Source organism: Coenobita brevimanus, chromosome 12, assembly GCF_032717465.1.
Source record: "Coenobita brevimanus isolate Jiangsu-jjx chromosome 12, ASM3271746v2, whole genome shotgun sequence".
Lineage (NCBI taxonomy): Eukaryota > Metazoa > Arthropoda > Malacostraca > Decapoda > Coenobitidae > Coenobita > Coenobita brevimanus.
Genome location: NC_136965.1, coordinates 18,329,341 through 18,401,429, shown reverse-complemented (window position 1 = coordinate 18,401,429; position 72,089 = coordinate 18,329,341).

The following is a 72,089-nucleotide window of genomic DNA, read 5'->3' as shown; positions in this document are numbered from 1 at the left end:
GGTAATATCTGACCAAAGCATCGTAATGAACACAAAATACCTCACTACTAAATCACTGCTGCGCCATATATAACGCTGCTCTTCCATTCCACGATTCTCCTGTGTTGCGCAGACGGCTTCTTACTCCCACTGCCACACCCACGCCCACACCAGCACACTGAACCATCCCAGCAACACAGATACCTGCTGGTGTTTCTAATGAGGCGCAATTTACTAACCATCCCGTATAATTCTTTATTAATTAGGCTACTGTCAGACGAGTTTTATTCAGTCGATGAGAAACACTATCACTGGATGGATATGATACAGGCTTCACTAATCACTTTATTACTGGAGATCCGTCCAAAAGGTGAACAGAACAGTGTGGTGTTGACAAGATTACAAACAACAAGTTATCGTGATGAAGAGGTTATCCACTGCATCTCTCTCTCTCTCTCTCTCTCTCTCTCTCTCTCTCTCCAATACCTTTCTTCCTATTTATTTGTCTATCTGCATGTATTTATATCTATGTATCTATCGACTTATCTACGTATCTACCTATCGATTTACCTATCTACACAAGTCATCCTCCTTCCTCCTTCCTTCCTTCCTTCCTCACCTCCATCCTCCAGCTCCTCCAAGGGATAAGGAAGGGCCTGAAGTTGTCATGGAGGAAAGTCACACGAATTTTATGCGTAATTATCTTAATGTATGAATCTCAAGGATGAAGGAGGAGGAGAAGGACGACCTGGGAAGGAAAAACGAGGAGGAGGAGGAGGAAGGAGAGGGAAAAATAAGGTAAGGAGAGAAGATTGAGGAAAAAATAATGAAAGATTAGGAAAGGGAGTAGGGAGAGAAAAAAGATGGAAGAATAAAAAGGAGACAAGAATAAGCCAACAACATCAAGGAGGGAAGAAAGATAAAAAGAAGGAAGGAAAAGATGGAGGAGGAAGAAGAAGAAGAAAACAGGAGAAGGAAGGACAAGATCAGTAAGAAGGAAAGATGCTGGGAGGAAAAGAAATGAAAGATCAGAAGAAAAGGGATTGAACAGAGTTAGTGAATATTCAAACAATAAACAGTAACAAGAGAAGCTCACCTTTCCCATCACTCCTTCCTCTAGATAAATAAAACGAGTGAAGAAAATATGAAACGACCTGAAAAATGACAAGTTTTGGAAGAGGAGTGATAGAAGTGGGACATAAAATTGAGAGACTGTATCCAAATCTCTCTCTCTCTCTCTCTCTCTCTCTCTCTCAGCTTTGCACACACGCTAATACTACGTTACTACAGACACTCAACGCAAAGCCTGAAATACCAAGACAATCATGGTCGCAAACTACAGCTTTCTCGGTGAGGCAGTTTACTCATGTTTCCCTTCTTCTTTCTCGTTTTCTTTTTTCCTGCTGTTCTTCGTCTCCCTCATCCTACTTTATTATCGCTTTCCTATTTCGTTATTATTTTGTTTTGTCTTTCCTGTTTTAGTTTTCTTGTTCTACCCTGTTGTCCTCCTTCGCCACACACACTCCTCTTCCTGCTCATTGCCTCAGTTCTTTTTTTTTCTTACTTCTACTTCTTCTCTTCTCCCTTCTGCTATTATTTTTCCTTCTTCTATTCTTCCTCTTCTCTATCTTCCTTCCTTCCTCTTCTCTATCTTCCTTCCTTCCTACCTCTTCCTCCTCTCCCTTTTCCCCGTCACACATTCAGTCGCCTTCACCAGCAGGCAGATAACGGGCCAACTTTGGAACAGTTGAGGGTAATGGTTTATATCAGAGAAGCTGACATGTGATTCACCCAGGCTGGAGACTCACCTGATGAGGCAGCGAAAGAACAAATATATCCCAGAAGTGGAGAGATGGAGGGAAGGAGCAAATGTATCCCAGAGGTGGAGAGATGGAGGGAAGGAGCAAATGTTTCCCAGAGGTGGAGAGATGGAGGGAAGGAGCAAATGTTTCCCAGAGGTGGAGAGATGGAGGGAAGGAGCAAATATATCCCAGAGGTGGAGAGATGGAGGGAAGGAGCAAATATATCCCAGAGGTGGAGAGATGGAGGGAAGGAGCAAATATATCCCAGAGGTGGAGAGATGGAGAGAAGGAGCAAATATATCCCAGAGGTGGAGAGATGGAGGGAAGGAGCAAATATATCCCAGAGGTGGAGAGATGGAGGGAAGGAGTGTGTGAAGGAGGGTGGCTTAGATGATGTAGAGAAGGAGTATATGAAGAAGGGTGGCTTATGTGAACAGAGTCAGGCTAGATTATTAAAGCTCATTCATGCTGGACTCTGCTGATGTGGAAGGGAAGGGAGCAAATCTATCGTACAGACTGAGGGGCAGGGAAGGTATATGAGGGAGTGTGGCTTGGAGGAAAATGCAGTGTTGATGGGAGACTGAGGAGAGAAAGACAACGGGCAGTATTAATAAAAATGATTTAGTCAGGGTTAGGACTGCTGACGTGAGAGGGAGGGAGTAAATGTATCACAAGTTGAGAGATGCAGAGGAGGAGACTATGAAAGATGGCGACGTGGATAGGATGCAAATAATACTAGGAGAGTGAAAATCAGAACAGATAAATAAAAAGAATAAAATGAGAGGAGTACATGAAGGAAGACAGCTTGGATTGGCGAGAGTGGGTGAGGATGTGTGATGACAAAGGATCCTGGTGATGATGGGGCCAGGCGGGATGATCACATGTATTAGTTCGAGACGCGGGATTACGGACAGAGTTGGCTAGAATGAGAGGAGATTGGGTGTGCTAAGCCGACTCCGCTCTTTCTTTACCCCTGCACAAATGTTGACTCTATACAGGGGTTTTATCCGCCCCTGTGTGGAGTACAACTCTCATGTGTGGGGAGGCTCCCCACATACAGCTCTTCTCAATAGGGTGGAGTCAAAGGCTTTTCGTCTCATTAATTCTCCTCCTCTTACTGACTCCCTTCAACCTCTGTCTCTTCGCGGCTCTGTTGCATCTTTATCTCTTTTCTATCGCTACTTTAATGGTCACTGCTCCTCTGAACTGTCTGCTTGGATTCCTCCACCTCTACGACGGGCGCGCAGCACCCGTCTGGCAGCAAACTCTCATCCCTTTTCTGTCCAACTCTCTAATGCAAGAGTTAACCGTTACTCCCAGCCTTTCATTTATGCAACAGGTCAGCTCTGGAACTGTCTCCCTCTGTCTGTATTTCCTGCTGCCTATGATCTCCAGTCTTTCAAACGCAGTGTGTCCAGGCATCTCAAAATGATCGGATCTTGAATTTGGCTCTCTATTGTATTTTGTTTTTCTCTTGGAGGGAACTGTTACTGCGGGCTCATGGCCTTTGGTTCCTTCTTCCTCGCATATATATATATATATATATATACAGTATATATATATATATATATATATATATATATATATATATATATAAGGCTGAAAAAGTGTATGGAGGTGGGTGTTGTGACAGGAAAGAACAATTTACAACAATCAAGTCCCGAGTGACTTATATTTCTAATTCGTGTCTTTCAGAGAAAAATCTGGACAGAGAGAAATCTGGATAGTCTGAGGCCGTGTTTACACTGAGGTATTCTTGATATAATATGAGTAAAGGCAATGAGAACGTTGTTTTAACATCATCATGATCATCATCATCATCATCATCACCATGACTACCACCATCATCAACATCATCCTTTCATTGCAGGATAGTGCAGTAGGCTTTGATTTACACTTACCTACTACACACGAACCATTTAGACAGTCAGATTTAAGTCTTGTGGTTTAGTGGTTTAAAAGCCCCACTCGGAGTGACTGCCTTCCTCAGTCTAGATTCCAAGAGGACTGGATCCGGCTTTTCTATCATTTACTGCCACCCAGGGAAGTGCAACTGGTCATCTGCCTTTCAATGTACTGGACTAGGACAGCCCAGCCTTGGCACCATCGAGAGGGGTAAACTGAGATGTGATGTTAGCGTATAGCCCTATTTGCCCCCAACACGCCTCGCACCACTGGGTTGACATGCAGGTGCTAACAGCCTTCCCAGTGTGAGCTCAGGCTTTTATTGCCACCTGCTGCTTTCCTTTTATTGCTCCTTCACGCTCTACTCCTCCCCCTGTTATGCCAGAATGTTTCTCCGACTATCCATGATTTTTTTGCCAATACCCGACGGAGTCATTATGATAACGAGATTCCAATTCATGTGCACGAGACACCGATACATATAGTCTCTGCCAGGAGAAGGAGAAGGAGGAATACAAATACAAATGAGTACAAAAGAAAGCAAACAGCAACAGACATTATGAGCCTTTCGAGGCAGTTTGTTACAGAGTAGACTATGACTACGAGATCTAACTACATGCTGAAGGATAAGGATAGGAAAGCAAGAAGTCTCTCCCCTGCCTCCGAAACCTCCAGTTAAAACTGGTCGGAAAAAGTGAGAAAGACCACCATGCAGCATGGATAAACTGTCATGGAAATTTCTTAAGAAAGACTGAAAAGGAATACTTTATCTATAAGCTATCTGAAAGAGAAAGTAATAAAGTAAATGAATAGTCAAATGAATAAATATATAAGGCATGACATTATGTACGGGTACGGTGAGTTAACCGGGCGTCTAAAGACATAGCGTGGAAACTGCATAGTGCACAGTATGGATGTTCCGGGTGGTGGTGGTGGTGGTGGGAGGACGAGGATGCAACACTCGTTTCCGCCAAACTCGAAAGCCCTGTGACATTTACATTTGACTGACTGCTCTCAAACTTAAATCACTTCAGTCTTTCATTTCCATCAACATTCCGCCCAAGTTTGGTCAAAACGTGAGAAAAGCTATAAGTTAAATTATCTAGGTCAACGTCTGACCCATCCCTGTGATACTGACCTTTGACCCTCCACCCTTACACTAAGTTTAGCTAAAATCGGACACAGAATGTTCTAGTTATTTTGCTCTCTCTCTGTTTCTCAGTCTGTCTGTCTGTCTCTCCGTCTCTCTGTCTCTCTGTCTGTCTGTCTGGTTGTTTGTCTCTGTCTGTCTGTCTGTCTCTCTCTCTCTCTCTCTGTCTGTCTCTGCCTGTCTGTCTGTCTGTCTGTCTGTTTCTGTCTGTCTGTCTGTCTATCTGTCTGTCTGTCTGTCTGTCTGTCTGTCTCTCTCTCTCTCTCTCTCTCTCTCTCTCTCTCTCTCTCTCTCTCTCTCTCTCTCTCTGTCGTTTCCAGCTTCCTACATCACACCACCTTTTCCCTTCTCTCTTTCCCTCTCCTTACTACCCCTACCATTCCACTCCAGGCCACCCCTTTCATGTCTCCAAATTCTTATACCAACTCACCCTCGCTTACCCCTTTCCCTGCCCCTATTTCACTACACTAAGACGCTATTTCCCTTATACGTATCTCCTTGTATCAAACCGCTTCTCTCCTCGTCTCTTCTCATGTCTCTATCTTTTCACGTCAAGCTGTCCTCTCCCCTGTTTTTATCTTTTTGCTTTAAGTTACTCCCTTGCCTTTACTCCTGACTTCCAACACCAAACTATCCCTTCTTTCCTCTCCTTTTCCGTTTCCTTACACAACGCCATTTATTCCTTTGTCTCTCTCGTTGCATAACACACACACACACACACACACACACACACACACACACACACACACACACACACACACACACACACACACACACACACACACACACACACACACACACACACACGCACGCACGCACGCACGCACGCAAGCACACACGCGCTCTTCCCTACTTCGTTTTTTCGCTCTTACTCTCTTATATCAATCCAACTCTTCCTTCAATCTTCTCCTTCTTACACTTACCTACCCCTCCCCTTACCCATTACCCTGCCCTTACCCTCTTACACCAAGCCCTTTTTCCTTGTCCCTATCTCTGTATGACACCACTCTTACCTTCCCCTGCCCCTGCCTTCCCACAGCAAGCCAACTCCTTCCGTATCCTACTTCCTACTTAGCCACCCCTCTCTTAACCCCTTCCACTGTCTTTTCGCTTAGTTCCTCCACCATCTCTGCTCCAGCTCTTTATGTTCTCTCTGGCATCTCTTTTTGACTTCATCTTCTTGCATCAAATCACTTCTTTCCTTGTCCCCACCCGAGTTCATGCCTTCCTGTCCTGCTGCCTACACATACCCATTCCTTTCTTCACCCCCGCCATCGTCCTTTCTCCTGACCCATCCATCATCTCTTATCAAGCTCCTCACTCTCCATATCTCTTTGTCTCTCCACGCCTTCTTATATCAAAGTACTGCATTCCTCGTCCCTGTCCTCTGTCCCTAACCAAGCTAACTCTTCCCCTGCTCTATTTCCTACTTGGTCATCCTCAGTCCCACTCTCCTGTCATTCAGTCTCTGCTCAAGTTCCTCACTTTCTCTCTGGCATCTCTCTCTGCCTCTCCCTTGGCTCATTACTCACTCCGTCCCTCTCCTCTCCAGTGCTACGTTTTCTCTCGCATAACCCGGCCTCCTCCTCGCTTACTCTGCCCTCTAAGTACCCGTGGCGGTGGCAGGCGATGAAGAGGAAGGAGGAAAGGAACCTCGAGGCAGTATGAATCAGAGAGAGGAGAGAGGATGTGAGACAAAAAATGATGGTGGGAAAAGGATCTTGACTTCACTGTACCGTAAGTTGTTCACATGAATGAAAATATACCCTGAAGTGGTTTGGCCACGTGGACAGAATGGACTATGGAAGTCTGACTAAAAAAGTGTATCTTAGTGAGATGGAAGTGAGAGGGCAAGGTAGACCGGAGATGAGATGGAAGGATGAGGTGCAGAGGTATATGAATGAATGTGGTTTGGGTTGGTGGAAGGGCTGCTTGATGGCAGACAGGGTGACATGGAGGTCATATATTTGTGGCCCTATTTCTGGGATTAAAGCGTTGGATTATAGACAAACATATAACAGATAAAAATAAATAGGCAGATATACAGACAGTGTATTGTAAAGCTGCACCAGGAAGGAGGAAAGGGACCTGGCGGCAATACAAATCAACACTGGGGGAGAACGGATATGAGACAAACAGTGCCAGTGGGAAAACCTTGACATAGAGTTGCAGTGTCCCGAAATGACATCTCACCAGCGTCGTATCCATAACCTGACATGCTTAACTTGTGTATAATATTGTTTTTTGTAGTTTTGTCTTCACTCTTACAGCTACAAAACTCTTTACAATAAAAACGAACGATTATTAAACTGCAAAACACAAGAAGGACAAAAAGATTTCCATTATACTTAAATAGTTTGGAGACTTGCTTATCCTTTAAGTTGGTTAAGATCCGTTATAAAACGGGCCAGGATGTGACTGAAACAGTGCTGTTGTGAAAGCCGTAACTTGGAACTGGAATATTACCATCATCAGACACATTCACAATTATTACACGCCGCTTTACATGTGATTTTTTTTTTTTATGCAAGGAATAAGGAGCCAAAGGCCAGGAGCCCGCAATAGTGTTCCCTCCAAGAAAAAACAAAAACAAAAACAAAAGAGAGCTAAATTCAAGACCCATTCATTTTGAGATACCTGGACAAAATTCAAGACCCATTCATTCTGTGATAACCTCGGCACACTGTGTTTGAAGGACTGGAGGTCATAGGAAGTAGGAAATACATACAGTGGGAGACAGTTCCAGAGCTAAATGAAGGACTGGGAGTAACGGTTAATTCTTGCATTAGAGAGTTGGACAGAAAAGAGATAAGAGTTTGTTGTTAGATGGGTGCTACGAGCCCGTCGTAGAGGTGGAGGGATGCAAGTAGACAGTTCAGAGGAGCAGTGACCATTGAAGTAGCGATAGAAAAGAGATAAAGATGCAACAGTGCGGCAAAGAGACAGAGGTTGAAGGGAGCCACTAAGAGGAGGAGAGTTAATGAAACGAAAAGCCTTTGACTCCACCCTACTGAGAAGAGCTGCACGTGGGGAACCTCCCCACACATAAAAGTTGTACTTTACACAAGGGCGAATAAAACCCGTGATAAAGTCAACAACTGTGCATGGGTAAAGAAGGTATGGAGTCGGATTAGCACACCTAATCTCTTGGAAGCAGATTTTACAAGAGATGCAATATGATCTTTCCAAAATAAGTTCCGAGTGAATGAAACCCCCAGCATGTTCAAGGGTGATGCAGGATTGATCTGGATATTATTAAACATTAGTTGGTACTCCTGTGAAAGATTTTGTTGGGTTGACAGGTGTAAGAACTGAGTCTATGATGCATTAAAAACAACACCATTATTTTTACCCTAGTCCTTTTTCTTATCTGTTTTATTTACTTCTCCCACTGAATGATTTTACCGAGCATAGGGCAGACCTCTAGTAGTATAGGTATTATTGGAGTGTGTATTGCAGCTCCTTCTTACTGACGTCTTTCATCAACTGTGTAAAATTGTCATGAGATGGCAGGGGAAAAATGCATCCTCGGGCTGAAGGGTTATATAAGGCTCGATGATAAAGCTACGAATGAAAAAATTACAGCCAGATGTTGAAATTGTATTTACTGACAGGATTCAACAGATCTGGACAGATTATAAGTCAGTTCAGGTATAAACTGATATAAGGTGATGTATGGGGGAGAGAGAGGGAGGGACGGTGGACGGGAGAGAGGGAGAAAGACTGAGGAGGGGAGGGTATGAAGAACCAGAACATATAAAATGTAGAGAGTCCAAAAAGGGTCAGTTTTGCTAATTACACCTAAACATTCACTTGCGTATTATATAAATCCCGACAGTGTTTGCACCTGTAACAGACAGGAGGATATTGAAACGTACATTACAAAGTGGATTGCTACAAAAGAAGTGTTAAATCTGGAAATTCACCAAGAACCCAAGTCCGAGTGAGAGACAGCCAGAGGGCACACCAGGAGGGGGACACTTGGTGGATCCAGGGCCAGACTTGACCCACAAGACTAGTCACGTTCCTCTCCCGCCCAACCTTACAACTTTCCTCTCCCTTGCTAAGCCAGGAGCAAGCTGCCTTAAGAACAGTGTGGCTTGGAAAGCTAAGGATGGAACTATCTCCGTGGTACAGGGGGATTCATCACACAGACCGATCACCCAACTCTAAAGTGAGAGTGAGACTATGTCTCTTTCACATACGAACCCACAACACAACATGCATGTGTAAACAACGTGCCAAATTAACCTATCACGACCAGGGGTTGTTTTCACCACCCGAACCACTGGAAGGTGTTTTTCTTAAAAATCATTTTTATTTACCATAATTTCTCAGTTAACATTATATTAATATAATATTATAGTATAATATATTATAATATAATGCTAAAATCATAATGATAATAATATAATAATAATAATACAAAACACTAGATCATGTATACATGAACCTCGGCTGGCCCCAGAAAGACATGTATACATGTCACCCAGATGGGATGGGTTAACAAAGCATTCTAATTCAATCTTTCACATATATGGACAGAATAAATCCCTTATATATATTTTACTTTTGTTACTACCAGAAGGCCTTACTGAACTTATTAGAGGATCATACAAGTAAAAGGGTTTATGAAAGCTGTCTTCAACTCCTCCAGTTCGACAATTCTCTCCTCAGCCAAATAAAATCGTATAGGAATGAGAGAGTGTTTTTGATTGGTGATATGAATGGTAAAGTTGGGAATGTGAAGGTGGATGGAATAGTTGGTGAGTGGGGTGTGCCTGCTGAGATAGATGAGAATGGGAGTGCGTTAGTGGACATTTGTGCTGGGAGGGGGTTGGTGATAGCCAATACCCTCTTCAGGCATAAAATGATCCACAGGTATACATGGCGAGTGATGAGAAGGGTGGGTGGTGAATTGAGTGAAAGGAAGGCAATGATTGATTATGTGTGTGTGGATGAAAGGATGCGAAGATGTATATTGGATGCAAGAGTTTATAGAGGTTGGGGGAGTGGACTCTCTGACCACTACTTGGTGGTGGCCAGAGTTAAAGTTCAAGAAAGATGGAGGAATAGAAGAACGGAAAGACGAGAGGAAGGAGTAGTTGCAAGGAGAGTGGAAAGGTTACAAGAGGATGAGAAAAAGGCAGAGTATAAGAGAGAAGTGGAGGAACGATTGGGCAAATATGAGTTGGAGCAGATGGGGGACGTGGAAGGTGTGTGTAGAATATTTACAGAAGAAATATGTGCAGCATGTGATGTGGTGTGTGGAAGGAAGAGAAGACGGAGGGGGGTGCAAGGAACAGCGTGGTGGACTGAAGAGGTAAAACGGGCTGTGGCACAAAAGAAGAAAGCATACAATGAATGGATGAGAAATAGGGGCGTGGAAGAAGTTGAGAGGCGGAAGAGAGAGTTATATGTAGAAAGAGAGAGGTGAAAAGATTAGTAAGAGAGAGTAAGAAGAGAGTGGATGAGGAATTTGGAAGGAATTTGAGTGTAAAGTGGAGGGACTGTAAGAAAATGTTCTGGAAAGAGGTGAAAAGAGTAAGACAGGGTGGAAGTGGAGTTAGCAGGGGAGTGAAAGATAAAAATGGTAGATTACTAGTGGAGAAGGGAGAAAAAGTGAGCAGATGGAGAGAACACTTTAAGGAATTGTTGAACGTGGAGGATGGAAGTAATGCGAGTATAAGTGGCTGGGGAATGGCTGGAAGAAGGAGGGAGGTGAGAAGACAGGAAGAAATCAGTAGGATAGAAGTTGTGGAAGCAATGAAGAAAGTTAAATCGGGGAAAGCCCCAGGAATTGATGGAGTGTGTGGTGAAATGCTGAAGCATGGGGGAGAGATAGTAGTAGAATGGATGTGGAAGATGTGCAGACTGGCCTGGGAGGAAGGTAGAGTCCCGGAGGATTGGAAGTCAGGTATAATTATTCCCTTGTACAAAGGAAAAGGGGAAAAAGAAGTGTGTGGTAATCATAGGGGCATTTGTCTTCTTAGTATAATAGGAAAAGTGTATGGTAGGATACTTATTGACAGAGTTAGAGATAGAACAGAGAAATTAGTTGGAGAAGAACTGGGAGGCTTTAGGAAGGGAAGAGGTTGTGTAGATCAGATATTCATTCTCAGATCTTTAGTGGAAAAGTTTCTAGAGAAGGGAAAGAAGTTGTATGCGGCTTTCATGGATTTGGAGAAAGCATATGACAGGGTGGATAGACTAGGATTGTGGAAAGTGTTAAGAATATATGGAATAGATGGGAAGTTGTTGAATGCTGTGAAGAGTATGTACGATGGTGCGAAGGCTGCAGTGCGTGTGGATGGTGAACTAAGTGAATTTTTCTCTTTGAAAGTTGGGTTGAAACAGGGATGTGTCATGTCTCCATGGTTGTTCAATCTGTACATGGATGGGGTAATAAAAGAGGTACAAGGTAGGGTAGTGGATGTTGGAGTGACCCTGGTGAGAGAGGATAGTGTTTGGAAACTCCCTGTACTGTTGTTTGCAGATGATACCGTGTTGTTGAGTGAAGACGAAGGGGAGCTGCAAGGCTTGGTGATGAGTTTGAGAGAGTGTGTAAGAAACGGAATCTAAAGGTGAATGTAGGGAAGAGTAAAGTGATGGTCTTTGAGAGAGGTGAAGTCAGTGAATGTACAGCGAGGTTGGATGGTGAGGAATTGGAAAATGTGAGTACGTTTAAGTACTTGGGTAGTGTGATGAGTAAGGATGGAGGTTTGGAGGGTGAAGTGCTTGAAAGGGTACAGCAGGGAAGAAAGGTTGCTGGTTCTTTTGAAAGCAGTGATAAGAAACAGGGAAGTGAGCATGGAAGTGAAAAAGTTACTACATGACAGTATTGTGATACCAACTCTAACGTACGGAAGTGAAGCTTGGACGTTGTTGGAAGGACACAAGTCAAGAGTGAGAGCAGTGGAAATGAGTTATTTAAGAGGAGCCTGTGGAGTCATTTGGAGAGACAGGCTGACGAATGAGGATATAAAGGAGCGTTGTGGTGTTGATGTGGATGTGATAGGAAGCGTTATGAGGAACACACTGAGGTGGTTTGGCCATGTGGAGAGGATGGAGGGTGAAAGACTGACGAAGAGAGTGTATGTGAGTGAGGTGGAGGGGGAAAGAGGGAGGGGGAGGCCGAGGATGAGATGGAGAGATGGGGTGGAGAGGTATATGAGAGAGGGGGGTGTGAGTTGGGAGCAGGGGAGTGAAATGGCGGGGGACAGGGCGACTTGGAGGCGATTTGTTTGTGGCCACCCCAAACGGGATTGAGGCGTCTGGCAATAGATAGATAGATAGATATAGATATATATAAGTTATCAGTGTAGTTAATAAATGCCACATCTAACCTGTCCAGTTGGAATTCTCCCCTACGCTAAATCAAATCGTGTGGAGGGTGCCCCGTACTGGTGGGACTATTACCATACACAGACGAGTACAGAGCGTTACTGGTAAGGAGGGGTTGGAAGTGAGGCTCCTAAGCTGGGCTGAGATTGTCGTTCTTTCGCAGCATATTTCCTGTAGTTCAATGGCAGAATAAGAAAATACTATGGCTGTACATCCGTTCTATAACACTACTTAGTATTATCAAACTGTAGTGGAATTCACTTGTTATGGCTCACCTTGTAAGGTGAAGAGGCGGCAACATTAGGCCAAGTAAGTGGACAGATTATACCTTCCGAAGCTAACAAGAACACAGGAGCAGCAAGTGCTAAGTTTAGCAGAAGGGAGGCAGCTCAGCCCTGTGGCCAGTCTGGGAGAATAATGAGAGAAGCTTGTGAAGGAACTGGAAGACCTGAGTTTGTATTTATAAAACATCCTAACGAATTTTTAGGATAAACAAGCACCTATAACAGTAAACTTATCACAGATTTTTTAAATGTTTTTACACTAATATTCACTATAATTTGTGAAATACTGAATAACTGTATGAGTGAAGGCAATCGTATATACAAGCAACTTTATTCAGAGCAAAAGCTTAGGAGATTTATAGATATGGGTTCCTGGAAGCATCGAAGGCTGGGCAGGCTGCGGAGGGGGTAAGATTGTGGGGAAAAAATACAAAAGTATTTGGTTCAGATCCAAGGACATATACAACTGGACAATAATAAATGCTGAAATATGCTACGATCTTCGGTACTCATTATGCTTCAGTATGATGAGATCTTCTTTACTTTTGTTTTGAGAGGTTTTCCTTACTGTAGGTGTTAGATACAGCATGCTTTAGAACGTTTATATTACAGGTTCTTTCGGTGTCCAATAAAGTCGTGCGGGTGTGGCAAGAATACTTTGAAGTCTGAAGCCACTGTTACGAAGAGTTAATATTATGGGAAAATGTATGGGGGATCAGACAACGGAGGAGAGAAAGACAAGGAAGTAATTAATGCAGAGCCCACGACGGGTGTAAGTGGGTACTAACAGAGTTGAGAGATGGTTAGTACTGTAGTGTTCAGTGGAAAGACACGAGGAAAGGGACAATAATGCGACAAAGGAGGGGAAATAACAGTGAAGTATTTAGTGAACATCATAGAACAGATACAACTGAGCGAGTGTTAAGCTGACAGACATGCCAGGCAGGTGGGCAAAGATTACGATGCAAGAAAGAAATGAACAAGAAAAAAAAAAAAAAAACAGAGGGGAGAAAAGAAGAATGAATTTCAGGTATATAAAAAACATTCATAAACATATTAAATATATAATAACTCGTAAGATATTTAAAAAAAAAAAATCAAACGACCTTTGCAAATTCCTTTAGCCGAAAAAGACATCAAAATATTTTCTACTGGTATATAAAAGAGCATATTACAAAAATACGTCTATCATGTCCTTTCCCGCGTCTTCCCGTAACAGCAAATGTAGAAACGTGTTAGTAATATACACACCCAGGCACTGGCAGACAAACAGAACGAAACCTGTGGTGTGTCGCTTCTCCTTAAAAAAATACACTTAAGTACCGTATGCAGAGTGAACATAGTTTGCCCGAGCCTGTCTTCTTCCTTATGACAATAAACAGAGGGGCATTTTGGAAAAAGCCATTAACAGGTAAAATTACTGAGCGAAAAATTTTCCTTCTTGACAACAAATGAAAAGAAAAAATAAACAGACTGAATCTGTTGTGTCTGCCAACAAACGTGGCGTCACGTAAATCGCCCCGACCTGACACCCAAACATTAAGACACAGCGATTCAGTTTCCGACAAGCCATCGCAGGTTCCCATCTCCAGTTTGTCGGCTCTTCCTTCCCACACACATACCAACACACTCACCCTGGACTTTGATCCTTCCCACACACATACCAACACACTCACCCTGGACTTTGATCCTTCCCACACACACACCAACACACTCACCCTGGACTTTGATCCTTCCCACACACATACCAACACACTCACCCTGGACTTTGATCCTTCCCACACACACATACCAACACACTCACCCTGGACTTTGATCCTTCCCACACACACACACCAACACACTCACCCTGGACTTTGATCCTTCCCACACACACACACCAACACACTCACCCTGGACTTTGATCCTTCCCACACACACACACCAACACACTCACCCTGGACTTTGATCCTTCCCACACACACACACCAACACACTCACCCTGGACTTTGATTCTTCCCACACACACACCAACACACTCACCCTGGACTTTGATCCTTCCCACACACATACCAACACACTCACCCTGGACTTTGATCCTTCCCACATACACACCAACACACTCACCCTGGACTTTGATCCTTCCCACATACATACCAACACACTCACCCTGGACTTTGATCCTTCCCACACACACACCAACACACTCACCCTGGACTTTGATCCTTCCCACATACATACCAACACACTCACCCTGGACTTTGATCCTTTCTCACACACACACACCAACACACTCACCCTGGACTTTGATCCTTCCCACACACATACCAACACACTCACCCTGGACTTTGATCCTTCCCACACACATACCAACACACTCACCCTGGACTTTGATCCTTCCCACACACACACACACCAACACACTCACCCTGGACTTTGATCCTTCCCACACACATAACAACACACTCACCCTGGACTTTGATCCTTCCCACACACATACCAACACACTCACCCTGGACTTTGATCCTCCCCACACACATAACAACACACCCTGGACTCTGCTCATCCCGTTGCCTGGCCACGCCTTCCTGCACCTCTCTGTGCGCTGTGTTTTGCTTCATATTCTACCTAACATCTTCAGACTACGGACAGACGTTTCATTTATTCTTCCCTTACCATGGATTTTATTCATTTAAAGCGCACCCACGTAGAAAACTGGTTGATGAAGGTTATATCTGGCCCACCTAATAAAATTAAACTTAAGTTACAGAAAATCGCCTTTTAACATGAAGAATGAAATAAAACAGCCGCCCTCAGACTAAACGGATTAACACACACACACACACACACACACACACACACACACACACACATATTCCCTGACAGATGTTGAAGATAATATCCCCTCTGGTCGGCGTTTGGACTCGAGTACCACTGGGAGTTTTCACGTGTGTCTCCTTGAAATAATGCACCTGTGGCTGTTCCCAACACGATCCACTCCACCCCTAGTCTGGAACAAATGTACCACTCATACTCGCCCTGCCTCACCCTCACCCACACCCTCCCTCCATACTCCCCCTTGCCACACCCACTCCCCTTCACCCACACCCTCCCTTCACACTTTCCTTATCACGCCCTCTTTCATTTACACCCTCACTCGTGTCCTTTCCTCTCTACTCCTTCCCTTACGCATACCCTCTTACTTACATTCTTTCCCACAAACCTTATTTCACACCCTTTTCCACTAATGCACTTTTTCACCTTCTGCACACCATCTTGACTCGACTCTCCCGTACTCACACTCCGTCTCACTCACCCACCCTAGCCCATATACTGTCTCACCCACATCGTCCCTCATTCAAACACATATACCCGTGCCCCCCTTCCACCCACACTCTTTCACTGATACCCACACCTTCCCTTACCCACACCCTCACCCACACCCTCCCTCACCGACAGCCTCCCACCCCACCTCCACAGTTAATTCTCGACCACTTCAGCTGGACTTCAAGACACCGTATTTCATCTATTAATATCCGGTGACTCTTTTTCCGCTGGCTGAGAGAGACAAAGCTGGAGCTGGGGAGGGTATAACCACCACGTAGCCCTGGCCACTATCTCTCTTTCATTCTATCTATCTATCTATCTTTATACCTACCTGCCTATCTGTCTATCTATCCTTCTATCTATCTATCTATCCACTGTCTGACCCTGTATTCTCTGTGGGTTGGTTTCTTTCCACGATATACCACAATTCAACTTTGTAGTCTTTATTCCTGTCTATGAATTTGTTCTTTTCTTTATGTACCATTTATGTACCTTTCTGTCTACTTATTTATCCAACCTTCTATCTATCTATCAGTCTATTTATCTCTCTCTCTCTCTCATTATTATTATTATTATTATTATTATTATTATTATTTTCATTAGTCACCACCACCATCATCTCTACTACCATCACCACAGAAATCAATTCAGGTACCACCATTGTCATCACCATTATCATCATCATCATCATCATTGTCATCCTCATCACCATCACCACTACATCTACCACCACAATTACCACTACCACCACCACGGCTACCAAGTATTAGCTATTGGGAAAGTCGATTAACTCTCCCATAAACTGATGACGTTGATGGTGGTGACGAGGGGGAGGATAATGAGTGTAATCATCGAAGAGAAGTCTTTTCCAGGAATGATATAAGTGAAATCCTATATTGGAGAAAATATCTGAGTCTATAGGCCACAAATATATCAGTGAAGAAGACCACGGCCAGCCACCCGCGGCGCTTATCGTTACCAGCCGCCGTGTTGGAAGTTTAGTGTTGAGGTAAAAAACTGTGAGTATATTTCCACCCTGCCGGTCATCAGTCACTGGCTTGTCTGCTCCGTTTATCTGGTCACAAGAGAAGCATGTTTATAAAGTAAGTCGATGCTGGGTGGATACTTATTCGAAGAGAACTGACACCAACTTTAAAACAATTAGCCATATTGACTAGCATTTCTGTAAAAAAAAAAAAAAAAAAAATGGTATTACGTCTGCTCGAAGGTCTAATCATAATATTTCTTTCACACGCCATGAATATATAAAAAGAATGTCTGTATTATGGACGCATGCCTATAGCAATAAACTTATTATCTCACCAGGAACGTAGGCCTATCATGTCCCCTATAATGTTCTGCCTATGGTTGCCAAGGCTGAGGCCCCAACACCGCTCAGAGGGTTGGTATATGCTAGTATACATCTTCCACTTTAACTTGGTCCAGAGTGTCAGCCCTTTGCACTTATTTATACGTAGCTCAGTGGCAGAAAAAGACAGTACTATGGCACTACATCCTTTCCGTAGCACTTCATAGAGACCATAAGTATACTCTGATGCTGATCTCTATTACAAATTATTCAGGATAAAATAGCAGTTACAGACCAAGTTATAATAAAAGTAGTATAGCTGTTATATTTTATTACATTCCACACAACTACCTTCGTACATTTTTTTACCCTGGCCGACGGATGGATGTGATCTCGTTCAACCACTAGAATTTGCTAAAGTCTTTTTCTATCACCGGACGAATTTAGTCGATATTTTTTTTCTGCTCTAGGAGTATAACGGAAGATAATGGCATCTTTAATCCTGCATTTCGAAGAGTGTCTACTCATTGGAATAAAGTAGTGTGGGTGGCGTGAATTAAATGGAAAATACGCCATCAGAGTTCAGAGGTTAAATCTTCCTTTGTTCATCTCGTTCCCTTATTATAAATTATGGCAGGAATGTACGGAAGAACTTTTTGTTCCTCAAACGTAGCCTCATGCAAGTATTTATCCCAGTACATTTAAAATCGCTCTGTTTTTCCTTTATATACTTTTCAAAGCTTCCTCTCTTATGCCTCGGGAATGTATGGGTTGGCTGTATCATTATTACGCAAGAGTTTTCTTGTCTGTGTGTTCATTTGTGTTTACAGAAAAATAAGAAAGCCTCCGCAGAAGCTATGAGTTACCGGAATTCGCTTGTTTTTCGTCATTTTCATGCCTTCGTTTCTCCCCTTGCCCCCCCCCCCCTCAGTCCCTAGCGTCACAACAATCTGGCATTAGTTATATTGGCTGGCCCTGTCTGCTGGTGTGGTGGGTGCCTCTGATTGGGTCCCTGGTGTGGTATCAGCGTTTGTTTGGGATGGGTGGGGCCGCGTGCCTACCCCTCACACACCACCAATCCCAGATCTCAGCTGCCTTGGCGTTACTTGCACCCAGTTTGTTCCCCCACCCCACGTTTGTCCCCCTCTCACTTAGTATTACGTGAAAATGTACTGATATTTTTTTCTTTAGAGAAGATCAAAGCTGCTATGACAATCACGAGGAACTGTGCGATGTTACCAGTGAGTTTTCACGGCCATTCCTCTCACACTCATCCCACTTCCCACTCACACTCTCACTAACTGTCAGACATTAGTTATAAGTGACTTACAGTATCTCAGTGATCACCTGCCCTACACAGAGTTAAGGCTGGACTGCCTGGCAAGGGTCTGAAGATGTGTGTGGTCTATGTAACTATTAAACTCTTGCTCCAGCACACTCAGACTCGGCTAAAGCGTCGTTTGCTTTGCTCCAGCACACTCAGACTCGGCTAAAGCGTCGTTTGCTTTATCACACACTCTCCCTTGCCAAGAAGTTGCTGACTCAGGCCCAGATTATCCAAGAAAAAAAAATATTATATTGTCCTGGCTGGCTAGCAGGCATTTCATCAGGTTTCTTCCCTGCCGCTGAAGAGGCCACAACGGTGCTTTGCTGTGCTAAGCCACTGGTTATCATATTTGCAAACACCCTTGACCTTAACCTTCGGTATGTTACCATCACTTAGATATTATTCATATTTACAAACTGTCTTAACCTTTTCTATGGCACCATCACTTACTGTAGATATTATTCATATTTACAGACTATCTTGACTTTAACCTTTTCTATGCCATCATCACTTATATATCATTCTGGATGACGACACACGATTTTATACAGGTGAGGGGGAACCCAACGGAACAAAAGGTTAAATTGTGCACGACTTTTTAAAACAGTTATCTTCACCCATACAGCAAACAAACTCTTTTCAATTAAAACGGAGAAGTACAACGCACAAATATCTATTTATCTATCTATTGCCAGGCGCCTTAATCCCTTATGGGGTGACCACAAACAAATCGCCTCCATGTCACCCTGACCCCCGCCATTTCACTACCCTGCTTCCAGCTCACACACTCCTCTCATATATACCTCTCCACTCTATCCCTCCATCTCATCCTTGGCCTCCCTCTCCCTCTCCCCCCCTCCATATCACTCATATACACTCTCCTCGTCAGTCTCTCGCTCTCCATCCTCTCCACATGGCCAAACCACCTCAGCGTGTTTCTCCTAACGCTTCCTATCACATCCACATCCACACCACAACGCTCCTTCACTTCCTCATTTGTCAGTCAAAATATTGATACTAATAATTCAGTGCCATGGAGACTTGTGGGAACTGGCCAGGACCCTTTACCAATACTTCTCCGGCTACGGCTTCTTGCCATCCTCCCTCCTGAGCCAGACAATGAACGTGAGGGAAAAGAAGTTAGAGTGAGAGTGAATGGCTGGTGATATGATGGTGAGGACAGTGGAACGTGATGGTCATGTATGGCCCACGGCTTTGTGTGTTGGGGGAATACCAATCATTGCTTTACACTGCACATGCAACATACAGTACACTCACATAGCGGTTGACCTACACAGACTCCAACTGATGCTTATAATGAGCTTTGTTACAGTGGGAAAAACAATATTCACTGTTTTATTTCAACATACAGGATATCCTGTAGCAATATATTTAAGGGGAGGGGATAGGCTGCTGGTAAAAGGGGTAATTGTGTATCATATTACAGAACCAACTGGACTGTTGCCGTCATTGTTCTGCTTCCTATCATACCCTCACCCATTAGGATTATTGGTCAATCTTATCATTCCTCTGACTGGATAGTTGATTCAGAACGTCATTAGACTAGGCGTGTTTTAAAACTAGACAACTTTTCCAACGACAGTGAAAGTAAGCGGAAACAGGCGAGGATTAAACTTTCGGCGCTAGTTAATTGGATGAAACAATTGAGAGTCCAAAGTCCCTGTCCTCTACGGCATTTTCATCTTTCTAATGCCACAAGTTTTTAATATCATTCCTAGCTGATCGGCAGACAAAACACAAATGTATAATAATAACGCTATAAACCAACAACGTACTTTGACATTAACTAAAACCATTCCTACTTGTTTACCAGGAGTATTCCCTGCCAACCTATTTACAGTATTTACTAACCTAAATTTAGTATCTCTGTATTTTTCAAAAGACGTGTATCATGGATGAATGCAAACCCGAGGAATATTAAATAAAAATCATCTATATTTTGCTTTCCTATACACTGTGACCTGAGCTATTTGTCTCCTATATATATCCTTAAATAATAGACGTAATTCCCTTTAACCACTGATAAAACAAAAGAGCTTAGGAGATTACTACAGGAAACGTTATTGTCTTACACGGAGCCCATTGTTTATACTCACGGCTTAAGCTTTTTTCTACTCTCTCTCTCTCTCTCTCTCTCTCTCTCTCTTTTCTGTTTTCCTATTCCCCTTCTATCCCTCACGCTTCGTGGCACTTTTTTCCTCTGTCTCCACTCCCTCTCACTTTCCTATCCCCCTGCTCCATTCTTCCTCACGATTCATGTTTCTCTCTCTCTCTCTCTCTCTCTCTCTATTTCATTTTTTGTCTTTTCGCTCTAATCCTCTCCCTCACCAGCGTGTCTGTTTTCTCCTTTCCTACACCCTCTGTATACTTTCTATATTCTCCCCATCCCACCTCTCTCTCTCTCTCTCTCTCTCTGCCCTCCTCCCAACTTCTACTGCCTGTGTAATGCCTCCCTCCCCCTACCTTCCAGCTGTTCAACATCATTACCTCATTAAATACCACATCCTCTGCCTCTCCACCGTTCTCACCCATCCTGTCAACTCCCTTCAAATTTTGCGCTTTTCATGTCTTTCTTTTCCTCTCCCTCTTCCCTCCATCCCCTCTACCTCTATCCCCTCATCCACCCTCCTTTCACACCCTGTCAACCCCCCAAACACCACCCCCTCACATTTCCTCTCCTGCGTTTTCCATCATTCCCTCCCCTCCTCGAGAATCAGATACCATAGTTATAGACTTCTCTGTAAGAAACAGCGTCGAATCGTTTAGATCCAATGATGCTGGCTTTCCTCTGCATTCAATACCTTTTAACCTTCACATCATCATCATCATCATCATCATCCCCTCTACTTCAGCCTTCCCCCAGTCCCCCCCCCCCCTACTCGCAGCCCCCTCCCCTCTCCCAGCACCGCATTGTTCCAACAGTAGAGCCCTGCGGAACTCCACTTGGCTCCGTCTAATAACACATTTGTGCCTGTTTTAATGCACAGTTTTTGTCCAGCCTGAAAATGTTGTTTGTTAATCCTTTAGTGGATATGTCGAACTGTCGGTAAGTGTTTACATCGCTGCGTGTCTGTCTGTCTGTCTGTCTCTGTATGTCTATCTGTTCACTAATATATTTCTGTCTGTCTGTCTACTTGTGTACCGATATCTTTGTGTCACTGTCCACCTGTGTACTGACATCTGTCTGTCTGTCTGCCTACCTGTGAACCGATATCTGCCTTAGTTATTTACCTCTGTGGCTTACTGTGATCTGTTTGTGTGTTTGCCTTCGTATCTACCATTATCTGTTATTTGTCTGTCTGTATATCTCTGTCCACCCGTCTCTCATTCAAGCCATCAACCTACCTACCCCTTCACTACGTCTTGCTTATTTAATTCTAGCGACCAGCTGACTATTTCATTCTGTATGAGAGAATGCTTATGACTGGAGGCGTCAGAACGTTCATTAATCTTTACACAATACTCTGTTCACATTAACTTGATCCTTGGCCATCTTGCCATCCTAAATACAGTGTTGTTGTGGAAAGGATGTGGAGCCGTAACACTGTCATAGTGCCACTGAGCTAATGGAAATAATCTGCAAAATGAAAATCTCTGCCAAAATAAGGGAGACTAACCAACAAACGTCTGTACTAAAATTGTCTGAAGGTGGCAAGAGAATATTATATAACAGAGGTAATCGTTCAGGAGTGGCTACGGCAGACATGACATCAAAATTACTGTGATAAAAGAGAGAATAATTATCAGGTGGAATAACATAGTGGTAATTCCGTCTAAATATAACAGGATATTATAGGATAAGCTGGTGTTGTCAAAGCTTATGTTTTAATCCAGCATCAGGTGAGGCGGATTTACCTGACTACATAATTACCCTGACAAACTGTTGATTACCTGAGGAAAATAAAAGCTTAACTACTTCAAGCGGTGGGGAGGCGGTGGCTTAATCGGTAGAGAGGTGGCCTGCAGTCCTACCGGACCCAGGTTCAAATCGCTGCTGGGGCAGGGAACAGCTTAAGGATTTGTCTATCTATCTATCTATTGCCAGACACCATAATCCCGCAAAGGGTGGCCACTTGACACTGAGTTAGTTGTTTTACAGGGAGGGGCACCAACCCTCCACCAACCCACTTGTTGACACGTAGGGAGCACGTATGGTTTGGTTATATGGTTACCACCCAGCGTTGTAAATAGTTTCTTGGCTTACAGGAAACCATTTGGCTGGTCACTCAATGTAAAGCCACCTGTAAAGGAAAGATAAGGAATAATAAGTGAATTTCACAAAATCAGACTTTACCGATCTACCAGAAGACACGCCGACATGTAAAAAGACCCCCGCTGATACCAATAAATCAGTCCTGTATGAGACAGCCCTAGCATGTATTCAATATGGAAGGTGGGTGTTAGCGCCGAAGTGGTGACATGTGGAGGTGCATGGGCGTTGTAGGACTGCTGGGCCTTGGGAGCAGGCTGTGATGCCTATGCCCAGAGTCGGACACACACACACACACACACACACACACACACACACACAAAGAGCCGCGTGCGTGTGTGTTTGTGTGTGTGTGTGTGTGTGTGTGTGTGTGTGTGTGTGTGTGCTTGCTTGCCTGCTTTGGTGTCATTCTCTTGTTAAAACTCAGCATTACAGATAAAGCGATGATAATTCTGGCAAGTTAGAGTGGAGAGAGTATCGTTTGTAGTCCACGAGTTTCTCTCTCTCTCCTCAGAGTAGTTTCGATGGCTGTCGGATGGAGGGCAGTGGACGGGAAACAGGGAAATGAAAAGAGAGACATGATAACCGAGTGGAAGTGAGTCTGGTATGTGAAGGATGTAATACGAGCCTGGAAGGACGAGGTGGGAAGTGAGACGAAGGAAAAATGGTAGTGAGGTGGAAAGTGAGGAAAGTGGAAGGCTGGATGGCTGGAAGAAGCAAAGTAAGGAATGGGGGATGGTTAGCAGGGTGGATGGTTGAAGAGTTGGAAGGGAATGATGGTTGAATGTTTGAAAAGGATGAAGGAAAGAAGATGGATGGTTTGTAGCTTGGATGGTTGGCAGGATGGAAGGCTGGGGTGGGATGGTTAGATGGTATGAAGGTGACGAGTGAAAGGTCAGTTGGTTGGATATATGGATGGTTGGAAGATAAGACGATGGTGGGAAGGTGAACAAAAAAAAAAAAAAGGTGGAGGGCAAAGAGGTGGAAAGTGACGCTGAAGGTGTAATAGACGAACATACTGGAAGGGAAGAGACAGAGGCTGAGGATAAGAAAGAGGGGAGGGGAGGGGAGATGAGACTGGAAGAAGAGAGAGAGAGAGAGAGAGAGAGAGAGAGAGGCTGAGGAGCTGTGGTCAGCAGACATGATACATGAGGGAACGTGACATGGACAGTAAAAAAAAAATAAAATAAAAAAAAATGCATAAATAAAGTCGATAGAGAAAATGATTACTAAGTAGCTTTGCAAATTCCGTAACATGCCTTCCTAAGCGATTTATTCTATACAATTTAATATATTCCTATATGTTATTAATGCAAACTTTGTCATTATGTTGATACAATTAACATACAAAAGGATGTTAAAGTGTATTATGCAAAATAAATCCCTAAGGAAGAGGTGCTACGAAGTCTATGCGATTTACAGTACAGGCCAGAAGGTAAGGTTAAGAAGGAAGTGGAATAAGGTAGAATGAGGGACAGCTTTAAGGTAGAGTGAGAGATGAGGTAAGACAAGGGCAGCTGGCAGACGAAGGGAGATGAGGGGAAATGAAAGAACTGAGTAGGAGGAGATTGAAAAGTTGTGCTACGAGTGAAGGAGGAAAATTAAAGAGATTCACATGATAAGGTAAAGTGAGAGAGGAGGTGAAGCAGAGTGGGAGGTGAGATGAAGTGAGATAAGGTGTGAGGGGAGGTGACAGGTGAGGGAAAGTGACGAGAGAGGCAGGGAGGAACTGCCGACCAGATATTTGATGATGAGATATGGTGCGGGAAGAGGGGGCGAAGGTGACAGGGTGAAGGTGATAGAAGAGCAGTGATGGGAAGAAAGTGACAAGAGTGTGAAGGAAATCGAGTGAATGTGACAGAGGAGAGAAAAGAGACAAGGTGACAGGGAGGAGTCAGAAGGTGATGGTGATGGACATAAATTGAGATGGTGAAGGTGACAGAGAGAGGAATAACGACAAGCTTAAAATGGCACAGGGTTGTGAAAATAGGATGAAGGTGACAGAGGGGAGCAGAGACAAGGTGGTAAAAATACCACGAAAGTGACAGAAAGGATACGGTGAAGGTAACAGTTTCAAGGAGATAGGGTGAGGTCCACTGCCCGGTTATGCAAACGCCCCTCACTTCCCTCCCTATCCCCCGAAAGGAGGATGGTTAACGGTAGGAGAGAGACAACTTCAGCCTACAGTCCAATGGGCTCACTTCTAGACGCGCAAGAGGCTAGAATAACATCAACTACTACAACAACGAAAACAACAGAGTGGAATTCGTAGTTAAGAGCAGAGACAAAGGTGAGGGTGAATGGATGAATCTGTTAGGGTAGGAAAGTGACGAAGGCTGAAAATAAAGGAGTCAAATGAGACACAAAGATAAGGGCGACAAATGAGGAAAGTGATAGAAAGGAAGGATGAGAGTGTGAGAAAGACGCAACTTATAGAGGGAGGAACTGAAAAGGTAAGAGGTTATACGTGAAATAATAAGATGGTGAAAATGAAATATTATAAGAGTAAAAATGAAAGAAGACGAGAGTGAAGGATGAGGATAACAAATAAAGGTGAGACAGGAAGAGGGTGATAGTGACACAGGGTGAGGCTGAGAGATGAGAGAAGTTTGAAACAGTAAGAAGGTGAATATAAATATAAATGACGAGAAGGTGAGAAGATAATGATAGAGGCTTCATATGCGAGCAGTGTCAAACTCAAAAAAGACGCGAGAGATGAGAACAGGTGAGGATGAGAGGGTGGCTTTGTTAGGGTGTGAAAGTGGAAACAAAAAGAAACTGGCTAACCAAAAGGTTGTGTAACTCTTTTGGTTTATCATTTGAGAGATAGGAGTGACGGCAGAGGGTAAGGGGTAAACAGTGAATTTGGCCAAGTACCGAAGAGAAAAGTGGAAGAGAGTGAAATATAAGAGTGAGAAGGTGAAAATGAATGACCAAGAGAGTGATAGTGAAAGAGGACGGAGTTCAGAGACGATAATGAAAGATATACAGTATGAGGAGGCTAAATGAGAGTAACAGAGTGAAAGAGAAAACGAATGAGGATGAGACTAATAGGATGTAAAAATGAAAGAGTAAGAGGGAGAGAGACAGAGGCAGAGATGACAGTGATGGCATAGGGTGAGGGAGAGGTAGTGTATGTGTCCTTGTACAGAAGCGAAAAGAAGGGAGACTGAGAAATAAGAGTGTGAAGGTGAAAATGAAAGACAAAGAGGGTAAAAGACGAAGATGGCAGATAAGAGTGATGGCAGAGGGTGAGGGGGAAGCAGTGCACAAAGTCCTTGCCACACTAAGCCACACCTTCCAGGACGAGCCTCAAGTCTGTCAGCGTAAGAGGATTGGCTTTTCTGTCAATTACTTAGTGGAGGCCGTCATAGGCGACTGGCTCCAGATTTGTTTGCTGCTTTAACTGGAAATTGTTGAGCGCCTTTGATGGCTGGACGGTCCGCATAAAACACACACACACACATACACACACACACACACACACACACACACACACACACACACACACACACACACACAAACTACTTATTATATGGTAATATCAAAAACAAAAATTATATTGGTCCTCTTTCCCACGTGGGGATGGGTTGGGGTAGCATCGAGAGACAAGGAATAATGAAGATCGGAAGTGGGTGACCTACCAGCAACACATATTTCAAGTCCTTGTAACCCTGGCCCAGCATCACAAGCCTGGTCATCTGCATACAGTTGTCTTTGTAGATGCGCTGCACATACAGTACACTTGTCAGATGTAGTCAGTCCGTAGGTTATCAGATGTATGTATGAAAGATGCTAAAATCAAGTTACTAAGTTGCCTCGTACATATTTTACCAACCAACTCGATCCCCTGTCAGTTCATAGCATTCATAAAATTTATTTCGAGTGGGAGTTTAATCCGAACAAAAGCCTGCAAAACGGTTTTCGTTTACAAAGCTATTTTTATCAGGGATCACAAATAAAGTTGGTTAATTACCGCAGAATAAACAAAAGAGCATCAGCCGACGCAGTGGCTCTGACAAAACAGTCCCGGATTTTGTTGTTATAGATTTTATAACACTTCATCCTTACGATTTTATTTCTCAATATATCAGGTTCGTATCCTATAGTAGGACTCGCGCGCGCTCGCGGCCGTGGCGCGGCTCGCACCTGTGTACAGTGTTGCCACGTTTTCTATACCGTTATCTCTCTCTCTCTCTCTCTCTCTCTCTCTCTCTCCTGGCGGGAAATGTGAGCCACCCTGAGTACTTTTGATTCTTTTATAAGTTATTTATAATTGTGCTTTCATTTGTTAATTTGGTTTTGTTATATTTAGTAGTAGATGGAGTGTCAAAGTTACTGTCTGCTGAGAGGTTTGTTACGTTACTGATTCATACACCCCGACGTAGTGGTCCAGGGGGGAGGGGAAGTGTGAAGGGGGATTTGACCTGAGACACCCAGGAGGGATTAAGAAGGGAGGAGAGGGGAAGGGGGGGCTGGATTCACCTACCACGTGGTCAGTATTAGAAGAGAGAGAGAGAGAGAGAGAGAGAGAGAGAGAGAGAGAGAGAGAAATTACGTGTATAGATACATGTGCATCAATAGGAACAATGTATATCAGTGTGTGCAGTATGTACAAAGGAACAAATGAATACAAAGGCAGTGACAGACCTCTCTCTCTCTCTCTCCCCCCTCCCCCCTCTCTCTCTCTCTCTCTCTCTCTCTCTCTCTCCTGGCGGGAAATGTGAGCCACCCTGAGTACTTTTGATTCTTTTATAAGTTATTTATAATTGTGCTTTCATTTGTTAATTTGGTTTTGTTATATTTAGTGATGCCGACAATGCATTCAATGCATGCCTCTCTCTCTCTCTCCCTCTCCCTCTCTCTCTCTCTCTCTCTCTCTCTCTCTCTCTCTCTTGGGACATTGAATCTCCTCATTCTCCCTTGGGACATTTATTTTAGGCCAGATGGATGTGTAAGTATTGCCACTCACAAGAATTACATGAATTATTTCTTTTACTTTGGATATTGGCATATTTCTTCTTTTTTCAGGCTCATTATCTTATATCCATAACTGTGATATTATTACCCACCCTAAAACTACGCTAAAAACCAATAAAAGTGACTACAATATCTTTTAGCAACACTGTACAATATGTGTGCCATGTTTCTGTGTTACTGTATAAATATTTTATGCATAATAAGATTACTGTTGATTCATCCATCAAAATACACAAGTGTAAGTTTTATTCATCTGAATTTATCGAATTTGTGATGCCTTGTACATAAATAGCTTCCGTTTCACATCGCAAGTTGGGGAAACGTGGCACCATTGCCCACAGGTGCTGGCCACACCCCCGCCGCAAACAGGCGGGAATCCGACTATAGTGTAGGATGTTTACACAGACCATAGCCATATTAAAAAGATACAAATAATAACAATAGCAAATACTGAGGCATAAAAGGCAAGATTTAATAACATGACAAGCGGTGCTATAGCGCGGTCACACTAACCTGGCAAAGATCTCTAATCCCTTTCAGCTCGGATGGCGATCAGGTCAGACTGGAGGATCTAATAACCAAGGAGACTCATTCCTACCTCCTAACTTCTAACTAGGCCCATCGAATATCATCTAACCATGACAAGTCGTGGCAGTGGCTCAGTTCCCCCAGGTGAAAACACAACAACTCTATTTAGCTTTATGACCTCACAGGAAAACCGCTGTGAGTACTGGACCTTGATTTCACGATGCCTTGGACAGTTCAGAATCAAAGATATTCCACCCATATATAGATACTCTGTTTATGAAGATATGTAGCGCTAAGTGTGGATGCTTATACCAGTGGGGAGATGTTAGGATGCCGGGGCTGGAATAGTGAGTGGAGTGCGGCCTGTTTAACTGGGTCGAATTTGCTTAGCTTCTCCTTTTATCTGTTCTTTTTCTTGTTTTTTTTGACCGTACCTCAAACAGTAGGTGGGAAAAAGAGGTCTGGTTGATGATACAGCAGTTTCGGCTTGACTTACACCCTCTGCAGAGATGAGTGAAGGGGGGTCAAGTGGGGCCAAGACTGCCGTATCGTTAAAATAAACACTATCCATCTGCTTATAGCCAGACGCCTTAATCCCGGAAAGGGGTGGCCGCATGTGATTCGCCTCTATGTCTATCTGTTCTTCACCACCAGGCAGCCTTCTCGCAAACTTACACACCCATCATTCAAAGTCTGGATAGGATTTCTTTCACAATTGGCTGTATTTTCGTTGATGCATGATTCTTTGTGGCACATCTTCCTTGTCCATCTTAGTGCAAAGCGCAGAATAAATAGCTAAGGAAAAGGTGTTAGGAACCCCTGACACAACACGAAACACTACAACACTCGTCACATACACATCCTTCCATTTACCGGGTATTTTTGTAAATTATCTTTTGTCTTTTTTTCCCCCCTTCTGTGGTGGGTAAAGCATATCTCCGATGCCGAGGAAAAGGTGTTTTAATATCTCTTAAGCCAACGAGAAGACGATGCAACAAGACAAGTCTGTGCAGAGGGCAAACGCACGTCAGAAGATTTACTATTTTTTTCTACCATCTTTTCTGTCTCTTGTAAATCGATTATGTTTTCCTACAGTTACGAAAATGGCGACCTTAACGAAAATCCGAAATGCACCAACACGACTCGACTGGATGCTCACAGGCTTATTTTTTTTTTTTCCATCGGTTGTGGAGAAGGGCTTTATTTCCTCCCGAAAAATCAACAACTGAAGAAGAACTATTACAAAATAAAAGTGAACTGGAATACCTAATACATTACAAGACTGTGGTGTGGCGCTCTCTGTTAACGTATATGTTCTACGTTTTCTTTTCTGTTTTGTGGGACGGTGGCTTTTTTCAGAGTTATATTTTTCGTTTATTCCTGCTTGTTCCATCCTTCCATTCTGTCTGTTGTGGAGAGATGATTTGTTATCTAACGGGCAAACTACTTCATAAAGGTATTCCTGTATGAAATCTCGTACACCAAAGGGAATATGAAAGAGTGCCGGGAGCTCAGAAAGATCGCCCGCACTCGATTAATATGTATTTCATTTTTGAGTTTTGTTTACCGTTTGCTGTCTACTCTGTAAGTTTCTTCCCCTTCCTGTTACAAAATCCCCTATGCCAAGAAGAGTAGGAGACATCAATGTTAAGCCGTGGAAAATTCCGTCACAGTTGGATTTATTTTTTCATCTTCCTTTTCGTTCCTTTGTCTCTTTTCTGTCTGTCGTGGATATTATTTTGTCCTGCCTGGTTGTGCACACCTGAGCGGCCTCCGTCCAATCGCTGGCAGCCAATCACCAGGTAATCATTTCACACAAGTCTGTACCCGTGTAATTAATGAACCTCTGATTAAAGCAAAGCCAGCCAGTCAGGACGCTAAGTCTTGGAAAAACTCTGCCATTGGGAATCGGGAATTATTTTTTCGATTAATAAGCCGTGGCATGGAATGGATTCTGAATTTTAATTAGGATAAAATGAACAGTGAACCAATTGGATTAGCATGAAGAGTTCAAAATAGTTAGTGGGTGGGAGCGTTGCATTTTGTGCCTGCGATGGAGGGAAGAGGGGAATGGGAGGAATAGCAATGGGAGAGGGGAAGGGAGGAAAGGAAGGCAGAGAAAAGGGAATGGGAGAGGGAGAGGCCGAGGAGAGGGGAGGAAAAGGGAAAGGAGGGGTGGAAGCGCTGCATTTTGTATCTGTGATGTGGGAAAGAGGAAGAGGGGGTAAGGAAGGAGGGATGGGAGAGAGAGAGGAGGGGAAGGTGAAAGGAAAGGGAAGGCAAAAGGTAACAAGGAATGGGAGAAAATAGGGAGCTGGGAAGGAAAGGGAGAGGGGAAGGGAAGTGAAAGGACAAGGAGGGAGGGGGAGGGGGAGCAGGGAGAGAAAAATGAGAAAGGGGAAGTAATGGGAGAGGTAAGGGAAAAGGTGAGGAGAAAGGGAATATTGAGGGAGGGAAAGGAGAAGGGGAGGAGGAGAGATTGAGGAAGGAAAGGAAAGATTCAGGAGGTGGAAAGAGGGTGAGGGAAGGGTAACTGGGTAGCACCACAAGGCCTACCATGACGTTACTCATAGGCAACGAAGCCAACAAACCCCACACAGTTACTGACGATGGCATCCCGTATCAGGTGATGACTTCACTGATAAAACCAACGACCAATTCCCTGTCGTTACTAAGATTTCTTTCCGAGGACGGACAAAGATAGAGTGCAGAATCTTTATCCCCTGTTCTTCCTTCAAAAGAAATTATAGGAACATAAGCAGAATTATCTTTAGTTTGTTTAGTAATCTTGGTGTTGTATTGGGTACCATCTCAGGTCCTCCTGCTTCCCAAACCGGCATGACAGAGGTACAATAACATTTAAGTTATAATCTTGTTAGCGTCAGACGATGTTATTCAGAGCTACGGCTGCGACATCATGACCAAGGAGTTAACAGGAATCTGACTTAGCACTGTAAAGTTAGATTTAATTAACCTATCCAATTCCTGGTTAGATATTTCCCTAACCCCTTCATTACAGGAAGATGTGTAAGACAGCTTTCTATACTCAGCTACTGTGAATGTGGTAGAAACACTCACGACAGCCATACAGTCCAGCTGCCTCTGTCTTTGTAGGCTGCACTCCACAACATTATCGAAAATTGCATCGGTTCTTTCGGCTGTTGCGTTAAGCTGTCCTGACAACACAGCCACGCGTCCTATAATTTAGACATATGCTGACAAAAAGTTGGTTTATTTGCCGTCTCTGATTGAGCAACAGGGAACGAATTCTACATGTGTCAGAAATCAGTGTGCCGTGGTTGATTCCAAGGCCTAAACATTACTGACACACACTTGTTTAACGTCTTCAGCCCGAGTACGTCGTTTTACATTTATTCTTGATTTCTGAAAACGACTTTTATTCGACTTTAAATATATATCTACTTCTGAAGGGGTTAACAGAGGTTTCATCTAATTTTTCCATTTTCAAAGTTGAAATGAAGTGGGCCGGTTGTAGCAAAAGTAAAAGATAAAGAATGTTATCGGCCTGAAAGGCTTAATGATACACACAACATTAAGATGAGAACCGTCCACCAAGGTATAAGAAAATGATAATACACTCTACCCAAAGGTCTGCGGGACCTTGAAGAAATCTACCCTAACGTAACCTGACTCAGCCTATCCTGGTCTAACCCTACCAAAACTAACATAAGCAAACCAAACCTAACCCAGTCTAGACCATCCCAACAATAGCGTCCCGGTCATCACACATAAACCTAACTTAACGTGACCTAACTTAACATACCCTAACCTAACTATAGAGTCACCCAACCTAACCTAACTTAACTATGGAGTCTCTATCACCCCAGACAATCTCTGGGCTTAGGCGTGTGTGGAAATAGAACGGGAAAATAGGGTCCTCTTAACTTGAGACTGCCAGCGATGCGTGTGGTGGTGGAAGCATAATGGATGGAATTACGACCTGGACGCACTGCACGCTGACACCACCACCACCACCACCACCACAATGCCGTATTACCACCAGCACAAGCACCACAACCACCACACTGCCATACTACCACTCAACCTCCAACCACACAGCCACCACGCTACCAACACCAGGCATGCTATGGTGATAATTGTGTGGTGAAAATGGTGATAAAATGGCTGTGCTGTGCTGCTGATACTGTTATGGCATGGTGCTGAAAATGGTAGTGATATGGTGGTGCTATGGTAGTGATATGGTAGGAATATGGTAATGCTATGGTAATATGGTAGTGCTATGGCTGTGATATGGTAGCACTATGGTGGTCTATCTATCTATCTATCTATCGCCAGAAGCCTCAATCCCGTTTGGGGTGGCCACAAACAAATCGCCTCCACGTCGTCCTGTCCCCCGCCATTTCAGTGCCCTGCTCCCAACTCACACCCCCCTCTCTCATATACCTCTCCACCCCATCCCTCCATCTCATCCTCGGCCTCCCCCTCCCTCTTCCCCCCTCCACCTCACTCACATACACTCTCTTCGTCAGTCTTTCACCCTCCATCCTCTCCACATGGCCAAACCACGTCAGTGTGTTCCTCATAACACTTCCTATCACATCCACATCCACACCACAACGCTCCTTTATATCCTCATTCGTCAGCCTGTTTCTCCATGTGACTCCACAGGCTCCTCTTAAATAACTATGGTGGTGCTGTGGTAATAAGGTAGTGTTATGGTAGTGGTACGGTAGTGATACGATAATGCTGTGGTAGTGATACTGTGGTGATATAGTCGTATTATGGTGATGGTATGGCAGGACTAGGATGGTAGTGCTATGGTGATGGTATGGCAGGACTAGGATGGTTACAATGGTAGTGCTATGGTGATGGTATGGCAGGACTACGATGGTTACTATGGTAGTGCTATGGTGATGGTATGGCAGGACTAGGATGGTAGTGCTATGGTGATGGTATGGCAGGACTACGATGGTTACTATGGTAGTGCTATGGTGATGGTATGGCAGGACTAGGATGGTAGTGCTATGGTGATGGTATGGCAGGACTAGGATGGTTCCAATGGCCTAAATATCCCTCAGTAAACACACACACAGGATCCTGCCGACCCCCTCCCATCCACTCATGGAAAACGCTATCGAGGTTGCAATATCCAGGCATTAAAAACAAACCTGGAGTCATCTTGTAATAAAAACATGATAATTGACTTGTCACCTGTACCTGAACACTGCATAGCAAACGTTAACCCATCCCAAATGTTTACAATGACGCAATATCCTGATGTCCGCTGTACGGAGTTTGCTTTCTATCCAATACTATCATTGTATTCTCTCTCTCTCTCTCTCTCTCTCTCTCTCTCTCTCTCTCTCTCTCTCTCTCTCTCTCTCTCTCTCGTCGTATACGCCTTGGTTTATGATAGTGCTGGTTTGTGGCGGCTCCTCCTCTCGTTCTTGTCCCTAAATCTCTCCCTCCTCTCTTTCTTCCTCCAGTCTCTCTCCTCCTCCTCCTCCTCCTCCCCACTCTTTTCATTCTTCTCCCTCCTCTTTTCTTTTACTCTCTGTGCCAACTTCTGATCTGTTTTTTCCTCCTTTTTCTTTTAATCTTCTTACCTATTCTGGTCACATCTTTCTCTGTCCACTTTTTTTTTTTACACATTGGTTTAACATTTCTTCAGTATATTCCCCTTATAAACGCAACTTGTGTATATAACGCAGATCTTTAAAAAAAAAAATAAACAAAAATCTACATGCAGATGGCTGGGCTTGTCAGATGGAGCCAGGATTCCGGAGGCTTGAATGATGTGTAAATGAATGTGTGGCCCTTTTCACTAGGCATGGTATCCACACTTTCCCAAATTTTTACTTATTTTCATTGTTTCTGGAGCCAAGTTAAGCCTACCCTAAAATCGGAAGATTAAATAAAAAAAAAAAAAAAAGAAAGAAAGAAAGAGGAGCAGGCGAAGCAGAAAGATGATGATGATGATGGTAATGTTGATGACTTTCCGAACTCACGCTCCTCCCCCCCCCCTCTCTCTCTCTCTCTCTCTCTCTCTCTCTCTCTCAGTGTAGGCATCATACACTGGAAGACACATTCCTGGTGTCACTATACAGGTATGCCTCTCTTCATAAAAGTGAAAGCAGTAGTAACTAAGGGGGCACTCAGTGGAGCGCATCTCTCCGACAAGGGCAACGCAATTTCCAAACCACTCTTCATAACAGGTTTGGTTTTCTCACCACTGATTAGGGTTTCGCAAAAAGTGTTTTCCGGATCCAGAATCTGTAATACGATCCGGATGGGTGCCAAAAGCTAATAGATTGTTCCCTGGGACATGGCTTATCTACCCACCGAATTTGGTCAAATCGCTCTTTTAGTTTTTGAGTAATCCTGCAAACAGACAAACAAACTAATAAACATCAGTCCCAAACGTTAATCGATTGTTCCCTGGGACATGAGCTATTTACCCACCAACTGTGGTCCAAATGTCCCTACTTTGTCTGTAATCCTGCTAAGACAGACACAAACAAACAAACAAACAAACAGGGGTGAAAACATACTTCCCTTGACCGAGAGAATGACTATAGATGAATTTGTAATATTTGAGATATACTACAACCAACTGGATGCTAATAATATCTAGACACAACAAGGAAATACGACGCACCTGAACAGTTAAGATCATTTTGCATTATCATCACTTCAGCATCAAGTACATTTCAGCTGTATACACTTCAGGATATCAGTTTGGCTTATCACGTAAATTATTTCAGTTAGTAGTCAAGATAGATTTTTTTCCTGTTAAACATGATATTGATAAATAATGGTGTACAATGCTGCTTGGTTGTATTGTTTATAGTGCAGTGGCGATAATTTGTTCGGGTAAATTAACTAAATGACTACCTGGTTATTTACTTAGCATATACCGCACTTCATTTACAGAGGCAGGTGGTTGATTGCTGGGTTGTTTATTTCAAGGCCGAAACACCTGTAATATTTTCTTCCAGTTCATGTCAGGAGTTTGTTTTCAGGTGAGTCATAGGAACCATGGTCAATTAAATGGGGTGATTAATATATACCTGACAAATACAGGTCATATGGAAGACAGGTAATTATATACTTGGTTATCTATGCAATATTAACCCCTTCAACCCCATGACGTCAATTATATCTTCTTTGCCAACTCCTGACGATTTTATTCATTTTTTGCCAACTCCTGACGATTTTATTCACCACAGGATAAAACTTTCACCCTTGGCTTCCATTACCTTCAATAACCTTAATTAAATCCTTCAATAACTTTTAAAAATACCTTCAGTAACTTTAATTAATACTTCAGTAACTTTAAAGATTCAGGATCTCAATAATCTGAATGAAATCGTCTCGTGCGAACTAAAATAAAATATTAAAAAAGTCCTTGGACTGAAGGGGTTAAAAATGAGGTGCATATGCAAATTATTTTTCTTTTTCTTTTCAGACACGAGCCAGCTTACATCAGGTGAGAGTTTGATCACAGATGACATTATCAGATTTAGTACAAAACAACTACGAGGTATGACAGTCAATTCTAGCGTGTTTCTGCCACAAATAGCGTATACCACTGAAGGAAGTGAGGAAACGGGTTGAAATTTATCACGTGGCATGATTAGTCATAAATTCTGAAAAAAATAATAATAATAATTTTTTAGGAGATTTTACCACTCAGATGATTACAGAAAAAAAAAAAAAAAGACATAACGAGAGGTGTCAGATTTGTGTATGATATTTTGACTACTGTTTGATCGGCATGGTGGTGGATGGAAGACTGGTGCTGAGTTGTGTGATGTAGCAATGATGGGCAACAGCAAAAAGAAAACAAGAGGGAAGGGAAGGGAAGGCGAGGGACAGGAAAGGGAAGGGAAGTCAAGAGAAGCAGCGGGTTCTTACGATGAGGACTGAGCCTAGCAGGGTAACAAGGAATTTCATCGCTCTAGATAATAATGTAATGATTTCCATTGTCACTCAGGATACAAGCCAGACTGTTATATCTTTGCTGTGTTCAGTATAGTGTTTTGTCTGTGTCGTGGTCAGTATATGTGGTGTTCTGTGCTTAGTTTGTTAGCTTAGTAGGTTTGCCAGCACCAATTTCTTGGATATTTGCTTTGTATGTAACGCGTTCATGTTCCGACGCTTCCTGTGTGTGTGTGTGTGTGTGTGTGTGTGTGTGTGTGTGTGTGTGTGTGTGTGTGTGTGTGTGTGTGTGTGCCGCTAATACAAGAAGGTACAGACAAGGCGCTATAGACCCATCCTGAACCCACGACCAATTATGTTCAGTAATGTGTGTCATTTAACGCTCGTACACGTATTGTGTTCTGTACAGTGATGCTTTGTTCAGTGCGTCACACGGTGTCACACACACTCAACACGCACCACGACATACGGCACAGTGTCACACGGTGTCACACACACACACACACACACACACACACACACACACACACACACACACACACACACACACACACACACTACACGCACCACTACGTACGGCACAGTGTCACACGGTGTCACACACTCAGCACACCACTACATACGGCACAGTGTCACACGGTGCCACACACACTCAGCACACACCACTGGGCCTCGAAGCTGTGTTTACTACCTGCCATAATGGTCATGGCGGCCGGCTGTAATGGCCGCCAAGAATAAAACTCTCCAATATCTAAATGCAATGGCAGGCTGATGGCGCATTGTACAATATTTACATATTATTGTATTACATTTTCATACATTAAAATGCAAACGCTAATACAGCCGCCGGCCCTTAAAAAATTCCAACAAAATACGCGACAAATATTTCCACTCCTCTGGGGGTCATAATCTCGAATCAGAACCCAACCAGTAGAATAAATAAATTAAATGTTTACAAATAAATAAGTAAAGCAAATACACCAAGAATCCCCGCAACAAAGACAACACAAAATGTATAAATTAACCAGTACTTTAAGGTATTCACGCGACACACCTGGTCAACTGTGGAACTGACCTCATCAAACTCTCTTTCCCTCCGCCAATGACCTCCTGTCTATTAAACGCAATGTGTTCAGGCATCTCGAAAAGAATGAATTTTTCTTTTTCTTTTTTTTTATTATATTTTCAGGGCAGAACAATTTACTACAGATTTTCAGTCTATCATTGTTGATTTTTGTATTGAAAAAGGAACAGACGCTTCAAAAACAAAAAAGCACAACCAAGAATCAAACCCAATACAAAAACAGTGGTGAAAAACAAGAGAAATCCAGCAAGCAGGAGGCGCATTTTCTATCACTCGACTGTTTCTAATGTAGGCAATAAACGTATATGAAAAAAAGTGAAATGAATCAAATTCCAACAAACCCAAATATTACAGGGGCACTCAGTGGAGCGCATCTCTCCGACAAGGGCAACGTAATTCCAAACCACTCTTCATAACGCGTTAGGTTTTCTCATCACTGATTAGGGTTTAGCAAAAAGTGTTTTCCGGATCCAGAATCCGTAATTCGACCCGAATCAGTCCCAAAAGCTAATCAATTGTTCCCTGGGACATGGGCTATCTACCCACCAAATTTGGTCCAGATCTCTCCTTCAGTTTTTGAGTAATCCTGGTAATGGACAAATAAACAAACAAACAAACAGGGGGAAAAACATACTCTCTTTGTCGAGAAGAACAAGGCGAAACAAAATACAAAAGCAACAAGGACAAATTAGTGGTGAAAATCAGTCAAGAGTCACTCTGGCCATCACCGCTGTAGCTAATCTTGCCCTAATCCAGTCCTTCAGCGTTGGTAGTTCCCAAAACAAGTAAGCCTCGCTTCTCTTCATCCCAAACTCCGCTATTTAGTTCAGTGCTTGTCACAGCCCCAGCGTGACTGACAGACTGGATGACTGACTGACTGGCTGGCTGGCTGACTTACTGACTGGCTAGTTGACTGACTGGCTGATTCTATGGCTGACACACCCACTGACTGGCTGACTATCTGCTGCAGGGAAATAGGTGTGGGAAGAGGTCCCTTGACGCACATACACACGAAGCAAGAGCTATAGGATAGAAGACCTCGCAGTATCTCTTCCTAAGCGATTTATTTGCCTACTAACGTGCATCAGTATTCCCCTTATGTTATTAATATCGTTCTATTATCGACAAAGTTTGCATTAATTACAAGAGAATATTGAGGGGCAAGGTGCAAAATAACTCGCTAAGGAAGAGGTGGTACGAAGCCTCTTACGACACTTTGAATACGTCAGGTGCTTCAGGTAAGATGTCCATGAAGCCTTACAAGACGGCTGTGTCTGGCTAATGAGTGGCTAACCGTCCTCAAAGGGCGAAGCCTCAAGGAACGCAGAAAAAAAAAAACTAACATGTCTGAAAAACAGCCAGAGGAAACAGTAATAAGAATGGAAAAACTAAGCAAGAGGAAACCAACAAGAATCGAAACGGAAGAACCAGCTAAAAATTTCGAAAAGCTAACAGGAAAAAAGCATTTGAAAACTAATATACGGATGTTGATGTGTACGACGGAGGAAAGAGGCCAGAAGACCAGATGGAGGAAGACCAAAAGAAAACAAGACGGAGGTAAAAGACCAGAGGAAGAAGACCAAACGAACACCAGACGGAGGAAGAAGACCAAAAGAAGACCAGAAGGAGGAAGAAGACCAAAAGAAGGCCAGACGGAGGACGAAGACCAAAAGGTATGAGGAGAAAAACTTACGAAAACCTGGGCACAGAAGTACAACAGATGTGTAAGGATGAGAAGGAAGACCAGATTCATGTGTGTTAGGACTGGTGTCGAACAGAAACGAGAATTAGCACAAGGAAATTCAAAGATTTTGCACAACTTGCGAGAAATAATTAAAGATAGTCCCAACTCATTTTAGAATACCGAATGTTAAAACGAAATATTGGAGAAAGAAAAGAAAAACCTGAGAGACAACTAAAAACAAACGAGAAATTAACAAGAAAAACTTCCTACTAATGTGAATGAATATAAAAATAATGTTATGACGCAACTTGCACAAGAAAGCACGAAACTGCACGCATCAGTTAAAATAAATAACAAACTGCACGACAGCATAAATATCCTCAGTAGGTTACAAATATTCAAGTAAATAAAATAGGATGCATTAAAAAAAAACGGCACAGTACAGGGACATAACGTTACAAAGGTTTTACAGAACACAAATTCGTACACGCTATCACCATGACGAAAAAAAACTACAGGTGAAACGACCCTTACTGAGCTTAACGTGGCATGTCCGTACACACACACCACAGGCATCACAGCTGCTGCCAACGCTGTACGCTCAGAGAACAGCGGGGTTGGCATAGCTGGAAATTTAGGTGTTGGTAGTGGTCGTGTGGTTGGCAGTGTCAGCGGAGGCGTTAGACTATACGTGAAGGCTTGTGTGTGGTTAAGGAATAAGTAATACTTTTGTTCCTGGCTGGACAATGTAACACTGAGGAGATTATGTAGGCAGTTAAGATAATCGTGGTGGGTGTGTAAAGGGGGAAGATAGTGTTGTGATGGGATCTATTCTTAGTTAAGGTCTTTGTGATCGTTGTGTTTGATGGCAGACAATGTTAGGGTTGGTTCTGTGTTTATTTAAGGTATATATTCGTGATGACTGTAGCTTGGGGTGTACTGTGTTCAGGGTGGCTATGTTTTTACCTTCAGTGTTTGTGATGGCTGTGTTTAGCTTACCGAAGTTAGGGTTGGGTTATGTGCGATTTACTGTCTAAATTGCATATATATGTAGTGATGGAGCTGAGAGTTGGGTGCATGTGTGGTGATATCCGAGGTGCAAATTTATGTGGAGATGAAGGTGTTAAAATTAATGTAATGGTGTTGGGTATGTGTGATTGGTTACATCTGTGATGCAAATAAATGTGGTGATGGAGGCTCTTTGGTTGGTTACATCAGAGTTAGATATACCCAGTGACACATTGTTACTCGGTTAAGGTGAGATTTATTAGTCTTATCAGAACGGTGAAGGCTTTTTACATTATCCCGGCTACTGTCAGAAGATTTTATCCAGCACTGGTGGGTCAGCGTGCACTTAGAAGTTGAGTCCACAAAGACTCATCTCATATACGAATCACACACGCATAAGCACTTCATACACTTCTGCACATTTGTTATGAAATTTTTTTGTATGTTGCCTGGCACACGGTCAGCAAATATTGGCGTCCGAAACTTCCGCTTTTAATTCAACGCTTAAATTCGGCGTAAATAGCACTAAGTGCGTCGTAACTCCGGCGGGGGAAGGGCGGGGACGGGGGAAGAGGGGAGGTGGGGGACGGGACAATTCTGTGTCCCCTGACTTAATTTTAAACGTCCTCTAACCATTTCAGTATGAGTACGTCGCTGGGGTGGGTAATATCGTCTGGCTTTATCCTGAATTAAATACTTCAGTGTCCCCATAGCAAGGCCTGATGAACGTAATGTTTGAACAACTTAACTGCGGCTATCCTTTTTTTTTTTTTTCCCCTCTAAATAAGGGCTTCTCTCAGCTGGATGTAATACTATGTTTCCAGCCTGAATGAAAATATATACTCCCAGATCAAAAGGGCTAACATTTACTTTTTTGAAATTAATGCATGAATGTCACTTGGATAAAATACCGAGGCTTTGGCGTGAACGCAATAGTACAGTAAGTGTACTGGCAACATCAGGGTAATACTACGGTCTGGCTACATCCTATCCCTTTACCCTGCCTCTCATTCTCCCACAATCCTTATTCCCCCACTACACTATCCTCCTTCCGCCACTCTGCAGAAAACGCGACCATCAGAGGGTTAATTGAAAAAGACATCAAGGTAAAGAAAGTTAAATATTGTGATTGTTGCCAGAATTACACGAAACAGACGTCATGGTAGTGAGAGAGGTCAATCAGGCCCTCCTTAACTGCAACTCCACACACGAACCTAACTCGGGTCTGGTGGATGGGGTGGGCCGTGTTTTAATCTGATAAAAGGAGACTTGAACTAAGCGATGATGCCCACCCACACGGCTGCACATCGCCAAGACACACAGCTAAATCCAGTAAGTCAAGACACCACACTTAATATACCTGGCCTTACCTTTTATCTGGCCATTACCTTCCTTTAGTATTTCCTGGTTTTATCGTTCTCTACTTTTTTTCTCTCTTTTATTTACTACTTTTTTCATCTTTTCCACCCAATTTGCTTATTCCATTCCTCTCTATCGACGGGGGATACGACTGAGTAGATTCATCGCCCAAAAAGTATGTCAAAGAAGAGATCTGGGAAAAAATTATATATATTCTTTCCTCTCCTTTACTTTTTCATTTTTTATTTTTTCCAGCATTCCTTTTATTCCTCTTTCTGTTCTTTACATTTGTTGTCTCTACAGGCTACAGTGTAAGGAAATCATCCAAGTTACCTCTCACAAGGTTTAGAGTAAGCTGCTACTTTTTATTCAAGATTTGCAATTTTGGTTTATTTATTCATTTTTTTTTTTCTGTTTTAATTGATGAGTGTTAGTTTTCTGCTGCCTTATTTGTCAATTCCTCTGAATTCTTTTCCACAAGAGACACGACTCAGACGAGCTATTCAAGACAAGGATATACTCGTACGTTAAGTCGTCAGTTCTCACGGTTTGCATTACAATCTTTTCTTTTATAACTTTTCTGTTCTCTCTAGTTTCCTGGTTTTACTTTGCCCCTCTCTCTCTCTCTCTCTCTCTCTCTCATACTTTTTTCCACCTTTCTCTATCCACGCTGGACACAGCTCAGCTAGGAAAGGAGACAGGAACTAGACATGTGCTACTTTAAGTTTTCATGGCTTACACTCTCCATCTGCCTGTTCTTTCTTAGTCTTTAGCTTTTTTTTCTTGCTTTCTCCACTCCTGATCTTTTCACTCTTCCCATCACCTAACCTTGTTCCCTTTCCTTCTGCTGTGTTCCACCTTCTCAATTACCATTTTTTTTCCTTACTTTCTTTCCTCTCCATGGGCTATCTTCCCTATTACTGTTACTCCCCTGTTTAGTTTCAATCTTTCCCCTCTCTTTTAGATTATGTTCTTCTCATTTCATTTTCTCTCCTTCTTGCTGCGGCTCTCCCACCCTTAGGTGTGTGTGTGTGTGTGTGTGTGTGTGTGTGTGTGTGTGTGTGTGTGTGTGTGTGTGTGTGTGTGTGTGTGTGTGTGTGTGTGTGTGTGTGTGTGTGTGTGTGTGTGTGTGTGTGTGTGTGTGTGTGTGTGTGTGTGTGTGTGTGTGTGTGTGTGTGTGTGTGTGTGTGTGTGTGTGTGTGTGTGTGTGTGTGTGTGTGTGTGTGTGTGTGTGTGTGTGTGTGTGTGTGTGTGTGTGTGTGTGTGTGTGTGTGTGTGTGTGTGTTTTTTCGTGTTTTCTTGCTTCTTCCATCTCTGTTCATCCACTTCCCTCGTTATTCTCATTTTATCATAAACGTAATTTTATACCTATAGGTTTAATAGGCTTTCTCGTACATCCTTCTTACCTGTTAGCTTCAGCATTTGATAGACTAATATTGTCTTCCACGATAATTATGTAAACTTTCTCAGTATTAAAGAGATAACAGCAACATATACGAAAACACTGTAGCGTAATACGTAAAATTTATCACTAAGGAAGAGGTGCTTGAAGACATCCTTAGCTGACAAGAATAAGGCGTTCATTCCGTCGTAATCCATCCTTTCATCCCCACTTCCATTTTTTTTTTTTTTTCAATCCCGTTCACCTTACCATTGTAATCCCTTCCTCTTTTCTCCTAGGTCTCTCGTTCTCTCTCCTTCCTTCTTCTTACCCCTCACCCTGGCATACACCTTGCTTCTCTCTCTCTCTCTCTTCCTTTCTTTCTTATGTGACTCTCCCTCACTGCTTCCTTTTGCCTCTCTTTTCTCCAACTCTGTCTCCAACTTTTTAACTCTATTCCTTCTTTCTTCCTCATATTTCTCTCTTCCTCCTTTCTTCCTGTAGCTTCTCTCCCCCACCCTCGCTCCCTCCCTCTCTATTCCTTCTTATCCCCACTCTCCTTCCTCCTAATCCCTCCCCTTCCCCGTCTCTCTCTCAATCCCTTATATACCTCCCCCCTCCCTCCCACCTCTCTCCTTTACGGCTCTGAGGCTGCAGTTTCCCCGATTACGAAAATTGGGCCAAGTTTCGCGACTCCAGTTTTTCTCTGTTGCCTTGACGTAACCTTCACGTGTGGGCATCATCCAAGAAACATCCCGGGCGGGTTTGAGGAGGCAGCTGAGACGCGGATGTTTATGTTGTTGTTGTTGTGGCACGGCAGCCGCGGGAGTATCTTTGGCCGTTCCTCGCAGCTCTTGCCTGTGTGTGTACTCATGGCCTTAATGCTGATTTACCTTCCTATTTGCCCGCTGACGATGCCAATGCTGATGCTGCCTGGTTTTACACTTTCTCCTCCTCCTTTCGTCTTTCACTCTTCCTCCTCTAACTTCTAGTATCGTTCCTATTCTTCTTCTTCCTTCCTCCTGGTAATTTTTCTCTTCTTCCTCTTCCTACTAGTACCGTTCTTCTTGTTCTTCCTTCCTACTTGTATCTTTCCTCTTATTCCTTTCCGTTTTCCTTTTCTTCAAATTCTTTCCTTTTCTTTCTCGTATCTTTGCTTCCTCTTGTTTTCTTTTCCCTATCTTTTCCCTCGTATTACTGCTCCTTCGACATTTTTCTTCTTTTCTCTTCCATTCCCTCTTCCTCTTCTCTCTTCATATTTTCTTCCTCTTTTTCTTTCTCTTACTGTTCCTCACACCGTCCTCTTCCCCCTCCTCCTCCTCATTTTTGTTTTTTCTCCTCAAACTGAGGAGATTGAGGTGGTTTGGACATGTGGAGAGGATGAAGGATGATAATTGGGTTCAGTTAGTGAGAAGCGTTAATACTGGGGGAGGGGTTGCGAGGGGTAGACAGAGAAAGACATGGGACGAGGTCATTAAGTGTGACCTCAGAGTAAAGAGACTGAACAGGGAGGCTGCCAGAGATCGAGCAGCATGGAGAGCCGCCATTAGGTGACCAAGGCCGACGCATGCAAGAATGTTGGAGTCTTCAAAAAAGAAACAGAATGAAACGAAACTCTTCAGATTATGCAACCTGCACTTCCTCGTCCTTTATCTCTTCCTCCCCCAGTCATTTCCTCCTCCTCTTGGTTGATTCCGTTTAGCATCCTCCTTTCCTTCCCCCCTCCCCCTCTCTCTCCCGCTTTTATTCGTTCACTCAACCATAACGGTTTTTACTGATCATTCCATCTCACGCTCCCCTCTCCCGTCTATGTTCGGTCTGTTCTTCATATTGCTTTTTAATACCGCTCGTGTCGTTCCTCTCTCCACCACTTCCTTAACAGCTTTAGCGCCATGACGTACTTTCTGTTATATTCTTGCTGCCACCAGACGATTTTGCTCGTCTTAGAGGAGGCTTTTTGAATTAGGAAGGTTAGGTCCACCCTTCATTAACCTCTTCATTACAAGAAACTGGTTGTAGTTGTGGCCACCATCACACACTCACTTGATGTAATGCTGCCTACTTCGTTCTTCGCCATTATTATTCTTTTCCTGTGTATGCCCTCCTTTTCCAATATTTCTCTGTCCACTTCAGGTGGTTCAACAGAATCTGCAACTCTACACCGAGTGAAAAAGTTAAAGATTTCTTGTAACTCAGGAAACTATTTACAACGTTGGGTGGTAATCATATTACCAAATAAAGGGGTGATGTGGAGTCTACTGTGGTGCTTCAGTTGACTGAGCTGAGAGACGCAAATGCGGCATCCATCCGGCAACCAAACTTCTATGTTCTTCCACGCGCCTAGATGTGGCGAGGCGCTGTCTACCTCAAGGAACATTGGTTTACTCCACGATACCGCCCTACAGGGATGGATGACTGCCTGCAGTTCATGGGTCTGCTCAGCCAGACAGACAGGGGTCACTCAACAACAACAACAACAACAAACCTTCCTTATCGTATTGTGGCAGTATGATTTAGGCAAAAAAAAAAAAAAAAAAAAAGTAATCGGCCTGTAAAGCATTCATTTTCTTCTTGTAGTTTTTAAGGTAATCGAGTCTTGGATTTTGGAGGAACTGTTTTTGGTCTGCATGCGAGGCGCGAACGCTTGACTCAAGTTTTACCGGCCGTCACGATGGTCACACTGTCATTATTTTGACTACGCACTACGGTATGGAGGAGGGGAGAGGGAGGGGGAAGCAGAGGATCAGATGGGGGAGATGGAGTGGAGAGGAATATGAGACAGGGGAATGTGAGCCGGGAGCAGGGCAATGATGTGGCTGGGGACAGGGTTACTTGGAGGCAATTTGTTTGTGGTCACCCCTTACGGGATTGAGGTGTCTGGCAATAGATGGATAGACAGAATACGATATGGTATAAGTTTATCATAGTCTTGCTGCCTTCAGACAATCTTATTAATCTTAACTGAATTCCCTATCCATAAACGAATGAATCCAGACAGCACTGACCATAGCAGTCTGTTCAGGTTTCCGGAGATAAAACCGCTACTTGTGGCTATACACGAGGTACCTTAATGTCAACCTCTTTATCAATCAAGAGGTGGAGACGAGAAACCACCCTGGTCATTGAGAAATTAAAATAAGCAGAAAAACTCATGTCGTCCTCCTAGTGATGCAAGAATTATGTTTTTCCGGCATGATGAGCTGTATGTTGAACATATGCACGTGTGCACAACGACACGCACACGCGTTGCAAATGACTCAACACTAGAAACAGGATTCTTTTATTATTTTTTTTTTAACTTCCTCGGAAGATTTCATTCATATGCTGATGAGGATGAGGATGAGGATGAGGATGAGGATGAGGCTTCTAATTATGATTATATGATTGCTGATGCTGATGTTGATGGTTATGACTGATGACGATGATGATGGTGATGATGATGATGATGAATAAGAAAAATAATAATAGGGTAATAATAATAATAATAATAATAATAACAATAACAGAGAAAGAACAGAGGAATTAGTTGGAGAAGAACAGGGAGGCTTTAGGAAGGGAAGAGGTTGTGTAGATCAGATATTCATTCTTAGATTTTTAGTGGAAAAGTTTCTAGAGAAGGGAAAGAAGTTGTATGCGGCATTCATGGATTTGGAGAAAGCATATGATAGGGTGGATGGACAAGGATTGTGGAAAGTATTAAGAATATATGGAGTAGATGGAAAATTGTTGAATGCTGTGAAGAGTATGTATGATGGTGTAAAAGGCTGCAGTGAGTGTGGTTGGTGAACTGAGTGAATTTTTCTCTTTGAAGGTTGGGTTGAAACAGGGATGTGTCATGTCTCCATGGTTGTTCAATCTGTACATGGATGGGGTAATAAAAGAGGTACAAGGTAGGGTAGTGGATGTTGGAGTGGCCCTGGTGAGAGAGGGTAGTGTTTGGAAACTCCCTGTACTGTTGTTTGCAGATGATACTGTGTTGTTGAAAGAAGACGAAGGAGAGCTGCAAGGCTTGGTGGATGAGTTTGGGAAAGTGTGTAAGAAACGGAATCTAAAGGTGCACGTAGGGAAGAGTAAAGTGATGGTCTTTGAGAGAGATGAAGTCAGTGAATGTGCAGCGAGGTTGGATGGTGAGGAATTGGAAAATGTGAGTACGTTTAAGTACTTGGGTAGTGTGATGAGTAAGGATGGAGGTTTGGAGGGTGAAGTGCTTGAAAGGGTACAGCAGGGAAGAAAGGTTGCTGGTTCCTTGAAAACAGTGATAAGAAGCAGGGAAGTGAGCATGGAAGTGAAAAAGTTACTACATGACAGTATTGTGATACCAACTCTAACGTATGGAAGTGAAGCTTGGACGTTGTTGGAAGGACACAAGTCAAGAGTGAGAGCAGTGGAAATGAGTTATTTAAGAGGAGCCTGTGGAGTCACATGGAGAGACAGGCTGACAAATGAGGATATAAAGGAGCGTTATGGTGTGGATGTGGATGTGACAGGAAGCGTTAGGAGGAATACACTGAGGTGGTTTGGCCATGTGGAGAGGATGGAGGGTGAAAGACTGACGAAGAGAGTGTATGTGAGGTGGAGGGGGAAGAGGGAGGGGGAAGAGGGAGGGGGAGGCCGAGGATGAGATGGAGGAATTGGGTGGAGAGGTGTATGAGATAGGGGGGTGTGGGTTGGGAGCGGGGCAGTGAAATGGCGGGGGACAGGGCGACGTGGAGGCGATTTGTTTGTGGCCACCCCGAACGGGATTGAGGCGTCTGGCAATAGATAATAATAATAATAATAATAATAATAATAATAATAACAATAATAATAATAATAATAATAATAATAAATAAATAAATAACAATGACGACGACGATATGGAGGCGGAGGAGGAGGAGGAGGAGGAGGAGGAGGAGGAGGAGGAGGAGGAGGTGGAGGTGGAGGAGGAGGAAACAAGAACATGAACAAGAAGAAGAAGAAGGACTGTCACCAGGAACCAGTCCCAAAGCAGGTGTGTTGTCCCATCACCATTCCATCACACGCCCCACCACAGCACCTGTTTTCACGCTCGCCTGAACACGTTTTTATATCCACCTGTGTGTCTGTTTGTTATCCCCTCGAGCACAAGTTTTCATACGAGCCTGTAAAAAAATTCAGAATCATCTCCGTGATTAACCTGCCATCCCGACCTACGATATGGCCTGAACTTTCCGCCAGGTGTGAAATATTCAGATGAGAGTTGGATCACAGGTCTTCCAGAACAGGATGGTCAGCGTGAATACAAATGAGAGCTGGGCTATATTACAAACATGTGTGTCGGTCCATATGTATCTGTATGAGGCATGTAGCTGTATCGGCCATATTGGGTCCACTGCACGACAGAACCTTCTTCTTGAGAGAGAGTGATAGTCAATATGAACCCTTCCCCATGCTGGTGAACTACAAAGAAGCAAGAGGTACAGTTACCTCCACTTCTAACGAGTACAGCGGGTGGTGTGTTTGGTGAAATGTGGCACCACTGTGTTTGTTTGCATCGTAGTAATAGTACGTGAATGGGCAGACCCGGCAGAGCTTCCCCTCCACTACAGTATCTAGTACCCACAGAAACAATGTTCTATCAAGTCATACTCTGTCTGCAAATCCAAGTGTTTGCCACGTATGTATAGCTGAAGGTAAAGAAAAAAACAAATAGTAATGCCATTGGATCCCATTGCTTCTCTGACAGGAGATGACTGTGAGGCGAGGTGGAACGGAGGGGAGAGGGGACAGTTGGTGGGGGCGCATGAATCGAAACTTTGTCGTGTTTCGTTTTGAAAGCTGAAAGGTGTGATTATATAGATGTTCTGAGGTGATCTGTAACTCAGTATGCAATAACGTGTATTGGATGAATGTTGGAGTCTTAATGTTAGTCATAAAATGTGGTGAACAAGTGTAGTTGAGTATAATGTTAGAAGGTGTGATGTCTGGTGTCTCGAAAAGTGGTTCACCTGAGTCTAGTGTGTGGGTGTGTGACTCAACTGCTGTAACATTTTTGTGGCTGAACCAGGGTGGCCATAAATGATTCATGATTACGCATGAGACACAACGGTCATGCCATGTTGTGCATCATCCAGTCGTTTTATTGTGAGGAAAAACAATCATCACATTCGCAAACCATGGTATAAGTAGATGTGCTGTTGCATAGGATTATAGTTACTTTCAGTGTTGGACAGCTGTTGGCTTGTTGTGCGAAAATGTTGTTCAGTCATCATACTGATGGATCACGCGGAGGTAATGAGATACTGTATTTGCATAATGAATGCATATCTTGTATTATAATTATTGAATTAACGATGTTAAGTGTGTCCAGTCCACAAATGATGTCGCTTTCTTCTAGGTGCCATTTCATTAGTCTGGATACTTCTAACATAACATCCACAAACACTGATCATCGTTTATTATATTCCATTTAAAACATTCATACATTGGTTTTCATACAACACTTACACATTCAGGTCCTCCTTAGCTCCAGACGGATTATCCTATTTAATCGTGTGTCTACACCCACACACTATTCATCTAGAGGGAACAATATTTCAGATACCATCACCAAACATCACATATGTTGGTGATGACCCTACTCTCACCTGCCCACCTCCTCACTCGTTCCTACTCCACAACAGCCCACTTCCACACACACCTTGCCACAAAGCAGGGTGGTCAAGCCCTCCCACCCTCTCTATTCCTGCAACATTTCCTTCGACTCCTACTACCCCGTCCCACTGACCAACTTCTCCCCAAGTCCCCCCTTACCTACCAAATATTCTATTCAATTTCTAACTATCTATCTATCTATCTATCTATCTATTGCCAGACGCCATAATCCCGTAAGGGGTGGCCATTTGACTTTGGGTTATTGGTTTTATGGGGAGGGACACTAACCCTCCACCAACCCACTTGTTGACACGTAGGGAGCACGTAAGGGTTGGTTATATGGTTACCACCCAGCGTTGTAGATGGTTTCTTGCTTACAGGAAACCATTTGGCTTGTCACTCAATGTAAAGCCACCTGTAAAGGAAAGAAGAGCAATAAGAGTGACAGGAAAGATGGGAGGTATAGGAAGATTTCTAACTGCCTTGGGAAAATCGTTCTCAGTCTTCAGCGTCATCGGACACGGCATCACAGATATCAGCAGTATCAAGATCTATTGCCGAACTTGAGATATATATGACTCTCGTATGATGGCTCTAAACAACAACACCATAAAGAAGTTTCGCTTCCCATCTACAGTACAATCACCACATCACAGTGCCCGGTAGCCATTATACATCATGATATTTTAGGTCCTGCTTCCGTTTGTCCTACGGTCGATGTACTATGTGTGTTCATTGTCTCTAACTATCTATTGCCAGACGCCTTAATCTCGTACGGGGTGGCCACAAACAAATCGCCTCCATGTCGCCCTTGTCCCCCGCCATTTCAATGCCCTGCTCCCAGCTCACACCCCCCTCTCTCATATACCTCTCCACTCCACCCTTCCATTTCATCCTTGGCCTCTCCTTCCCTCTCACCCCCTCCACCTCACTCACATACACATTCCTCGTCAGTCTCTCACTCTCCATCTTCTCCACATGGCCAAAACACCCCAATGTGTTTCTCCCAACTCTTCCTATCACATCCACATCACAACGCTCCTTCACATCTTCATTCGCCAGTCTCTCTCTCCAAGTGACTCCACATGCTCCTCTCAAATAACTCATTTCCACTTCTCTCACTCTTGACTTCTGCCCCTCCAACAAGGTCCAAGCTTCACTTCCATGCGTTAAACTTGGTATCACAATACTGTCATGTAGTAACATTTTCACTTCCATGCTCATGAAATTGCAAGGATAGTACTGCATCGGGCCAGTCTTCACTGTTACAGAGGCATTTCGGTGGTGTGGTGTTGCTGGGAAAATTGCCTTGTTTGTGCAGGGGTCCAGTAATGCAACTGGCCAATACAGATCCATGTTAACACAGTAGATGACATCTGCAACGTTTGTGTGTGATAAACGGACATAAAACGATCACCTCAGAACATCTATATAATCACACCTTTCAGCTTTCAAAACGAAACACGACAAAGTTTCGATTCATGCGCCCCCACCAACTGTCCCCTCTCCCCTCCGTTCCACCTCGCCTCACAGTCATCTCCTGTCAGAGAAGCAATGGGATCCAGTGGCATTACTATTTGTTTTTTTCTTTACCTTCAGCTATACATACGTGGCAAACACTTGGATTTGCAGACAGAGTATGACTTGATAGAACATTGTTTCTGTGGGTACTAGATACTGTAGCGGAGGGGAAGCTCTGTCGGGTCTGCCCATTCACTTACTATTACTACGATGTAAACAAACACAGTGGTGCCACATTTCACCAAACACACCACCCGCTGTACTCGTTAGAAGTGGAGGTAACTGTACAGGTCAATGCATTTAACCTTGATACTAAAGGTATATTTTTTGCTTAACTTTTTAAAACCCGATAATGTAGTTTTTTTCACTTTAAGTCGTGTCGTCTCCAGATGATTATATTCACCTCAGGAGAGAGTCTTCGACCTGTTGGAGTCAAAATCGCTCAAACTTGTCCCATCAATAAAAAAATATTTCTTGAGCGGGATAAAAAGTAGTCTGGGAGTAAGAATAACAAAATGTATAAAATGGCATCGGATTATAAAGGTTGGTCGTCCTGGGAATAACATAAAAAATAACGCTAGACTTTTATCATCTTACGAAGATGTTCTGGCAATAACATACCGATAGAAAAGCACAGGAAATTACGTCATTGAAAGGGATAATACTTCCTTGACTTAGAGAACAGACCTGACAAACACTGACGCTCTCTCTCTCTCTCTCTCTCTCTCTCTCTCTCTCTCTCTCCGCGGTGGAATGGGAGTGAGGAGGCCAGTAATTGAAGGAGACACAGCCAGCCTGGAGATGTATTGCACCGTGCTTCACCCCCTTAGGTTTTCCTTGAGAGAGAGAGAGAGAGAGAGAGAGAGAGAAATTGTGTGTGTGTGTGTGTGTGTGTGTGTGTGTGTGTGTGTGTGTGTGTGTGTGTGTGTGTGTGTGTGTGTGTGTGTGTGTAATACTCTCACACTTCCCTCCATCCCTCACTGTTCCAAACTTTGGTCCGAATGTCGGGGATTGTCACGACTGTCTCACTAACTTCGTCACCAGCGTGGTTCATTGTTCCTGACTGTCCCTAACTCCACATCTCTGTTGCTGTCTTCTTATACCCTTGCACCCACCTCCATCCCTTGCCTCTGTCCCTCACTGTTCCTTTATCCCTGCCTGTCTACAGCTGCCTACAACTGTGTCACTAACTCTGCCATTAGCTAGGTTGGTTGTCCCTAACTGTCCAGCTTTGTTCTAAAATCTTCCTAACTATCTATCTATCTATTGCCAGACGCCTCAATCCCATACGGGGTGGCACACCCCGTATCTTCCTGACTTTGCCCTTAATTCTCTCTCTAACTTTGCCTCAACTTTTCACACCTTCGTACTCACCACTTCATCCCTGTTCCTGTGTTTCTTACTTTAACTGTACGCAACTGTTCCTGACACATTCCCTGACTTTAACTGGCTTGGGTATAACTTAATATGTGCCAAAAAATTATTATCTGTCTATAAATGATTCTCTTACACGGTTCACCTAATGTTTCTCCTCCCCTGCTACACTTTCCTGTGCTGTCTAAATATACCGAAGCTGAGAGAGGCTTGGCATGTTTCCCTCTGCATACAGTACATGATAGTCTATGATACGATGCTTCAGGGAGGAAATGACCGATATATTTTATGTGATGCAGACGCAGTGGAACACCCAGTGCACTTTTTGACATGACTGTACATATGTGTGAAGCAGATACAGTGGAGCAGCAGGTGAACTTTTTGACCTAACTGTACATATGTGTGAAGCAGACACAGTGGAACAGCAGGTGAACTTTTTGACATAACTGTACATATGTGTGAAGCAGACACAGTGGAACAGCAGGTGAACTTTTTGACATAACTGTACATATGTGTGAAGCAGACACAGTGGAACAGCAGGTGAACTTTTTGACATGACTGTACATATGTGTGAAGCAGACACAGTGGAACAGCAGGTGAACTTTTTGACATGACTGTACATATGTGTGAAGCAGACAGTGGAACAACAGGTGAACTTTTTGACATAACTGTACATATGTGTGAAGCAGACACAATGGAATTTTTAACCTGAGTGTGGATATAAACACAAACTCAAGGGTGCACGGGGTCATATATTTTAAGTTCTGAGTATTTTTAACGAATGGGTTCAGGTAAAAGGAATATTTATTTTGTGTGGTGCGCGTATTAACTGGTATTTAATAATGTAGACAGCAAACTGGAACACCAAGGGGGAGCGCCGCGCCAGATCCGATGCAAATAAACCTTCATTTTTAGGTGAGTAATTATGTCGAAATTCCAAGGCTTCACCTCTGACCTCATGTGCAAGCCAGATTTGAGCTGTGTGTGTGTGTGTGTGTGTGTGTGTGTGTGTGTGTGTGTGTGTGTGTGTGTGTGTGTGAGAGAGAGAGAGAGAGAGAGAGAGAGAGAGAGAGAGAGAGAGAGAGAGAGAGTGACGACAATAGATGAGAGAAAAGAGGATCGACAGAGAGAGAGAGAAGAAAAAAGAAAGAACGTGGAGGGGAGACAGCGAGATATGACAGAAACAGAGAGAGAGAGAGAGAGAGAGAGAGAGAGAGAGAGAAAGCGCAGAGGAGACAGCGAGATATGGCAGAAACAGAGCAGAGAGGAGAGAGAGGAGGAGGGCAGGACAAAGAGGAGGGACGCAAGAAAATAATGGAAGAATGACCACAGACAGATCACTGAAGAGAGAGGAATGAAAACAGTGGCAAGGGGAAAGGAGAATATGAAGACGAGACAATGACAGCTGAAGCAGGCGTCAGAAGGCAGGTAAAGGCAGCACGAGACAGTGGGGGTGAAAGGCCAGAACAGCAAGAGAGGCAGATAGGGAACCAGACAAACCTGTAAATTATATTAATCCTTCATGCCTGGTGTGCAACTACAACTCTGGTAAATTGAGCGGCGTTACTCCCGGCCATACCTAGCGTCACAATTCCTGCGTGATGCAAGGTATACAGTATTCCGGAGCGAGGGTAAGGTGCGTTCCGTGAAGCGAGGAATATTCAATTTACAGAGTTACTTGGATGAGTGACGCATAATTCGAGGCTTTGGTCAGGCCATGGTGGCGTGAAGGCACAGTTTAGATGGCCAACGCTGTACACACTGACGGTACAGTATGTCCTTAGGAATAAGTATACTGCGGGTACGGGCGGCTCCACAGCAAATGATGGAATGTAACTTAAGAGCAGATTTACCAGTGGATATTACAGGACGAATTGTTTGAAAATCTCTGGAGTCACATAAAATACATGTGTGTGTGTGTGTGTGTGTGTGTGTGTGTGTGTGTGTGTGAGAGAGAGAGAGAGAGAGAGAGAGAGAGAGAGAGAGAGAGAGAGAGAGAAGAGGAAGCTGTAGGCAAAGAGAATGTGTCTGCGAGGGACAGTGAGAAATACAAAGAGTGTTAGTTCGATAGGTAATGGCAGTATTGTAAGAGGAAGTGAGGCCTGGAAAACTGGGGGTTTACCCAGGATAACAGAAGAGACAAGGAGGTGGAAGGTGAGGATGTTGTGGAGAAGGTGGAGGTGCTGGAGGAACTGGAAGTGAAGGTGGAAGAGGAGTGGATGAAGTGGAAGTAATGCTCAACTGGGGAGGGGTCAGGACTGTATTGTGAGGCAGAGGAACAAAGGAAGAGAAGAGAGACAAAATGAAGATGAACTGAGGATACATGGTTGCTGGAGTAGCAGAGGTGGAAGAAAATGAAATGGAGACGGTGGTGGAGAAGCGGAGGAAGTAGAAGGATTACAAGGAGAGAGAGGAGGTGGAGAGATGCAGATGAGGACGAGCTGGGAGTGGAGGTGAAGAGAGGAGGAGGAAAGAATGGAACAAACATCACCAGACTACATGCCAAGTACCTACTGTACATGGCGCTATAAAACCCAGCGGCTCACAGCAAACACAATAATATCGTAAGTGGCCCTAAAGGATTTCCATTATAATTACAGTTTGCCGTAATTCCGCGTTCTGTAATGGGACGCTCCCCGTTGCTAGGCAGTGCTTTCTCTTTAAATCTCCTTTGTCCTCCTCTTCCTCTCGCCTGGAAAAAGGGTTCACCTAATCCCACTCCTCGTACACCCTATGGAGTGAGGGTGAGTAAGAAAAAGAGAGTATTGGCGTGTGTTGCAAACGTGACGGAAAATGTAAAGTGGAAGAGGCTGGTTGGATAAAAAGGAAAGAGGGGTGAAATATAGAAAAAAGATGATGATGATGATGATGATGATGATGACGAGGAGGAGGAGGAGCAGGAGGAGGAGGAGGAGGAGGGACAGGAGTGCAGACGGGATGAACTACAGAAAGAGGAGAAGGATGAGGATAAGGAGGGACAAAAGTAAAGATGGGTTAAAGAATGAGGATGGGAAGAACTAAGAGTGGCTGTGGGAAGGATGAAGGAGAGAGGCCAAGTGTAAGAGGAGGGTTGGTGGTGGAGAATGCCAAGTGGAGGAGGGACCAGGGGGGTGGTGAGAGGGAAGGCTTAGGTGACAAGGGTGGAGGAGGAGAGACGAAAGGGGGGCGGTAGGAGATGAGAAGACTGAGGAGGAGAGGCGAGGGGGAGGGAGGAGGAGATGAGAGGGTAAAAAAATTCTCAATATTTCATCTGCATAAGAAGGATTGAAAAACAAATAACAGTTTTATGATTTTTTATGTAACGATTGTGTATCATCATGCAGAATAAGTATAAATGGTAATATCTAAGTGTAAGTTTGTTTATTACTTTCCTTAATTACAGTACATGTCCTCTAACCCTTTGACTATTGAATGAAGTCATCTGGTGTCAGCGTAAAATGAGCGTCTAGGCGTACCAATAGCTAGGAAAGGGTTGTTCGAGATGGTTTTTGTCGTCCAGGAGTACTGGGATTGTTCCTGGTTAAACAAAATCTTTAGGTGTTGGTCTGTATACAATACCGAGAGTGCCAACCACAGCACATGGGTCGAGAGGGTCCAAGTCGGGCCAAAACTGGTTTGTTAATATAATGATATGAACTTCAGTGCGTAGGTATAGGTACTACATAGGAACAACTCAGCACTTTTATACCATGGTACATTATAAGACTCAATCTACTCTCAACTCCCCCACCATCCCACCTCCATAACACTCATTCTACTCTCAACCCCTTCAGTCCGGGCACGCCTGTCATATAAGTCTTAATAGCTGCAGAGGATTTATGTCAACATGGTAAGGACTGCAGCCGTATAAGACTGCTTGTACTCTCATCTGGCCTCCTGGCCCCGTGAAAGCGCCTGAACTGTTATGCCTCGAAACTGAGAGGCTCCCGAGAGACTTCACTAGTCACAAAGAAATTCCACCCCTCCAGATCCCCGCCACAGGGCTCAATTTCCGGAGGTTATTAAGGTGGGGCAGCGTCTGAGACTGGCTTAATGATGTCTCCAGTATTATAAGGCGGCGACGAGCACGGCATCGACTCCGCTGGACTGGACACTACCTCCGTCACAGGCAACAGTGGCACGAGGAGGTGACAGCACAAGTGGAGACGGAGATGGAGGGGAGGAAAAGTGGGGAGAGACGGAGGAAGAGGATGGAGAAGGTAGGGGGAGGGGGAAGGCAAATCAGGGAGAGAATGAAGAAGTGGATGGAGAAGGGAAGGGGAGTGGAGGAAAGCAGGGAGAGAAGGAAGAAGAGGATGGAAAGCAGGGAGAGAAGGAGGAAGAGGATGGAGAAGGGAGGGGAAGGGGGAAGGATAATCAGGGAGAGAATGAAGAAGAGCATGGAGAAGGGAAGGGGAGTGGAGGAAAGCAGGGAGAGAAGGAGGAAGAGGAAGAGAGGGAGAAGACAGCAACTGGGGAAAAGGGGACGGGAAAGGGAGGAGTAGAAGTGACGAAATAGGAAGGAAGAGCAATTGGGATAAGCAAGGACGATGACCTAAATAAGGATGGGGAAATGAAAGGTAAAGAAGATGAGGATGAGATAGCAGGGAAATATGCACCACTGTGTTAAAAACTTTGGCAAGAGGAAATATCTATCTATCTATCTATCTATAGCCCGACGCCCTAATCCCGCAAAGGGTGGCCGCAGACAAAACGCCTCCATGTCACTCTGTCACCCACCATTTGACTCCCCTCCCCCCAACTCACCCCCCCCTCCCTCATATACCTCTCAACTCCATCCCTCCACCTCATCCTCGGTCTACCCCTCCCTCTCCCCCCCTCCACCTCACCTACATACACCCTCTTAGTCAGTCTTTCATTCTCCATTCTCTCCACATGTCCAAACCACCTCAGTGTATTTCTCCTAATCTTTTCAACCACATCCACATCTACCCCACAACGTTCCTTCACTTCTTCATTCATCAGCCTGTCCCTCCATGTCACTCCACATGCTCCTCTCAAGTAACTCATTTCCACTGCTCTCACTCTTGACTTGTTCCCCTCTTGCAAGGTCCACGCCTCGCTTCCATACGTCAGGGTAGGGATCACAATACCATCATGCAGTGACTTCTTAACTTCCATACTCACCTCCCTATTTCTCATCACTGCTTTCAGTGTGCCAACAACCTTCCTTCCCTGCTGTACCCTTTCACGTACTTCATCCCCCAAAGTTCCATCCTTACTCATCACACTACCCAAGTACTTGAATGCACTCACATTCTCCATATCCTCACCATCCAACCTCACTGCACACTCTGTGACTTCATTCCTCTCAAACACCATAACTTTACTTTTGTTTACATTAACTTTCAGCTTCCTCCTCCTACACACTGTCCCAAATTCATTCACCAAACCTTGCAACTCCCATTCATCTTCACTCAACAATACTGTATCATCAGCAAACAGCAACACCGGAAGCTTCCAAATCTCACCCTCATTCATTAGGGCCACCCCCACATCCACTGCCCTACCTTGTACGTCCTTTACGACCCCATCCATATATATATTAAACAGCCATGGAGACATTACACACCCCTGTTTCAGTCCCATATTGAGATAAAAGAACTCACTCAGCTCACCATCCACTCGCACCGTAGCCCTAGCTCCCTCGTACATACTCTTCACAGCACTCAACAATTTCCCCTCCACTCCATATATTCTTAATACCATCCACATACCTTTCCTATCTATTCTGTCATAAGCTTTCTCCAAGTCCATGAAGGCAGCGTACACTTTCCTTCCCTTCTCTAGATACTTCTCCACTAAACATCTTAGAACAAATATCTGATATACACACCCTTTTCCCTTCCTAAATCCCCCTTGTTCTTCTCCAACTAGCTCCTCTGTCATATGCCTAACCCTATCAATGAGTATTCTACCATATATTTTACCAGTCACACTAAGAAGGCAAATACCCCTATGGTTACCACATACTTCTCTCTCCCCTTTTCCTTTGTACAGAGGAACAATTATACCTGATTTCCAGTCCTCTGGAACCCTTCCCTCTTCCCAAGCCAATCTACACAACTTCCATATCCACTCCACAACAATCTCACCCCCATACCTAAGCATTTCACCACACACTCCATCAATTCCTGGGGCCTTTCCCAGCTTAATCTTCTTCATCGCTTCCACTACTTCCGACCTACTGATCTCTTCCTCCCTCCTCTCATCTCTTCTTCTCCCAGCCATTCCCCAACCACTTATACTCACACTGCTCTCACTCTCTACATTCAACAAATCCTCAAAGTGCTCCTTCCATCTCCTCAATTTCTCTCTTTTCTCCACCAACAATCTATTATTCCTATCTTTCACTCCCCTACTATTTCCCCTTTCACACTGCCTTACTTTCTTTACCTCCTTCCAAAACAATTTCTTACTCTCCCTCCATTTCACACTCAGATTCCTCCCAAACTCTTCATCCACTTTCTTCTTACTCTCCTTCACCAGTCTCTTAACCTCCCTTCTCCTGCTCACATATACCTCTCTCTTCTCTCTCTCATCTTCTCCCCTACCTCTACTCGCCAACCATTCACCATATGCCTTCTTCTTTTGTTCCACAGCTCGTTTCACCTCATCATTCCACCATGCTGTCCCTTGCACACCCTTGCATCTCCTCCTCACTCCACAAACCGCCTCACACGCTGCGCTTATCTCTTCCGTGAATATCTTACATACGTCTTCCACCCCTTCCATCTGCTCTAGCTCATACCTTCCCAATTTATCTTCCACTATGCTCTTATACTCTGTCCTCTTCTCACTATCTTGCAATTTCTCCACTCTTCTCACAGGAGCTGCTTCCTCCTGTCTTCCCCTTCGTCTCCTCAACCACTTTCTTTGCAGCTTTATGCTGGCCATCACTAAGTGGTGGTCCGAGACTCCATTCCCCCACCCTCTCCACACTCTTGCATCCAACACTTGTCTTCTCATTCGCTCATCCACACACACGTAGTCTATCATTGCCTTTCGTTCAACAAGTTCACCATCCATCCTCCTCATTACTCTCCATGTATACCGGTGGATCATCTTATGACGAAAGTAGGTGTTGGCTATTGCCAACCCCTTACCAGCACAGATGTCCACCAAAGCACTACCATTCCCATCTACTTCCGCTGGCACACCCCACTGACCAACCACTCCATCCACTCGTACATTCCCGACTTTGCCATTCATGTCTCCAATCAACAGCACTCTCTCGCTCCTCTCAAACTTGTCCATACATGCTTCTACTCTCGCCCAAAAATCATCTTTCACTCTTGCCACTCGATCCTCTGTTGGAGCATACACACATACAATCGCCCATGCTTGTATACCTACTTTCATCCTCACCCATACAATCCTTGCACCCACTGTTCCATACTCTCTTATATTCTCCTTCCACTTCTTGCTTATCATCAGACATACTCCCTCTCTTGCCCTCTCATTCTCACTGACTCCCGCACATATACCTACACCATATTCCCATTCTCTCACCCTTTCACCTTGCCATTTAGTTTCAGTCAATCCACATATATCCACTTTTGCATCCTCAAGCACCTGGACAATCTCTCTCTCTTTCACTTCATCATTCACTCCTCTCACATTCCACGTTCCTACTCTCAGAATGTCCTTTGTCCGTTCCTTAGTCGTCAACGTATGGTCCGTCCGGGTCCGAGGCGCTTTATTTGCTTTTTTAGTTAGTTCTTTTTACGGGGTGGGGCACTAACCCACCACCAACCCTTTTAGTCGCCTCGTACGACAAGCAGGGATACTGGGGGAGTATTCTTGAAATATACAGAAGAAAAAAAAGTAGCACAGGAATAAAAAAGTGCAGAGGAGTATAGAGAATGAAAAGGGAATTTGGATGTTAATAAATTACCTGGGAAAACGAAGATGGGAGGAGAGAAAAGGAGACACTGAAATGTTTGAAAGGAAAAATGCAAAAGGGCAAGCTACAAGAAAATTGAGTGATATAGCTTATAAAAAGACGAGTGAAAAATGAAAGGAGAATGGGACAATGCTGAAAACACAGACAGGAAATAGCCGAGAATGTCAAGAGAGGAGGGTGAGAGAGGAAGGAAGAAGAGATGTGTGAGAGGCGAACATAGAAAGGGAAAGATGTGAGAGGGACTTATTAATGTAAGATAATCCAGGGCTGTGAGATGAGCCGATAGAGATAAGAGATTGTTAGAGAAGTCAATCTTGTGAACAGGTAAGTTAATTAATGACAGAACGATGACGGTGTTTATGATCTTAATGACATCAGTATAAAAATATAGATAATAACATACATACACTTAAAGTAAACGTAGTAGTATTTATCTCTCATTCTGATAATATCACTGTATCTTTTAGTTATGTGTCCAGTTCTGGCGTGGGACTTGACGGTCCTCTCCCTGCGACCCAGTAGACGTGTCACACACCACTGAATGTCACGCAACTTGTGTCTCATCTCCTTACAACAAAAATAACGTCTCGAACAGAAACTATGATCGTTTAAATAATTGATGATAAAATGTCTATAACAGTACAGTTAACAGCCAGTCATATACCAACCTCTCCAGGCACAGAAGTGCGACGAAGGGCCAGCTTTCTAGTTCAAGACATTGGAAAAGTAAACAACAACACTTTCCTAGTGCTCTTTGGGAACGGGTAAGGAATCGACCTAGTGTCCGCCCCTCATATCATCACACGTTTAAAAACAGTATAAATCCAGGTACTTCTCGTAGATTCGAACCCAGGCACAATGCCACCCCATCCAAATGGCGCCTGATAACCACCAGGCCTCCCATAAAACTTACAGTATACTGTTTTAAGCAAACCTCGGGTGACGATGACGAAGACGTAAAAGGTTTAGCAAGGTACTCAGAATTTAAATTACTTTGTGTACTGAAGCTACCACAAAGTAAACAAGCCTAAGGAGAAAAATGGAGATATTAGGGAGGTATGAAGCAGCAACAGCGGAGGCGGAATGTGAAGACACGAGATGGCGAGGCTGGAGGCAAATTACACAACACAAGCTGTTATTGTCGTCGGGTCTGAAGGCTTTAATCCACCTCCTCCTTACATGTATATTTCTCCATATGGCACGGCGATATTTAATTCAATTCACGCAAAATATATTATTGTTAACACCTTCAACCGAGGCCCAGGATGAGATGGAGGGAGGGAGTGGAGAGGTGTATGAGAGAGGAGGTTTGAGCTGGGAGCAGGGAAGTGAAATGGCACTGGACAGGGCGACATGGAGGCGATTTGTTTGTGGTCACTCCTTACTGGATAGAGGCGTCTGGCGATAGAGAGATAGACCTTTAACCCGAGGCCATCATTTTAGTGTATTCTTGCTGCTGCCACACAGTTTTATTCACACAAAAAAACACCCAGTTAGTGAAGGTGTTAGTGAAAGCTGCATATAAGCCATCCATATTGGAAACCTTATGAGCTCAGTAAATTCGTCTTGAGACAGCACGATGTAAACACAGGAGACATGCTCCTAGTGAAGGGGTGAAGAAGAAAAAGGGGAGGGGGATACATACAAAATCTCTCCATCTCCAAGAGTCTCTACGAACCTGAATAAGATTATCTGAGGAAGCACCAGTGGAGGCGGAAGATGCAGACGCGAGATGGCGAGGCAGGAGTCAAATTAGGGAACACAGGCAGACACAACCATCAGGGACCGTATTCTGGCTGGCTTAGGTGGCTTTGCAGCACCTCTTCCTCAGCTCATAATTTTGTACAGAACACCAAAACCCACTCGTGTACAATGACGTCGTTCTTAGTCTCGTCTCGCTACAACCAGACGATTGTATTCACCTTTACTGAAACCTCTCGTAGGGATGGGTTTCAAAAGGGTGGTCATTAATTCCTTTACAACAAGCACAACTTTCTTAAGATATTCCTACTGCCAACAGACGATTTTATCAGTCTAATGAGAAACCTTTCTTGTTGCTGTTTTGCTGCTGAGTTACTTCGGTTTGTCTGGCCAAGCAGACCCACCAACCGCAGGTAAACGACCGCCCTTGGCGGGTCACCCTGTGCAGTTTTCTGACACTATCCTGCGGGAAACAGCGCCTCGGGCAAAAGTGTGGAGGTTTGATTCCCGGATGGACGCCGCATTTGCATCTCCACTCAGTTGACAATGTCATTATAGCAGGCTCCATATCACCCCGTGATCTGGTTCTATGGTAACAACCCAGCGCTGTAAACGGTTTCCAGCCTGACAGGAAAATCATTAGGATTGTCAGTAAGTGTAGAGCCACCTGAAGTGGAGAGAAGAGTAACAAAAAAGTGACAGGCGGGATGGGAGAAATGAGAAAAGAGGAAAGCAGAAACAGAAAAAGAATAATAAAGGTGAGGAAAGAAGTAGGCAACGCTACATCAAGTGAGTGGATGATATTCGCCACCATGTACCACGACCAGTTCTGGTAGTAATGGGGTTAATAGGTTCTTCTGTGATTTTTATATCTTTTAATTATCGACACAGATGCCACTGATAAAATGCACGTTGATATAATTATTATGCAGTGTGTGTGTGTGTGTGTGTGTGTGTGTGTGTGTGTGTGTGTGTGTGTGTGTGTGTGTGTGTGTGTGTGTGTGTGTGTGTGTGTGTGTGTGTGTGTGTGTGTGTGTGTGTGTGTGTGTGTGTGTGTGTGTGTGTGTGTGTGTGTGTGTGTGTGTGTGTGTGTGTGTGTGTGTGTGTGTGTGTGTGTGTGTGTGTGTGTGTGTGTGTGTGTGTGTGTGTGTGTGTGTGTGTGTGTGTGTGTGTGTGTGTGTGTGTGTGTGTGTGTGTGTGTGTGTGTGTGTGTGTGTGTGTGTGTGTGTGTGTGTGTGTGTGTGTGTGTGTGTGTGTGTGTGTGTGTGTGTGTGTGTGTGTGTGTGTGTGTGTGTGTGTGTGTGTGTGTGTGTGTGTGTGTGTGTGTGTGTGTGTGTGTGTGTGTGTGTGTGTGTGTGTGTGTGTGTGTGTGTGTGTGTGTGTGTGTGTGTGTGTGTGTGTGTGTGTGTGTGTGTGTGTGTGTGTGTGTGTGTGTGTGTGTGTGTGTGTGTGTGTGTGTGTGTGTGTGTGTGTGTGTGTGTGTGTGTGTGTGTGTGTGTGTGTGTGTGTGTGTGTGTGTGTGTGTGTGTGTGTGTGTGTGTGTGTGTGTGTGTGTGTGTGTGTGTGTGTGTGTGTATTAGCGTGCCTGAATGAAGTGCTTTACGTTCCACAAGAATACACTCTTCCCACACACGTCTACTACTTACCCTCTCGATATTAAGATTTTATCACAAACCACTACCTTCCTCACAGAAATACAATCTTACCTCATTAAATTTACCCTTTTTCACAGGTCTCTTCCCTCACATAATTTTAATACTCTCAAGGAAAGCTATTGTCTTCTCTCCTTTGCCCATTATTTCCTCTCGCAAAACAAATATTCCCTTAATAAGAAAACACCTTTCCTCACTTGTTTCAAAACTTAACTCAATAAACTACTCTCTCACGTTTATCTTCTCTTCCATTACAGAGATTATCGTCCATTTCTCTATTTTTCAACCTTTACATGCCCAAGACAGCTCTAGGGACTATTCCAGCTAACGCCAGACGATTTTATTCAGCTGGGAGTGAGCCATAGTAGACAGTGTGTAAATACTGTCGCCATTAACCCACTCATGGTTGGCGCAGCTCTAGCGTTGTATTCCAGCAAAGCCTCACGCTCTAGTTCAGCCGAGAGAAAGCCATATGAGATGCTCGACTGGCAAATATATACCATACTGACTTACTTAGCAACATAATGAAGTTGTCGACACTGCTGCTTAATACATGCTTTGCTAAAAAAAAAATGCTGAGATCACTGGAACACAGACATGAAAACAGAGAGAGAGAGAGAGAGAGAGACAGACAGACAGACAGACAGACAGACTTGCAAGCAGTGTAATACAGGGTGTAGTCAAAGTCATGGGGAATATAATATAGAGCGAGGCTACAGAGATGAAGACCTGTTGGTACTAAAAGATAAATGGACAAGTGAGGCTGTAATAATAATAATAATAATAATAATAATAATAATAATAATAACAACAACAACAACGACGATGACAATGGCATAGGAATTAAGAAAAAAGGAAAAGGAAAGAAAAAAGGTACACTCCTCCCCACACCACCTCTCTCTCTCTCTCTCTCTCTCTCTCTCTGCATAATTCATGAATCAAGTTACGAGATCTTCAAAAATGCAAATAGCTAATAAACATTTAAGAAAATTGGGTGTTTATGTTGGTATACTTTTTTGCTTGTCTACTGCAAGCCTAGATTAAGCATTTTACACACACACACACACACACACACACACACACACACACACACACACACACACACACACACACACGAGCAATATAAGAGGTCTTGAAAATTCCAGAGTCATAATCAGAAGTGAATAATGACGCCTGCTTCCGTAAACACAGCTCCTTGAAGGAATACGAGAGCGTAGAGAGCAGACAGCAGTGAAAGAAACCTACTAGCAGAAAGCAGCGCAGAGAGCAGTGGGAAAAAACTATAGAGCAGAGAGCAGACAGCATTGGGAAGAAACTAGACAGCAGGGAACAGAAAGCAGACAGCAGTGGGAAGAAACTAGACAGCAGGGAACAGAAATCAGACAGCAGTGGGAGGAAACCAGAGAGCAGACAGCAGTGGGACGAGAGCAGGGAAGAGAACAGACAGTAGAGAGCAAATGTCAAAGAGCCTGGGGGGAAGAACTGTATTAACCAAGAGAAGGTCAAATATTTATGGAACACAAGCGAGGAATCTGCAGAATATTACAGTGTGACAAACATGGTGGAGTTTATTGCATTAGGTGATGACTTAGTGTATGTTGTGTTGGTGTTGTGAGTTTGCGTGCGGGAAGTTTGCGTGAGGAGGAGAGATTCAAGCACTTATATATACAGACCAAGCACGCACGCACACACACACACACACACACACACACACACACACACACACACACACACACCGACACCCCCACCCCCCCATCCCTCCACACACACTTTTATGTACTGTACACTATTCTAGCTGCTTCCAAACGATTTATTTTGTAAAGGGTCTCGTGCTACAGGGGCTAATAAATATAAGGAAGCTACCTCGCTGGGACACAGAAGCTGCAATTTCGTTTAAGATATTTCGTAATCTCTCCTCCTTAGAGATGTATTTGGTGTAATTCACCTTTGTCATCCTCTCGTATGCCACACACACCAGTTATGTCCACAAAGATAATTGTTAATATTTAACAGCACATGGAAGGATAAAGTGGAGAGATATATGAGAGAGAGAGAGAGGTGTGTGAGTTGGAAAGAGGTTGGCAAAATGGCAGACGTGGAGGCGATTTATTTGTGGTCAACGCTTATGGGATTAAGGCGTCTGGCAGTACAACAGAACAGAACAGAATTTATCCTTAAGCCTCAGGTGAGAACATAACTAATTAATCTAGGTTTAATCAGTGGGAAACAGTCCTAGGTACGAGGATTAAAAAAAACTACCTATCTATCTATTGCCAGAGACCTTAATCCCGTAAGGGGTGGCTACAAACTTATCGCCTCCGCGTCGCCCTGTCCCCAGCCATTTCACTGGCCTCCCCAAGCTGACACCCCCTTCTCATATACATCTCCACTCCAGCCCTCTGTCTCATCATCGGCCTCCCCTTCCCTCTTCCCCTTCCACCTCACTCACATGTGCTCTCCTCGTCAGTCTCTCACTCTCCATCCTCTCCACATGGCCAAACCACCTCAGAGTATTTCTAACGCTTTCTATCACATCCACACCCACACCACAACGCTCCTTCACTTCTCCATTTGTCAGTCTGTCTCTCCATGTAACTCCACATGTTCTTATCAAATAACTCATTAAAAAAAAAAAAGCTATCTTGCTTTGATTACAATGCCTCTAACACCAACAAATTTATATCTTTGGCAAACCTCCAGGTGTTTGGGTCAAGGTGTTACACGCAACATAAATCGCTGAGGAGGAGATGCTACGGTGTCTTATGCCCACTGAAGCTCTGTGTTGGTCGTAAGCCCATATATAGTCTCGCCTGGGGGTTCACCCGTGTACAATCACCCAAAGAAATGTTGACCCCAGTGAAGGGTGAAGGGAGCCATAGTGGTATCATTTTCTGCCTATGGGTGCGACTGTATGTAAGGCAGGCGGGTGGGTCGTGGCAGGAGAGTAACGGCTGCATTTATAGTGACTTTGAAGATTTCGCAACACCTCTTTTTCCGCGATTTATTCTGCATGGCATACGTCTATATCCTTTTGTACGATAATGATGCATATTTGATCGATATGAAAACAAAATCAATTAAAACTAAGAAAATTTTATGCTGTAATGTGCTAAATGAATCTGTTAGGACTCCATATTATAAATACAATTAATTATAGAAAACATGATAGATAGACAGATAAACAGATAGATAGACAGAGCACCAGGCAAGCCTGGGAACGGGAAATGATCTTGCAAGTGTAACTGAGGAAATGTTGACAATACACTGGAAGCAGCCCCAGCCTCCAGAATTAGTGACCCAGATAACAGTACTGATTTATCAGTTTTTCCAGCCCATCTCACCAGTGATTTAGTTAGACCACCTAATTCCTATATGAAAGTTACCATAAAAAGCAAATTACGGAATAGTACTGTTCTTGTCTTAGAAGAATTATGTAAAGGGATTGTCAGTAGAAAACGCATTATGTCAGATGAACGACGAAGGGCAAACTCAGATATTCATAATTAATCACATGAATGGGGAAGTTCAATTGAAAAAGGGGACTTGCATAGTTAATATTGAAAAATGTCCCGCCCCTGTGAAGGAAATAGTTATAGCTGGAGTGACAAGTGAGATAAAATCTACGGATAGAGAAAGCATAAAAGAGAATTTAATTCACTCAGGTGAATTTGATGAAGTAAATGATTTGTTAACCCTGCTGGAAACACACAGGGACACCGTAGCATTACCCGGAGAATAATTAGGGTGTACTAACTTGATTAATCACATGATTAATGTGCACCCAGAAACACCACCAATTTTCGTACCAGCCTACCGCATCCCACACTGCTAACGTACACTTGCAAATCAGTATGTCGATGAAATGTTAGAACTTGGAATTATTGAGCCTTCATTCTCCCCGTGGAATGCCCCATTATTCTTTGTGCCCAAGCGAAATGGAGAAATGCGTGCGGTAGTAGATTACCGTAAACTAAACAATCACACAATCCCAGACCGATTTCCCATGCCATTGCTAAGCGATGTTCTACAGAATATTGGACCGGAGTATAATATATTCTCAACAATCGATCTACTAAATGGCTATTATCAAAAACCGGTTGAAGAGGAGTCACGTAAATACACTGCCTTTTCCACAAACAGAGGCCACTACCAATATACAAGGATGCCAATGGGACTGAGGACAACCCCAGGCACATTCCAGCGTCTTATGAATTAAGTATTGTCCGGAATTTTAGGACAAGGAATATTTATTTATCTTGACGATATTATAATCGCAAAGAAGAATATTACGGATCATCTCAAGAAATTACTTACTCTTACAAAAGCTTAGTGATGCTGGTTTAAAAATCAAGCTTTCTAAATGCAAATTTTGCTTTAAGGAAATAAATTTCTTAGGCCACAAATTAAGTGCTAATGGTATTCACACCACTGATGACAAAATACAGGCAGTGAGAGATTTTCCTGAACCCACTACGACTGACGAAGTTAGACAATTTTTAGGTCTAGCTGGGTACTATAGGTCATTCGTACCACAATTCTCTCATATAGCCTTCCCTCTATTCCAACTACTCAAAAAAGATGCTGTATTCCAATGGGAAGAAGAACAAAAAAGGGCATTTAACAATCTACAAATTAAACTAACAAATGCACCTTGTTTAGCATATCCGGATTACACAAAATCATTTCTTATTTGTACAGACGCATCAGTTAAAGGATTAGGGGCTGTACTGATGCAGGAAGATAAAAGAGGAAAAAATCAACCAATTGCATTTACCAGCAGACAAACAAAAGGTGCAGAGAAAAATTATTGCACTACAGACTTAGAGGCACTTGCAGTGGTTTTTGCATTACAAAAGTTTCGAGATTTGGTATATGGTTACGAAATCCACTTATTCACCGATCATAAACCACTAGTGGGTATATTCAAAGAAAAACTCCTTTCTGGGAGGAGAGCAAGATGGAAATGTACAGCTGAAAACTACAATGTACAAATTCATTATATACAAGGTAAAATGAACATAGTAGCTGACGCATTATCTAGGAACCCGAACACAATTCAGGTCGCGGCGTTAGATCTCAAAGGAAATATCCCAAACCACGATGATATCGCAAAAGCACAAAGACTTGACCCAATATGGTCTAAAGTTATATACAAGTTAGAAAGTGGAGATGACATACAATTACCCAAACTGCATGTACCACTCGAACAATTCACAATGGTCAATAATACATTATACAAGATTAACTCTAAACAACCAAAACGCCAAAGAAATACTAACCAGTTGGTAGTACCTAATGACATGATACCCCAAGTATTACGAACGAGACACGACAGCCCACATGCAGGACATCCTGGAAAGGATAGGACATTCAACCAAGCCCAGCTGTTATATTACTGGCCTTCATTACGAAAAGATATAAACAATCATATAGACAGATGCGAATCATGTGCGAAACACAAAGGATACCCAATCACACCTGCACCGATGGGTAATTACCCAGTACCACATCAACCATGGGACGTTGTCGCTGTTGATTTACTCAAGATGCCATTATCATACAATAATAACCAATACCTATTCGTAGCAACGGATCATTTTTCCCGTTATGTCATTTTAGCTCCAATTAAAGATAAGACAGCAGAGACAGTAGCAAAGGCAATAACAGATAATGTAATATGTCGCTTTACTACCCCAAAGGTACTAATAAGTGATAATGGAGGAGAATTTAATTCTGAGATCTTACAAGAAATATGTAAACAATATAACATCAAAAAGGTTAACGTTTTGGCCTATCACCCAGCATCGAATGGGTTGGTAGAGAGACAAAATAAAAAGGTATTAGATGTGCTACGACACATTCTCAGTGAAAATTATGCAAGCTGGGATGATTGGATTCCCAGAGTAGAGGCCTCAATTAATGGATCTATAAATAAATCCATAGATGACACACCACATTTCATTATATATGGCACAGATAAAAAAAATTACCATATGAGCTCCTAGAAGGTGACAGCATGCCTATATACAATTACGATGATTACTCTAAACTCCGTTTACGTGAATTCCAGGACATACACAAAAGAGTCAAAAAACAATTAACGATATCCAAGGAAGAAATGACGGAGGCATTTAACAAGAAGGCAAGAGATTCACCTATCAGCTTAGGAGACATTGTTTATGGTATCATTCATACGAGAGACAATAAATTATCCCCAAAATTTGAGGGCCCATACAGAGTAATTAACATAAAAGCAAACAAAGTTTTAATTAAGTCACTGTCAACTGGCGAAGGGAAACAAGTTCATATTGACCATTTAAAACGAGTTTCAAGGGAATTATCCAATAATTATTCAGCATCGGATACAACCGAACAGGCGAACGTACCTCAAGAAACCAAGCAAGAAAACAACAATGATTACAAAAAGAAATTAAGGTCATATACCAAACAATCGAACATAGATGCAACTGTTCCAATAAAATCTATAGTATATCATATACGAGAATTAAATATCGATTTAAACTCCTTCTATAAATGAAATAACAATCAACCATAACGCACATCATCACTATCATCAACCACAGCATGACCATATTAGGAAATTAATAGATTTTTTTTTTTCGGTAGGTAGCGATGAAGGGACTTATGCTATGGATTCTCCTCTACATAGCAAGAGGATATGCGCACTTAGACCCTCAACACATAGTACGACAAGGATGCCTCATAGCTCCAACGGCCACGACTTCAATCGTAAAAGACGTCATGAGTACTGAAATAAGTCTGGATTACTTGTATGAATTACCTTCTTATCTAGAAAATCTCGCGAAACCTATGCGAACCCTGGACTTCATGATAGGAAGCTGTTTCACAAGCACATAACACAAAGGAAGTGAATGAAATAGTGAAGTTAGCGAAATGGAAAATAGAACAGGCAAAGTCAACTATGCTCATCATGATCCAAGATCTCCCATCTTATGGAACGGAGGTATTGAGCGACAGGAACATCACACGTACTCGCCAAAAGCGCGGTTTGTTCGACCTGGGTGGCGCAGTTCTTGGGAACATCTTTGGATTGGCTACAGAGGATGACCTTAAATAAATAAACAACAAATATAATAAAATAGCTCAGATACTAACATACCAAGATAAATTAATCACAGAACATAACTCAGCATTGAAGACAATTGTGAAAAATCTGAAAAAGGCAGAAAACATAGCTCTCGAAAGTGTAGATAAAATAAATGAAATGGAAAGTACCGTAACACAACACTTTTCCAACACTTCTCGATCATCACAGAACATATTGACACAATTCTACTACAATTAGACAACACTAGAGTTCGTTACAGGGCACTTATGCAAGGAATTTCGAATGCTGGTGATGGCAAGATCACAATTGACTTACTCCCAGTTCATGAGCTACGTCAGATAATTAGTCAAGGCATACATAAACATAAATTGAAGCCTTTGTTCCGAAGTAGGGAATTCATGCAATATTACCCATATTTAGAAGCAACACTAACACCAACATCAGTAGCAGTTCATGTACCATTCATCACTGAAGACCTGTTCACAGTATACTAAATACACCCCTTCCCCTCTAAAAATAACAACACTTTGGTCATCATCAACATCAACACAGACACCGAACTCATCATGGTCTCCAAGAGACGGAACACTGTCACTTTCGCAAGTGAATCAATGATTGAACGAAAGTGCCGCACATCCTTACATGCTGTTCATCTTTGTCCTGCGTACATTTTCACGTTTCAGCCTACTGATACAGTCCCTTGTGAAATGGCTATCATCAGAAATAACAATATGCATCATCACTGCAACTTCACTTTTGCTCCAGATAAACTTGTACACCATCAATGCATCGGCCACTCACAGTTTTTTTATTTCACTCATAACACATCAGTTTACATAGTCTGTCCAGATATACCACCATCTCATACTTCAGCCTCAGGATTATACATATCACCAGACTACTGTGCGGTATTTACACCATCCATGTCCACTTTATCCACCATCAATCACTACGCCATTATCAACCATACACACAAACATTTCCACCCACTGCCTGATATGGACTTAAACATGAGCACAAGTATTAAGTTGACTTCACCTAAGTTTGAAACTATGCAACTGATCAATGAAACAATGAAGCCCTGGGAAGATTTGAGTTTGAGTATGTTCAACCCATATTATGTGTATAGCCAAGCACCTTCTGTCTTTATAATCTTCTGTATTGTATTTGCAGTAGTGCTGTTCGCAATGCACAGAATGCATGCAAGAATTGCAAATTTGGAGTCAGTATTTAGTGGGGGTAGAGTTAACATCCAAGTTAACCCCCCTGAATGAAGTGTACATATTTTGTATATAGTATTAATTATATATATATATATATATATATATATATACAAAGAAGAATGACCCATGATATTGAAGTATGGCATACCAGTACCATTATCTTTTAATGAAATATTAATAACTCTTACCATAATCTTAATTTTAAACTATTTTTTTTTTTCTTGTATGTATGCATTTCACTATAATAACCCATGTACATACTGTATTACAGTTAAATAGTTTACATTTAATGCATTTATTCAAATATGTATACAACTTGTTTAAAATGTAATATTACTAGATCATTGCAATTTACTATGAATATTATATGTATACAATATTATAATCAATATTATGTACTAATAGATTAGCATATGTCAATGATAA